Source organism: Micrasema longulum, unplaced genomic scaffold (assembly GCF_059751315.1).
Source record: "Micrasema longulum isolate JH-2025_06_02 unplaced genomic scaffold, ASM5975131v1 h1tg001527l, whole genome shotgun sequence".
Classification (NCBI taxonomy): Eukaryota; Metazoa; Arthropoda; class Insecta; order Trichoptera; family Brachycentridae; genus Micrasema; species Micrasema longulum.
Window position 1 is genome coordinate 99218 of NW_028278710.1, and position 72089 is coordinate 171306.

The 72089-nt window shown below is 33.3% G+C and overlaps 1 protein-coding gene across 1 annotated transcript; it reads right to left on the reverse strand.

Moving 5' to 3' along the window:
* Positions 1-4805: 4805 nt before the first annotated feature.
* Positions 4806-33363, reverse strand: LOC148275023 (tubulin beta-1 chain). The gene is made up of 2 exons (XM_088236227.1): positions 33223-33363; positions 4806-6428 (listed from the first exon to the last, which is right to left on the reverse strand). Exons 1-2 carry the CDS (start codon positions 33277-33279, stop codon positions 5142-5144), a joined length of 1344 nt encoding a protein of 447 aa, XP_088092353.1. The 5' UTR covers positions 33280-33363; the 3' UTR covers positions 4806-5141.
* Positions 33364-72089: the final 38726 nt, after the last annotated feature.

Genomic DNA, 72089 nt, shown 5'->3' on the forward strand with positions numbered 1-72089 from the left:
TCATCCGGCTGAACCAAATCACCTACTAGGCAACGCCTGAAAACAATTTTTATACTTCTTCTTTTACCAGGTAGTAATTCAACAGTGTTTGATTATGTCCAAATGCTTGCAGACTGGCTGGATTTCCTCCCTAGGGAGTTGTTCATATTTAAATTTATTTCAACAGAGAGGGAAAACATTTTTGAGAAGGGAATATGGAATGAAGTCTAGGGGGAAATCCAGCCAGTCTGCAGGCATTTGGACATAATCAAACAATGTTCATTATTGTTCATTGTGATCGATCAAAAGCTTAGCATGTTTTTAGGCACGTTGATAGTTATTCGTGATTGAGCTGCTGATATAAATAAACACGTTTTCGCGTCACTACTTTTACTCTGTGGGGTGCGTCTATGTATAAATATGTTAATGCATAGCGCTGACTGATTCACAGGGAAACTTTATGCTTAACATGACTCGTTGTTCTACGATCCCGACGATTTGTAACTATATTACAATATATTACCCTACTTGGCCAAGACTTGGAAACGCCTGACTACACACTTTTTTAATGCCCAATAACGGGAGGACATAATAATTATTTTAAACTTACAAACATAAGCTTCTCTCCTATCCTCACTTACCCCCGAAGTGATTCATCACATAGGAAGATTTCTGAGTGAGACATGGTAATATTATTGTGTTTTTTTTAAAATTATTATTTTTTATTGTTAACTTTTTAAAATCGTTCTTATGTTGTTGAAATTCCACTCGTCAATGCGTTTTGAAGCTACAAGACTTTTTGTGATGTTAGCATATTATCATATTATGTAAATGTTATCAACTATCAAATATCTAAATTTAGTAAATGGGGTCTAGAATTTCAACCGTCTATGCGCTCAGTTGCTGCAAGACTTGTTGTTGTCTAACTTCTATTTTTAAATTTGCTTTATATATCGTTTTTTAAAATATCACTTAAACTCTAAATTTCACTGGCAAATAAAATAAAATAAAAAAATGTAAATAGGGGCTAGATTTCTTACTGTCCGTGCGCTCTGTAGCTGCAAGGCGTGCTGGGATATTTATTTATTTTACAGCGCCCTTGAGGTGATTTTCACAAAAATGGCGCTATATAAATTATCCAAACATATATATATATATATATATTAACCTGTGAACCACAGTAGAAACGTACTAACTCTGCCTTTATCGTAAAGCCTTCTGAATCGATAGTATGGGAGAGCGCTATTACTTACTTCCCTTCCCAATTTTTCTTAGACGTAGTAGGTAACAAATGCACGCTAAAAGGGATAAAGACAAAACGGCCTGAATTTCGCTTTTTCTACTTCAGCCTACTTTTTGTGACGTGTCTTTTTGTTGTTGGGTAAATGAATGAACAAGTTTATCATCTGATTTAATTGTAAGCAATTAAAAATTGTATCAAATGAGGTGTTCAAAATGCAACATTTATAGACATTGAATATGTTTCTTTTATGGGTGATCCCGTGTGTGTTGGATCGATTTATTCCGACGTTTCAGCTACCATTGCAGGAGCCATCTTCAGGGTAAACTGCGGTATATGCATTCTTAATCATTATTTTTCTGACTTTTAATTTTATGATTCCATTAAATAATATACTATATGTATATTATTTTATAGAACATACACATATTTCTTACTAATATAAATCACCTTAAAAGGTAGCTTTTTGTGTTTTTATTTTTCATAATTGATTTTTTGTTATTTTGTGTGAAATCCATGTCTGTCTTTATATGTAAAACATGTAAAAGTATTAACAAATTACAACAGGGATGGAGAATACCTTAAATAAGGGAACATGGAAGTCAAGGCATTTACAGGGCTTATGACCTGTCATTGGCTGGTTTAAGTGGCCACTTTACACACTGTGTGACATTCACCATTTTGCCTATGTTTGAACATCCATATTTCTTCAATTGTTTCATTTATTGATTTTAGTGAAGTTAAAGAGCCTTTATTGCGAAGAGATTCATCTGACTGAATTATTTCACATACTAGGCAACGCCTGAAAACAATTTTTTTTAATTTTTACACTTCTTCTTGGACCAGTTGGTTTCATTACAATATTTGAGTTTGTCCAAATGTTCGTAGACAAAAGACTGGATTTCACCCCCTCGAGAGTCATTAAGATTGACAAATTGTGACAATTGTGTGACAATCCAAATGTTCGTAGACGGATGTTCAAACATAGGCAAAATGGTGAATGTCACACAGTGTGTAAAGTGGCCACTTAAACCAGCCAATGACAGGTCATAAGCCCTGTAAATGCCTTGACTTCCATGTTCCCTTATTTAAGGTATTCTCCATCCCTGTTGTAATTTGTTAATCTTAATGACTCCCGAGGGGGTGAAATCCAGTCTTTTGTCTACGAACATTTGGACAAACTCAAATATTGTAATGTAAAAGTATGTTTTTTTTGTTTAATTTATAACGTATAACGTAATTTATAACGTAACGTATAGTTTAATAATAACAAGGCGTCAAATAAATAAATAAAGGTCGCTTAGTAACTATTTCTTATCCAATGTCGAGCCATAATGGGCAGAACAACGTAAGCGATAATTTTAGCGAATTGCATTCTTTTAGAAAATTGTTCCTTATTGCTCCTTCCACTGGTGCTAAAAACATCATAGCTCTATAAAATTCACCTGCCACATTTAAGGATATTTATTTTTATTTATTAAAAGAAAACAACAGCCATTATAACAAAAAAATACAATATTTACAAATAAACCAAAATTAAAGGCCAATTATCGTTTTAATTCACTCTTAAAAAATTAAAGTTGACATTATTTTTAAGCTAAGCAAAACATCGTAGAGTTACCGCCACTATCTTAAAACCGGAAGGTATTTTAACAATCTGGCTGTCATTTCAGTATTGGCAGGAACCAACCCTTATAAATCCCTACTACTACTACTACCATCACGCTATTTCCCCGTAGGGGAAAGCAGAGAGAATGGACCGCCACACACGTCTATCCTGGCATACATTCCACATTTATAAATCTCGTCATATATGCCCTTCGGTTCTGTCTGCTTTTGACATGACCAGACTTAAGATTTTGGTTTATCTGATTATGCCACGTCTTCCTTGGTCGTCCTTGTTTCACGTTGCCGTTCATTTTCGCCATTTATACTTGTTTTACCATTCTTTCGTAGTCCATTCGTTCTACGTGACCAAACCATCTCGGAGACCCTTTCTTAATCCTATCAATTATACTTGACTCAGATTTACACTCTCGCCTGATTTAATCATTCGTAACCCTGTCATACATTGATTTCCCACACATTCGTCTAAGAGATCGCATTAAACCGCGTTCACTCGGCTTTCATCCTTTCTCTGCCAGTTCCACGTTTCACTCCCATACGTAAGTGTTGGGACTAAAACTCCGTTGTGCACTGCCAGTTTAGCTTCGATTTACATATTTTTATTAGAAATTACTGTGCTTAACTGTTGTGTAGGTTCGATTATTCACTCTGTTTATTATCTCGCACTAGAACGTTCTAATATTCTAGTGTGAAAAACACATTTTTAAATAAATATTTCAGATCAACCATGCCGGAGAATCGGACCAGAGACCTCTTGCACGGCAGACAAACGCGCTGACCATTACACCGCTCGTCACTCGAGTGATTTATTCCCGTAATACTTACGTATTCTTATTTTATTGGGCATGTTGCGCGAGTGGCCATTAGCGTTCTGTCGGAGAACGCGCGTAAGTGTTATGCAGCGGATTCTCGGAGTTGCGCGTACAATTCTGGCCATATTGGGTCTTTGACATTTCGTAAACTCCTTTCGGCCAGAATTGGAGATCTCCTTTCCAGCCGTGTAAACCTGTACGGCTTTTAGCAATGTAATGAGTTCCGAGAGGCGGAATGTCGCCGCCATTACGCGGTCCGTGCGCTAGTACGGGATTGTACTACCGCATAGTGGGACAGGGTTACCGGCAGGGGCGAACCGTGTAGAGAAGCGATTATGCACAGCTTACCATCATACTTGACTAACCATAATGTTTTATTGTAACTTTATTTACAGAAAAACAAATAAATAATTACCATTTATTTTAAATCATTTTCACCGTTTGCATTTTTATCCAAATATAAATTTTAATTTTAATAAAGCGCGCCCAGCGCCTGCGGTAAGCCCAAGAAACTAGCCGATTATTCCAGCTTATTTTTTCATACAAACAAGTACACTATGTTTTGAATGTACTGACCCCAGTGCGGGTTTTTTCTCCTAGATTAAACTTGCAGATTACACAAATTATTTTAAGATTCTTTTTTGGAAAACACTATTTCAAACATTGTTTCTTAAGGACTATTTTTCTTTGAGATGGTACTTTTGACATAAGACCATAATAACTTTCATGCTAGCACTCCACGCGGCCGGTTTTAGCACTATTAATTACGAGAACAATGTGGCCAGTTGACATTTCAATTGAATACCTTATATCGACTGAATTCATCGTGGTATTTTTTGTTTATTTTATAATGAATTATATATTGAAGTAATGGATAATATATCCATATAATATAATATATCACGAAGTTACATAGTTTGATTTGATTTCATGGATGAGAGTTGTTGTATCACACAGAACCACAGAAAAATATCAATTTATAGTGTGTATATATTACTTACATTATATTATATACCCCCTATGTAGGTACATATATTATATTTTTTATAGCTTACCTGTAAATAAAATCACCATTCGCCACTGGGTGCCGACTAATGTCGCGTATCGAGGAGAGGTAGGGGAAGGTTCTAGTAGCGAAACGAGTGGAATAAAATGATAAAGGCGTCTTTAATAATGGATCGATGGAGTGAAACAAATAAAGAAACCTAATGACAATTAGATGCTCGAATGACAAGAGATGATGAAAAATCGTACAAAAGAAATACGCGATATAAAAAGTTTTATAAATATTAGAAATGACGACAAGACAGGCTTAAAATTATAAGATCTCTCGCACACGGGAGACAGCAGATTGCATCGGGGAATGTTTTTATATTCGGACAGACAATGTACAAACGTTAAATATAAAAAGATTACACGCGATGGGGTGGCGATGGCGGTGACAGCGGGCGCATGTATTGAATGAAGATCGAAACTCCTCGCGTCTAGTTCTCGTCGACTTCCGCCTCCTGCTCCTCGTCGAACTCCGCCTCCTCGTCGGCCGTGGCCTCCTGGTACTGCTGGTACTCGGACACCAGGTCGTTCATGTTGGACTCGGCCTCCGTGAACTCCATCTCGTCCATGCCCTCGCCGGTGTACCAGTGGAGGAAAGCCTTGCGTCTGAACATGGCGGTGAACTGCTCGGAGATGCGCTTGAACAGCTCCTGGATGGCGGTGGAGTTGCCGATGAAGGTGGCGGACATCTTGAGGCCGCGGGGCGGGATGTCGCACACGGCGGTCTTCACGTTGTTGGGGATCCACTCCACGAAGTACGAGGAGTTCTTGTTCTGGATGTTGAGCATCTGCTCGTCCACCTCCTTCATGGACATGCGGCCGCGGAAGATGGCGGCCACCGTGAGGTAGCGCCCGTGGCGCGGGTCGCACGCGGCCATCATGTTCTTGGCGTCGAACATCTGCTGCGTGAGCTCGGGCACGGTGAGCGCGCGGTACTGCTGGCTGCCGCGGGACGTGAGCGGGGCGAAGCCCGGCATGAAGAAGTGCAGGCGCGGGAAGGGCACCATGTTGACGGCGAGCTTGCGCAGATCGGCGTTCAGCTGGCCGGGGAAGCGCAGGCAGGTGGTGACGCCGGACATGGTGAGGGACACGAGGTGGTTGAGGTCTCCGTACGTGGGCGTGGACAGCTTGAGCGTTCGGAAGCAGATGTCGTAGAGGGCTTCGTTGTCGATGCAGTAGGTCTCGTCGGTGTTCTCCACCAGCTGGTGCACGGAGAGGGTGGCGTTGTAGGGCTCGACCACGGTGTCGGATACCTTGGGGGAGGGGACTACGGAGTATGTGTTCATGATTCTGTCGGGGTACTCTTCTCTGATCTTGCTGATGAGCAGCGTCCCCATGCCGGAGCCGGTGCCGCCGCCCAGCGAGTGCGTGAGCTGGAAGCCCTGCAGGCAGTCGCAGGACTCGGCCTCCTTCCTCACCACGTCCAGCACGGAGTCCACCAGCTCGGCGCCCTCCGTGTAGTGGCCCTTGGCCCAGTTGTTGCCGGCGCCGGACTGGCCGAACACGAAGTTGTCGGGGCGGAAGATCTGGCCGAAGGGACCGGAGCGGACGGAGTCCATGGTCCCCGGCTCGAGGTCGACTAGGATGGCGCGGGGGACGTACTTGGAGCCGCTGGCCTCGTTGTAGTACACGTTGATGCGCTCCAACTGCAGCTCGGAGTCACCGTGGTAGGCGCCGGTGGGGTCGATGCCGTGCTCGTCTGAGATGATTTCCCAGAACTGCGAACAGAAGAGAAACGTCGTTAGTTTACTGCGATTTCTCTTCATCGCGGTGAAGCGATCTACTTTGTCAAATTCATTTCAATATTATTAGTGAAGATTCAGTTAGACTGAAGGTGCATATACAGTTTTTTTTATTTTATTTTAAAATTTCATTGATAAACCCTTACGGGTTACATACATTTGACAAAATATTTTTACTTTTGAGATTCACATTCTACTGTTGGTGATAATACTTTAACATCTTTTGTTAAGGTTGTCTGAGTCTGTTGCTTGGTTTTGTCTGGTAGTTTATTGTATAATTTCAGTGCATGGTTTATTAGTCTCAACTGTCCTTGTCTCGTTTTGGAAGGGTGAACATGATATTTTTCTGATATTCTCGTATTGTGTCCATGTTTACTACATTTTTTTCCAAGTTTTAGTTCTTCGTCTACAGTTACATCAGTGGCTAATTTATGAATAAATTTTAAGTATTCTAGTTTAAAGAGTTCAGTTACTAACTTTAATATTTTATTTTGCTGTCTTAGTAGTCTGTTTATGTCATTTTGCTATCCTGTTCCCCATAGTAGTTGCATATAACATATTTTAGTTTTTACATAGGCTTCGTACGTTAGAATTCCGTTTTTGGAACAAAGTTTTTGGTTTTAAAACAAAGACTCGTTAATGTCGCCACATTGCTAATTAAATTTTTGATATAAATTGTCCATGTCAATATTGTCTGTCTATTGTAAGTCCTACGTATTTAAAATGTTCAATTTCTTACAGGTTTATACAATTCTGGTACTTGATTAATAAGTGCACGCATCACGCTTGGCGTGCGTTTATATTTTGAAAATAATGTAATCAATTGATAAACATTAGTTATTGGTTATTCTATGACGTAGTTTGATAATGTGACAATATGTGAGATTGTAAAATGAACAAATGGCCGGTGCGCTACTCCGCCGGGTGATGGGAAACAGTTCAAGATGGCGGTTATGCAAGTTCAGAGTATCCTGAACATCTGTATCTATTTGTGTACAGGAAGAACCTTCCGTTTCCTCCCGAAATCATATATTACTATAGAATAAAGTAACCCCCGAGTTAGTCAGGTATGACGGTACCACGCGCAAGAGGGTGGAGACAGGCACCGATACTGTGGAGGAAATATAAAATGGCGTTCGCAAGGAGCACGACCGAGGCAAGTAGGTAGCAGGGGCGAATCGGCCATGCAAGCGATTATGCACAGCATATCATGGAGAATAAATAAAATTATTATTCAACAATGTTTGAGTATGTCCAAATGCTCCAGCCAGTCAGCGAGTTAAATTAACTACCTGGTAAAAGTATACAAATTGGAAAATTGTTTTTAGGCATTGCCTAGTAGGTGACTTGGTTCAGCCGGATGAATCTCACCCACGTGATAAAGGTTTCAGCTCTTTTACTTTACAAAAGTCAACAGATGACAGAGTTGAGGAAATGTGGATGTTCAAACACGGGCAGAATAGTGAATGTTACACAGTGTGTAAAGTGGCCCCTTAATGACAGGTCATAAGTCCTGTTAATGCCTAGACTACCATATTCCCCTCTCAAAAATGTTTTCCCTCTCTGTCGCAACAAATTTAACAATTATTATTATTCACCATCGTCACCGCTTACGTATTCCTCCAAAAATATATATAAATATTGACAAAGCGCGCCTAGCGCCATCAATAAGATTATTCAAGCTTATTTCTCCATACAATAATGTATGCAGTATTTAACATGCTAACTCCCAGTTGCCTTTATTTTCTCTTTAAGTAATCTCGCAGATTACAGATATTCTCTATTTGGAAAACAGTATTTCGTATATAACATTATATATCACGTAATTGACAATAATTGTTGTTCGAGTTCATTTGATAGATTCAAGAACAGCTGAAGCAGAGAGATGATGTTCACAGAGCCACAGAAAAATAGCCACTTGTATGCATATGTAGCAGAGGCGGTTCCTTAGTATATGCATAAGTGCAGTGCACTGCCAAGTAAAAATTTGTGTAAATAAATTAGTAATTTTATCGATAGTAAAAATATGTTATAGGTAGGTAGAAAGAAAAAGGGATTCTTTGCAATATTATACACGTAAACATCATAATATTCAATACTAGCGCCAAAAGATCTAGCGAAATCGACTCTAGCGGACGATTTTCTCATCTTGTCTACGCATGCGCAATCGTCCCAGTGCATATTCTGTTTTGCACAATCTTTTACCCTGAATTTGTAAGAAATATATCATATCTCCTAAAATCGTCATTTGAGCGAGACAGGCAATGCACCGATGAATTGTGCGTTAGAGGGAGAAGATAATATACATATTCCGGGCATTGTCAACGCATGCGCAGATTCGAAGTTCGTTTGTAATGTCACTTTGAACATGCGTAATGACATGATATTAGTACGAATTTAGTAAACTATAACGTGCGTATTATGTTAGGCGCATTTAGCGTTTTTTGGTTCCGATGCGCGGGCTGTCATACTATTGCTTGTTTATCACGTCAGACCTATCATATTATTATAATCTTATTGAACTTAACAATATAAAAGTTGACAAAATGTAAAGAAATGCACAGCCAATGTTTTCGGTCAGGAGCCGCCAGTTATACGTAGGTACAAATTTATAAACATTTTCGTAGCTTACCTATAAAAAATTACCGTTCGCCACTGGTAGCTAGGTGGGAGGGGGAGTGATCTATCGCAGACATATAACCCAGAACCGTTTGATTTACCGGCGCTATTTACGAAAATCTTGTAAATGTACAAGCGATATTGCATAATGCGAATTTAATTATCGCCTTGTACGTAACTTGGTCCCCGGTAGATGAACGCCATGTACGGACACATGATACGGCACAAAGCATGAATCAGTGTCTGGTGTCATTTATATTCTACCCGCGATATAACAAGACGCCATATCTCGCCATGTGGACGCACTGATTCCATAATAATGGGGCTAATTTATGTGATATCAATTTTATTTTATTTCGCACCCCCTCGCCAAGGGTTAAAAAGACGGTGCTTTTGATGGAATTGGAATGCAGTACATAAACTGTGCCAAATTGCTGAATCTAAAAAAAATGATGCGGAGAAGCTTTTTATACGTACTTAACATTGTATTTAGTAATGTATATAAAACTATAATTGGCCTATAATATTGGTTTATTTGTATATATATTTTTGTTATCATTATAATCAGCCATTGCTGTCATTATCTTTTTATAAATAAATAAAATAATAAAGTTACGGTTGGCTATTTTTGATGCATATATTTTAGATGAGTAAAGTATATGTTTGTGAATAAGTTACATTAAAAAAAAATTATACATATATATATAATACCAAGCATTACGATTTTAAATGGAGGTTCTAGCAGTGCGCCGGTACACGTGTATACTTAAACAAAACAAAATATCGACAAATACTTCATTAAAAAAGTGTGGTGTTCTCGGGATTGCTGCGTTTTGATTTTTTCTCGTACTAGATGGCCTCAACATAAAACAGTTGGTTCAATCTTGTTACGCGTTAAGGGACTCGAAAGAGAATCCCCTTAACGAACTGGGGTGGTATTCCAAACGCTCTCGCTGCCGTATTACCTCGCGTATTTAAATACACAATACACGAGAAAAACTATTTTCTCGTGCCACGAGAGCGGTTCTGAATACCACCCCTGGGCCCTGATTACAATTAAGAGAGTTATCTTCGACTGTCGTAAAGAAGAGTATATTTGCATGAACATTCAAAGTATCTTCGTCGGTAACCGACAGTTGAACATGTTTAGAAGAAAAAATTGTATGCATATTCTGTTTTTCATACAGAAAACTTAATTTTACACTGTAGATAAATAACTTCCCATTGTAATCGGGGCCCTGGAGGCGATCCAGAACGCTATCTACTATTTAGTAAAATAAGAGGGTGTCCAATGATGGTTCTTCGAGTCAAGTTTAGGATATCTTCCAGCTTCTTGATAATTACTAAAATTCAAGTGTGTGTACGATCTTAAGTGTCCAGAGATGATTGTTGTATTTTATGACGCACGGTTGTCATACCTTCAATTATATTATTATTCATTTGGACAACAAAATGTCGGGGGAAGTGAGAGACAGTCAGACGAATAACAAAATAAATAATGGTCGTACGTGACCCGTTTAGCTATTGTTTTAAGAGGAAAAGCAAATGACGCGTGCTGGCAAACCGGCAATATTGGTATTCAAAACACGAGTAATGGAAAAAAAATATTTAGACTTAATGAAAAAATTTTTCGTTCCAAATTAGAAAAAAACCACAAACATTTTGCCTATCGACTCGCTCAGTTTTATGTCCATGTGTTGGAAAATCAATACAGTTGTCTCGACACGCAAGCCGGTGGCTGTGCAAGTACCTACATATAATTTGTATATGGCTATACTTGTATTGACCTTAGTTGATAGCAAAGCGAGTATGATGTCATAGGCCGACCATAGGCCATTTATGGGCGGTCAGAGCTGTGCTGTTCTTGCGACAGAAGAGTAAAGAGGCGCCCACCTTACTGAAGATAAACTCAATTAAATAATAACATAGATATAAATAAATTGAAAGAATAATTGCAAAAATATGTCATTTCCGTCGGTTTTAAAGACATATGTAACGTGTTTATTTATTTATATTTACGTCCAGAGGGCATTTGCAAGGACGGTATCAGAAAATTTTATTGTATGGCACATCAATATGGTAAACAGCAAACTCAAACATTCGAAAAATGATTATTATCAAAATAATCATTATTTTACACTGAAAGTTCTTTATAGATTGAAATTATCTCATTAGGTTCAAAAGTTATGTTTTCGAAATGGCAACATTTATTTATTAACGGACATTGTCCATGTTTACAATTTATAGGGTTTAAATATTACAATAAAATAATAGTTTAAAACATTTAAAAAAAGAGAAGAAGCATTGACAAACATAAGGGACATCGAGACAAGATCTGGACCAATTATTTAGTGCTCGTTTAAATCGTTGTAAATTTAAACCAAAAAAGTCCAGATCTTGTCTTGAGTTAACAATACGACAAAGACGGGTCATTGGAGAATTAATGCCATAGTTTGTTCTATGCTGATCGATGAACAGTACTTCATCGTTTCTCAATCTACGAGTCGAAATATGGAATTTGACTTGTCCCAGTAATGATGGAACATCGATTATACCATTTAGTATGCCGAACATATATATGGAGTCAATATTAGTTCTACGTTTTTGTAGACTAGAAATATTTAACATTGACTCTATGTCAGCATAAGAATAATTATCTCTCTCTAGTCCGAGCATCCACGCTACTTTTCGAAGCAAGCGATGTTGGACTGATTCAATGTGATTTATGCGATTGACATAGAATGGAGACAGACCACGGAGGCATATTCTAGAAGAAACATGAACAAAACCTCGTTTTCTGGACATTTTGTTCAATGTGACTACCGCGGTTTATTCTAAGGAATAAGAGGCACAACAGTGGTCGATGAATAAGAACACTCTACGGTAGGTGAATACGAGTATATAGCATAATATTTGGTGTTGAAGGATTATTACGTTGTTTTTCTCGCACAGATCGTAAGTGACTTTATTCCTCGTGTACGGCGTAATTAAATAACATTTATTTATTTATTATGGATAACTTATATAGCGCCATTTTCGTAATAAAATACCTCAAGGGCGCTTTACATGGTGATTCTATTGTTAAGTTAATTTAATTGAAGCTTTTAAATTCGTAATTAAATTAATTTAATTTATTTTGTTGTCACGTGCTACGGATTTATTCAAATGATTTAGAGAACAAGTGGGTTTTAAGTTGTTTCCGAAACATCACTTCACTTTCACAGCCTCGCACCTCTGCTGGGAGAGCATTCCATGGCATAGGGCCTGCGACCGCAAATGCGCGTTCACCAAATTTAGTGCGCTGTTTGCGTAGAGGTATAATAACTTTTCCTCTCGCCGTAGACGTAGCTGATCTAAGCGTGAGACGCCTGTCAGCTAGTTCATCTGGAATGCATAGTTCCCTTAGATATTCCGGAGCCGAGTTGTGCAGTGACTTATACATGAGCCAGCAGAGTTTGTATTCGACCCTCTGTGGAAAACGTAGCCAGTGTAGTTCCCATTGACATTGTATTGAATTCAACAGCGAATCGAAAATGATGGCTATCTGCTAACCGCTGCAATGGTTAGTGTGATAAGAAGTCATATTTAGAGCGAAACGTTTTCCTCCGCTAATTAGAATCTATTGTATCCGATGCTCGCCCGCGTTCTTGGAACCAGAAAAGAAAATGTTGACAAGTGTAACACAATAATGGCGGTGAAAGCTTCACACAATTCAAACCCGTCATTTCTCCATACAATTCACTCTCTCTTCGGCAAACTTCCCGACGCTTTAGAGGGGGGAAAAAAACTATTCTAAATTCTATCCGATCATATTTTGACCCAAGCATTGTGACTTCTCTGCGAGACAAGTAAATGACGAAATTCAGTGCCTTTAAAAAAATATTTAAGTACTGTGTATTGAGACACAAACCCCAACTCCATGGAACCAAAGTCCTGTGTTGATTTGGAAGGAATATATGTATAAAACTTTAACAATTAATATCACCATAATCTTCATCTCTAATGTAATATGTTAATGTTAACAGCTCCCCGGGGAGTTGAATCCGGTTCTTGCCTACAAAAATTTGGACAAACTCAAAATATTGTTGATAAATCCACCCGGTCCATGAAGAAGTATAGAAATTGAAAAAATATAATTTTCAGGCGTTGCCTTATATGTAGGTGAAATAATTCAATTAGATGAATCTCACCCGCAAGAATAAAGGTTTCAGCTCTTTAACTTCACAAACATCAACAGATGAAAGAATTGAAGGAATATAGATGTTAAACACATAACAACGCTATAATTAATTGGTTATTCTTGTACCTGTGACGTTTGAAAGTATGTAGTTCACTTTTATTTTTTCATACATTTTCGAGAAAATCCGCAGTACAATTAAATGCTATAATTTTTACCGCGTGCAAGAAAAGAGCTTCCAAAGATGGATTGTTCTCACGGTTCTTAACGTCAATATTTTAATAGATAAATTGAATGATCTTCACAAATAAATAAATAGCGATTACTTAAGTGGGACCAGCGACAATGTGGCAGTTTGATTGTAATGGATAGCCTTTTCGAAATGGGGGGATTGTTTTTATAAGGTTTCTTGATAAATTAATCGATAGATCGCCATCGCGCAACGTTGGACGAATGTTAAAGAACCTATCGGTATTTCGTATTTCGGCTAACTTTACTTGAATAACACACTATGACGTGATATCAGCTCAGATAATGGACGATGCAGACGCTGTTTGAAATGTCGGTAATAAAAAACATAATTATAGTCCTCAAAATATAGCTCGATTAGAATGACAGTTGTCAGCAAAAGTGACGACATAACTTTGTAGTAACGTCTAGGGAATGATTTATATTGACACACGAAAAATCATTCGTATCTGGCATGTTAATTATTTTTTTCAATTCAATGCTTGACACATAAATCAACATAATTATATCAAATCAGCTTTAAAACTAAAAAAAAGTAACTAAACCTAATTATTAACGACGTTCTTACAAGGTTACATCATTTTGCAATGTAGAATGCTCTTCCAAACGTCTGGAGACGTTTGGAAGAGGCCTTAATCCAGCAGTGGAGAGAATTAGGCTGCAGAAGAAGAAGAAAAGGTTTTAGGCGTATATATTGTTGTGCTATATTTAGTTATAAAGGTGCTAAACTTGCTTTGTTTCTTTGTTGTTCTCAATATGTGTTATTTTCTAAATGTTAATATTATTTATGCCACGAATTGAGTGTTTTAACTCCTGGGAATGTAATTCAACGTATTTTTTAAAATCATTTTTTTTTTATTATTAATAAAACATATGATACAAAAAGTACATATTATACTCCCAGGAGTTATTAAAGAAACTCATTTGGGACCGTACATAAGAAAAAAAAATTGACAATACATAATATCATACAAATTAATACATCCGAAATAAAAAGAAAATATTATTATACTTGTAAAATACTTTGTGTTATATGATTTACAAATAAAAAAAAAACTAAAATAAATCTGATTATTAACGACGTTCTTACAAAGTTACATCATTTTGCAAAAACTTTAGAGATGGACAAATTGATCAATGTAATTTGATCGAATAAAAAAAAAATCGTTTGATAATGTTCACGAAAAAAGTATAAATGTCTTATTTTTTGGTGAATAATTGTATTCAACACACTATAATAGGCTTGTTTTTGCGTTTTTATATCAATTTTCGGAAACGGAGTTTCATGTTTGCATGAAAAAACTGATAAAATCGATCTGAGCGGTACATGGTCAGTGATCAGTAATTTCCCATCACAATTGACATGAGTTTGAAAGCTGTTATTTAAATCAAGCTAAATTTTAAGGACTATAGAAGCAGCTAAGACGCTAAAACACGAGTATTCGATAAATAAATAATCTTATAGTTGCAGCTTCACAATCGATCGTTAAGCCGCCGCACAGAGCGCGTGGGTGCAGTCGAACGTTACATTGCAAGGTAAACCGATTACCTACGCGGCTTTTCCTTGAGAATATCAATCTAAAAACTCCATCTGGAATTATTATTACTAATGTATGGGCACAGAGCCATTGTCGTCCACAATCCATTATTAATTTCCTTCAGCCGCTCGGCGAGGCGTAGGCTCCGAGATTACACGGCGGAGGCTGGTTACGCCCGGTAACAAATTCGGTTTCACGACCACTCCCGGAAAGGCGAGAATGTGGGACGAAATGAAAAATTAAATAAGCAGACATTTTAAACTTATAATTTTAGAAATCAAACACTGATACAACATAAACAAAATCATGTTTTAAAATTAAAATGAACAGCAACCTATTATAATATTATTGATATTTTTTCGATAGCAATTATCTAAATTTACAAAACTATAAAGCTTCATTAATTATCTCACAATACATACTTGTATGTCAATAAATACTTACTTTGTTATATTTTTCCCGAAATTCAAATATAAATACCTAAATTCCCCATTACCTATTTAACACTTAGCCTCACCCTTAACCATTGGTTTTTCCCTCAATTATGATTAGTGTACATGCTATAGTTCATAAGATTTTTTTTTTTTTCTACTTAAGTACATTGAATTATATAACTATTTAAGGACATTCAATCCATATAATCTTCACATTCGTTTGAAAATGCCCTAACAAGGCGAAACAATTGTAACGAAGTTTTAATTTTTATATTTTTAAAAATAAAATAAAGTGTTCAGTAGACTCAAATCAGTGTTTGATTTCTAATACTATAAGTTTAAATATGGAATTCTACAAAATAAACACCAAATAAATCAACAATGTATGATTATGTCCAAATGCTTGCAGACTGGCTGGATTTCCTCCCTAGGGAGTTGTTCATATTTAAATTTATTTCAACAGAGAGGGAAAAAGTTTTCGAGAAGAAATTTGGAAGTCTAGGCATTTACAGGGCTTATGACCTGTCATTGGTATAGTTGAAAATAAATTCGCTCTAGCAATTACAAAGACATACTACCGACCCCCCACTTTCAAGTTTTGGCTAGGTACATCGATATGAATCGAGGGGAAGCGTACGTCACGGTATACATATCTACGCTCTAAAATGACATAGCTTAAATATGACGTCGTAGTTGAAGATAACCACCATCAAATTTTGATATAAGTACATCGGTTTATACCGACGGGCCTAAAACCCCTCAAAACGTGTATTTACGTATTAGAAGTGTCAATTTTTTTTTTCTACCGAGTAATTTTTCCTTTAATTATGGTTTATTAAAATTTTTAATCGTTTTGAGGTTGGCACTTTTTTTCTTAAAAGCCTAAAAATATGAGGGAGAAATAAGTAAGTTTTGAAGTCGAATTAAATTCCGACATAACTGTCACTTTAATAAAACGAACGCCTAGATGTAAAAGTAATGTCGCTAAGTTCTCTTCTATTAACAAATAAGAGTATCTAGGCGTCAGACAGATTATATGCGTCAGAAAGTTACCACATCATCATTCCCTTTCCGCACCTAATGGTGCATAGGGCACTGCATTGGTACACCAATCACAGCGTATCTTAATCCTTTTGTTATTTGAAGGTAAGGTGATCAGGTAAGGTGAGTCATTTAACAAATAAAAAAAGTACTGAGCTTTCTCATTATCGAAGATTGCCAGTTTTGCCGGTTTCAAGTTTTTTTTTGTTTTAGTGGTTTCTTTATTATAGAGTCTTACAAAATAGATATAACTATCAAAATATTACAGATGGAGAACAATTAAGAGAAAATATGGAAGCCTTGGTATTTACGGAGTTATTTATTTTATTTTGTAAGGTAATTCAACAAAGTAACATACTTGAAAGCACAACATTTGTAGGTACAATTTATGCAAATCCATTTTTTGTTTTTAATTATATATTTTTTTTGTATATATTTTTATTGAAGAAGGTAAAACATGAACAGAAAATATAAAATAATGAAACCCACTAAACCGCGAAACCTGCTTGTCAGCAGGTTACTTGTTTTTCCTTTACAAAGAGAAACGTTAGAGAAATCACATGAATTTAAAAAGGAATATACACATTATTAAGAACAAAGAGCATACCTATTTTTCACACAAAATTTATTTACAAAAATTAAAATATATGACTTAAAATGATAATCAATATAAAGCCTTGTTACATATTGGCCATTTAATTATATTTTTCTTAAAAGCTTTGTCAACATTTTCTTATAAAATAATCTTAGGAATCTTATTAAAAATTGTAGTAATTGAATAATGAAGTGTTCTTTGGCCATGCTTGTAAGCATAATCGTTAAACAATATCGGGGAAAAAAAATATGCACAAATGCCTATGCATCAAATTTCTCTGCCACCACATTTCCTCTCAATTTGTTCAATCGATATAATGGGTTCAGTGGCCATGTTTATATGCAGTCTAAGACTCTACGTGTAAAAATAGATCAAGAACTGAATTCTTCAAGCCGACGAGACGAGTAGATGTAGGATTTCGTTATTTAGTTCTGGATACGGTTCATTGCATTGCCATGTAAGATGGAGGGGGGGGGGATGCATCACTTGGCTAAAAATATTACTCCGCAAAATTATGTTTTTGGCTTTCTGAAATAACACCGAGAGCCAGATATCGAAATCAAGTGAAGGTTATCACTATAGTCCTTAAAATATCATCAGCATTCCCTTTCCGCGCCTAATGGTGCATAGGGCACTATACTGGTACACCAATCGCAGCATATCTAGATCAATTTGTAACAAGAAGGTAACGTGATTAGTCTTACGCTTCAGGTACCAGTCCGGGGACTATGAGATATTCTAGAGTGAAAACACCCTTTTATATTATTAACAAACATCAATAGATGAAAGAATTGAAGGAATATAGATGTTCAAATATGGGCAGAATGGAGAATGTTACACAGTGTGTAAAGCGGCCACTCTTTTTTTTATGATTTATTTTGTTGCTTTTAATAATAAGTAATATTTTTGTGTTTTTTAAAGTATTTTTGATTTCCTTTTTTAATTACTATAAAAAAAATTCCATATTATCTTTTAACAGAATATTTTATTTTTTCTTTCTTATGTTATACAAAAAGATTATAACTGTCCGTTATTTATTATAGGAGCAAAAATTCGTTAACATTTTCTTGTATACCCACGAACAGGCCATGCCTTTGTGGGATTTTTTTGTTTACTATTTTTCTATTAATATGTATTTCATTGATATGTAATTATGCTTTATTTTTTAATACTCTAATTTTATTATTATGTTTATTGTAAAAAACGAAAAAATTTAATAAATATATAATAAAAACCAGCCATTGACAGGTCATAAGCCCTGTAGATGCCTTGACTTTTATATTACCTTCTCTTAAATGTTCTTCATCTCTGTTGTAATATGTTAGTGTTTTTACACAATCTTATTTTTGGTATGTATATATATTTACATATTTATACACACACAATTCTGGGTTTTTTATCCCAAGGGGGAGTAGGTATATTATTATTTATATCACTACAGAGATGGGTAGAATTTTTTGTTTCAAGATTATGGATATTCGAGCGTTTACAGGGCTTATGACCTGTCATAGGTTGGGTTCAAGTGGCCACTTTTTTGTAGAATTCTACAACATTCCCCATTCCCCAACGCGCTAGCGAAAGCTTTCTCTGTTTCATGACATATATACTAAAACCAAAAATGTCACCGATATGGATATTCGCTAATAAGCGGAATGGGGAATGTTGTAGAATTCTACATAAAAGTGGCCACTTGAACCCAACCTATGACAGGTCATAAGCCCTGTAAACGCTCGAATATCCATAATCTTGAAACAAAAAATTCTACCCATCTCTGTAGTGATATAAATAATAATGTTAGTGTTTGTTTGTGTTTCCTTTACGTCAACGGAGCAACCGATTGTCATATTTTTCGCATAGGGATAGCCGGAGATATAAGAAGTAAAATAGATTTCCCGGCATATACAGTGCTGACGAAACCGGTTTGCACAGAAATGCAAGTCCGCAAAAATAAAACATCTGTAATCGCTAGAATTGGCGGTGACATCATACGACAGCGGTACTAATTTAACGATGCCTTATCTCGTCACCCACTTGTTAGTTGTGTTTAACTGACCTACGGATTACTGCTCATTCTGACATGGTCAATTTAATCAAACTGTACACACAGAAAATAATATTTATTTAATATACTACGCGCCTGTCACAATACTTAGGCTCAGCACAACAAAAAACTAAGTTAAAAAAAGTTTCAGTTAAATAATTGGATGCCCAATATCAAAAACTGCCTTAGTCCAATTTTATCGGATTTGAGTTGTCAAATGTTTGTCACAAGAGGCAAAATTGACAGTTCACAACGGAGTCCTGGTCCCGTCCCTGGTGTATGGGAGCGAAGTATGGACTTGGAAAAACAGGGGTGAAAGTAGGCTGAATGCTGTCGAAATGCGATCTCTCAGGCGAATGTGGGGTAAAACTATGTACGATAGATGCACAAATGTCGAGATCCGTACATTATGTAAGGCTGAGACAAGCATTATCGACAAAATCAAGAAAGGAGCTCTGCGCTTGTTTTGGTCATGTAGAACGAACGGACAGCGAAAGAACGGCTAAGAATATTTACAATGCGAATGTTGACGGATGCAGAAATAGAGGAAGGCCGAGAAAGACATGGCATGGCCAAATCCAACAAATATTTAAAGATGGACATGTCAAAAGTCGGAATAATCGGCGCGCGTGCATAAGAAGATGTATGAATGTAGAGGAAGCGAGATCTGTTTGCAAATATAGGTATTGTGGCGTTCTATCCTCTCTGCCTACCCTTACGGGGAAACGGCGTAATGGTTTGTTTGAGTTGACACCACTGCCGTGTAGAGCATTTAGTGAACTATACATTTAGCAAATTATTTTTTCAATAAATACCCATATCCTATTTTGTATTTGAAAAATGATTTAAAAAATATTATTTCAATTTCAAAAAATCCCCAAGTCCTAAAAATATCTTAGTCCAAGAGTTTTTATCCCTGAGCAAAAATCCCTTAGTCCTTTAAATACTTTTTAAAAATCCCTAAGTCCTGACTTTTTTACAAGCAATAATTTTGTGCCTAAACTAAAAATTTTATTTTTTTATCTTAATATAAAGAAGAAAAATTTAACAATACGTATTTTCAATTTTCCGAAATTCTGTCATTACAGGAACAAAATAAACAAATTTATTTCAACAGAGAGGGAAAACATTTTTGAGAAGGGAATTTACAGTATTTATTAATTTACCCTGTATTTTATTGTTTTTAAAAATATATTGTTTTTATCCCCTTTCATTCCCTGGTCCTCTTTCTCTCTCCTTCCAAACTCATCTGATCCCACATTCTTCATACATAACGTACTTTTTAAAAAGTTAATATGAGCAAGCCTCAACTCCCTATTAAAAAGCAGCTGTTATTTTTAATTAATTAGGTTATTTTAATTTTATGTACGTATCTTTTGATATATATTTATGGTTTTTCAGTACAAAAGTTGGACTAACTCTTCTTTTGACCAGTTCTTTGTACTTGAAGTTTTAAACAAAAATAAGACGATCAGTCTTAAGCTTGCCCAGCCGCAGTCACGTCACGTCAACCAGACTTATTTATTTATTCTGGATAACTTCTATAGCGCCATTTCTATGAAAATCACCTCAAGGGCGCTGTACAATAAACATCCCAACACGTCTTGCAGCTACAGAGCGCACGGACGGTTAGAAATCTAGCTTTTAATAAAATTATAGATAAATTCTAAATTTCAATATATTCACTAAGCCCATGGACAGTTAGAAATCTAGGCCCTAATTTTTATAGAAGTTTATGTTATTAGTTAGTTAATTTTCATAATAACAAAAGCTAATATTACCAAACGTCTCGCAGCTACAAAGCTCATGGACTATTGGAATTCTAGTAACTAAAATTTTTTTTTTTTTTTAACAAAAAAATAAATACATTGAGCAAAGTGATAAAAAAATATTAAATATTAAAAATATTTGACTCATAAAAACCAATCATAAAAACCATAAAGACCAAAATCAGTGATCGAACATCCCATTTCCAAGACAAACAAAAACTTTTTTTTCCGAGTACCTTAGCCTTGTACATGACACGTAAGGCTACTAATACTAAATACAGGGGTCCAAATATATATATAAAAAATATATATTATTATTAAAAACATTATTGCCTTTGTGGTATAAATTTGTATAAACCACTATCTCCTAGGATTTAGCCATAGTCAAAAATACTCCTCCAGCATTCTGGTTCTATTTCACACACGGCTGTATTCTTCGTCCGCCAGGATACAAAAAAGTTAAATAAATTTACGATCTTACGAGTATAATTGGCTAAAATGTTTCAATTTTAGACCCATTTTTACTAGTCAGGAACAACTGCTTAAAAACACGAATCATGTTTGTCGAGTGGGATTCGAATCTCAGACCTGTGATGCTTCTCGAAAAGGCTCTCTATCTCAGTTGAAACATCAATTAATCTTCATAAGCTCCCTGGAGATGAAGTTCGGTGGTATTTTAACAGGTTTTATTTAGAAAAATAACAGAATTTGGCCTTGGTGTAATACCAACAATATATGAACGTAGGTGCAAATTTGCATGCTACGACCATTTTCTCTCCTAATAATGATCGTGTACCGTGAACGAAGCATTTTGGCCGTGTATTTAAAGCATTGTAAATATTCAATATTTATTCTTTAAAAAATGCTTAATTTAGTTTGAAGCGAATAAAAAAATACCAGTACACTGGAACTTCTTTTTGTACGAGGGATACGTGTAAAAAAATAAATAATATATTTATATTTTAATGAATATTGGCGATCGGTTTACCCAACTATTTCAATTTCGGGGCCATTTTCAACGAGTCGTAAATAACTCCCTATTAGAAAATGGGAATTAAGTTAATATAGTGGGGTTTGAACTTCGGATCTCTTGTTCCGTGAGTCTGCACAATACCCAGCCACGGGACCACAACCAGATTTTTTAAAAATTAAAATTTATGTAGTTTGTTTTTTTAAGTACAAAATAACGTGAAAATACTTTAAAAAAATCGTAACAAAGATTATTCATCATATCGCCAAAATACGTAACCTACAAAAAAAAATTACAGGCGAATATTTCTTCTTAATTATTGAGTAATATATACTATTTAGAGATTCAATTTTTGCCTCGAATTTCTATTTTATTGATACCAAATAAATAAATATTCGAAACAAAATTACATTTTAAATTATATATTATATAAATTCCTTGATAAAAGGGAAATATCACATACTACGAATACCGAAAAAAATATATGAAATGGATTAAGAATAATTAGTTGTATTTTCAAAATCGATATGGAAATGTGGAGAAATGTTGTCATGCATAAATGTAAAAAAGAAATTAAATAATAATACGCTGCAAAAAAAACGCGACGATTCTGGCCTTGGTTGTTGTGACGTCAAGATTCATGACAATGTTCTAAACAAATTTCAATGGTCGGGAACAAATAAACACGAATCGTGACGTATTAGGGGCGTGGCCAACGGAATGACCGTTTTTGCGGGAATTCAAAATTACAAATTTAAAAATATTTTTATGCTACTAAAAATTAGAATAAAATATTTTTTTCTGGACAGTATTTCATAGACCTTTATTATTTTTAAAATGTGAAAAAAAAATATTTCCCTATTGGAAATGACAAAATAATATTCTCACGGAAAATATTGTTTTTGTCGGTTACGGTGTTTTGGCGATAATACCTCGATATACAACATACGTAAGTAAAAAAAAAACATGTAGGCCATTCCAATAAGCTCGGAGTAATAATTCTCTAGAGAAGCCCTGCCCTATTCCATAGAACAAAAGCGTTCAAAAATTTTGATTAGGTTTTTAGTTTAACAAACGTGTAATAGGCGGTTTCGGTTCAAGTACGGTCAAGTATTCTTTGATTCGGTCAATAATCAAAGAATTGTTTTTCTCCATATGGGCGACACTATTAAGTTATTACTCTAAACTCTAAGCCAATAACTAATAGTACGATATATATCGTGGTTATACAAGTAAAAGTGACCATTTGCAAAAATGGCGAAAATGAGATTATTGACTTTTTGACATCGTATTAGCATAATGCTTGACTGGTAAAAATGCCAAGTCGATCCGACACTCCAAAAAAAAAAAAAAATTGTAAAATATGTGACCATTTGATAGAAGCTCACAGATTTTTGACAAGTAAAACTGACCAACACACATGGTCACTTTTATTAGTAAATTTAAGATCCAAAGAATTGACTAACAGTTGGTCAATTTGACTTGTAGGTGATGTCACCAGTAAAGAGTTAGTTAGAGTTAGTAGTTAGTAAGTTAGTATACGTTTTGCATTTGACAGACACGGTTTTTTTTATAAAAAGTTCATTAATAAAATTTATTCTTTAGATTATTACGTAACACTTTTTAATTATTTGTCCTTTTTCGTTTATTTTGTATTTCTGTGTTTATTTAACCTTCATAAATATAAAAAAAATTGATTATTAAAATAAAAAATACCAAAAAAATAATTTATAGTTATGAAATAAAATACTACCTCCCTCAATTGACGAAACAAAAATGATTATCTGCAAAATTTCATGTCAAATTTTACAGGTAAAATTGAATAAGTTTTTCAATTATTATTTTTTATACAAAAGTAAAAATGTTTTTTAAATTCGTTTATACTCAATATAATTAAATAATAATTTTGTACCTAAACTAAATTTTTAATTTATTTATCTAATAAAAAGAAGAAAAATTTACAACAACAAACCATCACGCCGTTTCCCCGAAGGGGTAGGCAGAGAGGATAGAACGCCATAACACTCTATCTTGGCATACAGACCTCGCTTCCTCTACATTCATACATCTCTCATGCACGCACACCGATTATTCCTACTTTTGACATGTTCATCTTCAAGTATTTGATGGACTTAGAAAAAGTTAACAATACGTATTTTCAATTTTCAAAAAAGTTCATTAATAAAATTTGTTCTTTAGATTATTACGTAACACTTCGTTAATTTTTTCTTCTTTTTTAATTTATTTTGTATTTCTGTGTTTATTTAACCTTCATAAATATTTAAAAAAAGGATTATTGAAATAAAAAATACCAAAAACATAATTTACAGTTATGAAATAAAATACTACCTCCCTCAATTGACGAAACAAAAATGATTATCTGCAAAATTTCATTTCAAATTTTACAGGTAAAATTGACAAAGTTTTTCAATTTTTTTTTTATACAAAAGTAAAAATGTTTTTTAAATACATTTATATTTTACATTAAAGTTAAAAGTACCGTACATATAATGTAAAATTACTAACCGCCTACTTGAAAAACCTGATCTTTGAGAAGCAATTGAAATCTAGAAAAACACTAAAATGCCTCCCCTGAACATTATTGATTTTGTCACTTGGTCAATTTCTCTTGTATGCCCACGATATGTATGAGCAATTTCGACGATGCCTCTGTAGAGATTTTTCAGGAACGACACATTTTTTTTAAAGGGGGAATTAAGGAAAATTCAATTTGTATTAACGACTTCAGCCAGAGGAAGAGGATTATTAGAAGTACGTCGAAAGTATCGAGCGGTTAGCCGCAAAGGAGATGGCAGCTTAATGCTGGTATTATGATATTATTACAACCACAAATCGTACGAAAATATGAATCCTACGAATGATAAAACTATACATTTTTAGTGAAAACCACAACCTGGCGTCATTCGGGTGATGCTGAATTAAAATGTATACCTAGGAAAACCATTTTTATCGTTCTCAAATATCTGTGTACGATAGATCCGTGCATATTGAGCTTTAGGCATAAAAATAAGGCTTGATTAAAAATGACAGTTGTCAGCAAAAGTGACGACATAACTTTGTAGTAACGTCTAAGGAATGATTTATATTGACACACGAAAAATCATTGTATCTGGCATGTTAATTTATTTTTTTAATACAATGCTTGACATATAAATCAACATAAATATATAAAATCAGCTTTAAAACTAAAATAAAACTAATTATTGACGACGTTCTTACAAGGTTACATCATTTTGCAATGTAGAATGCTCTTCAAAATAAATTTTGTTTTGACGTTAGAGATGTGACATATTGATCAATGTGAATTGATCAAATAAAAAAAAAATCATTTGATGTTGTTCATGAAAAAAGTATAAATGTCTTATTTTGCGTTTTTATATCAATTTTCAGAAACAGATTTTTATGTTTGCATGAAAAAAAATGATAAAACCGATTTGATCGGTACATGATCAGTGATCAGTAATTTCCATAACTATTGACATAAGTCTGGCAGCTGTCGTTTTAATCGAGCTATATTTTAAGAACTATAGATACTATATTAAATATATAATGTATATTTGAAGCACTAACTTTGTGGTTATTCATTCACAATAAATAAAGCTAATCTACCTATTGTCGGCGTCGTGGTGTAATGGTCAGCGCGTTAGCTTGCTATGCAAGAGGTCTCGGGTTCGATTCCCGACATGGTTGAAATAAAATATTTATTTAAAAGGGTGTTTTTACACTAGAATATTTCTTAGTCCATGGACTGGTACCTGGAGCGTAAGACTGATCATCTTACCTTCATGTAAAAATGATCAAGTTAAGCTGCGATTGGTGTACTAATGCAGTGCCCTATGCACCATTCGGTGCGGAAGGGGAATTATGACCTAAAGTGTGTTCATTGTTACAAGAATTTCCAAATAAACAAACCAGCAGCGTGATATCCGACAAAAAATAACCTATTTCAACATATCATCATAATCTAAACAGCATGGGAAAATTACAATGGATTGACATTTATTTAATTAATTAAATATAAAAATTCAATGTTACTGATTTTAATAAAAATATCATTAAAAACGTCTCAAAATATTTTTTTTTAAATAATAGCGTTCTTATAATTTACTCAAATATTTAAATTTTAGTGACCATTTTCAACGAGTTATAAATAACTCACCATCAGAAAATGAAAATCAAGTTGGGGTAGAGTCGGATTTGAACCTCGGACCTCTGATCATTGAATCCGCAACCTAGCCACGGGACCACAACTCGATTCAAATAATATAGTAAAATGTAGCCAAAGAGATTTTAACGATAATTTTATCAAAATCTTTATTTAAATTTAGCGAGTAAAAATCCTGCAAAATGAAATCGACTGGAGATAAAATTCATCTTTGTATCCCTAGGGAGTGGAACCCAGTCCTTGTCTTAAGACATTTGGACATACTCGGAATAATGTCGTTCATTAACTAAAAATACCGTTAAATGGTAAATACTCAGGGGTGGTATTCCGAACGCGTTTACAGCGCGCTATAATCCGTATTTAGTATGTAGAAACGCGCTATACCGCGCTATAATTTCGTTTGGAATACTAGCCCAGGAGCTCAATCACAGATAACTATCGACATGCTAAAAAACGTGCTAAGTATTTGAGCGATCACCACGAACAATCATGAACACGCTGAAGTTAAAGCGGTCGCGTTGCAAAACGAAATTCAACTTCGGTCAGTTCAAGAGGATTGGTTGAATCTCGCACACGCCTTCTTTCAATTTTTCTCGAGTGCCGTATTGCATTTAGCCGGCGGTCGGCAAGCCAAATGTTAAGAAAAGCAGTCGCCATAGTAATTGTTTGCGTTAAAAACGCCATAGATAAGTTCCGTATCCGTAGTCCGTGGTCAAACGTCAAATCAAAAAAGTCAACACGCGTGTAATCTCGTGCCGGTTTATTACGGTTATTTCGTTTTCAAGTTACAAACAATTACTATGGCGACTGCTTTTCTTAACATTTGGCTTGCCGACCGCCGGCTAAATGCAATACGGCACTCGAGAAAAATTGAAAGAAGGCGTGTGCGAGATTCAACCAATCCTCTTGAACTGACCGAAGTTGAATTTCGTTTTGCAACGCGACCGCGATGACTTCAGCGTGTTCATGATTGTTCGTGGTGATCGCTCAAATACTTAGCACGTTTTTTAGCATGTCGATAGCCATCTGTGATTGAGCTCCAGGTATGTTTACAGCAGTGAGAGGAATGCGGTGTGGCAGTAAGTTGGCTGTGGTTTCCTGTTTATTGTGGGGACACACATTTCTCTAGTTGATTCTGTCTGGTTTGGATAAATGCGTTCCGGAGTGATTTTTTATTATTTGCTTCGTCATGGGGAACACATCAAACTAGGCTATTTCGGGATGCACTTTCATAGGGAAATAAATATACACGAGAAATGGCTGATCCCAGGCAAAAGTGAAATCAGAGCAATGATTATTGGATATTGAAAATTGGATTGTAAAAATTAGTGCATTTTTAATTGTACAGTAAAATTTCTCGAAAATGTAAGAAAAAAATATTTTAATAAAAATTAACTAATTTTAATGACTTCCGACTTAATCAATGAAAGAGTGTTGCGATAGATTTTCGGTTTCGGGGAGCGAATTCACCAATCAGCAGAACTCAACGAAGATAATTTGTGACGTCACACGCGGAGTAATTTCGAAATTACGAAACATAAAAAATCATAACGCTGATAATATATGTACATTAAAACGTTTTTTTTATATTAGACTTAGTTTGATAGTCTATTGACAAATTAAAAAAAAACTAAAAACTTTTTCAATAATAATTAGCATTGTGAATTTATTGATTAAATCATAATAACAATAATGAATCAATCGTTATTCAGATCTAAATGTGTTGCAACAGAGGGAAAACATTTTTGACAAGGGAACATGGAAGTCTAGACATTTACAGGAAATCAAGCCTGTCTACAAACATTTGGACATACACAATTTTTGAATACTTTTACAGTAACTGAAATCCCACTTAATCTTTAAATTAGTAAATTTTAAAGATTTTTGGACGGCAATATTTCATTGTTCCCGGACCGCCACCTAAAGCGTAAGCCTGATCACCTTACCTTTATGTAACGGATGATCAAACTAAGCTGCATTTGGTTTAACAATGCAGTGCCCTATGCATCACCGGATGCGGAAAGGGACGATGATGATTCGAGAATTAGTTTTTATTTAAAAATCGATATTTTCATACGAAACAATCAACGTGTTTTGGTGACAAGGTTTTTATCACTCGCCGTAATAAAAACTTCGTCACATACGTAGGGCTAACTAAAGTAACCCGTAGGGCAGTTTTGGAGGAATCGAGGAACGCGATGATTCGCAACAATCCAATGATTGCGGAAATATTAAATATTTCTTTTGCATTTTTTCCGTTGCATTTTATCTATTTGCTACGGTACCACGGCGCGTTCGGATCACTTTTTACTCGGGAAATTACCAACATTACAAGCGAGTTAATGCTTTTGAGGTTATCGAACTTCGCACATAAAATACTTTGATTCATTCTGCATTAAGGTCTTATTAATAACGCTTAGTCAGAAGCCATAATGGATTCTGGAAAAACGGGAAGAATTTCAAAATTCACAGAATCTGATTAAAATGCATATTTTATTTTCGAGACTAAATTTCTTAACAGAGGTTTTGAAGAAATTGAAATTCGCTAACGTTCAAATAAAAATATAAAAATCAACATATCTTTTACCGACAAATTAATAATGTAGCTCCTGTAGAATAGATTAGGGTAATGCCTTAAAAACAAAAAAATAAGAGTAGTATATTAAAAATAATATATATCAATAAATAAATTTAAAGTAAATCTAAAGAATTTTTTTTAACACGTGTAAAAACTGCATTAAATGTTCATTAGTATGAATGTATTATTTTATGTTTTTTTTCTTTATAAAATATTTTTTTTTTTTTATAAAATATTTTTTTTTTCTCATATACTCGTATATTCAAAATTATATAAACTCTTATAAATAAACAACTACAACAGTGTAAGTCACTCTCCAAGCACAAGAGTTGGAGTTAGTCTCTTTTTTTGGAGAGTTACAGTGATAACATTTACTAGATGTATAAAAGTAGATTTGTAAAGAATTTTTTCAAACAAGTACCTTTTATGAAATTTATTAATAAAAAAGAGATAAGTTATTGGACGATATTTTGAGCATTCCTAAATATTACCAGACAAAAGCTGGAGATAAAAAAAACTCAACAGACAATAATTTTCGTGCACGAAAAATAAAAATTAGGAAACCAGCCAATGGATATCGCGTTAGATACAACCCGGTGCCCTATGTACCACCATACGAAGACAAAACAATACAGTGTTTGAATAATATAAAAATGATTAAAATAATAAAATGCTTCGACAAAAATACACGTTATGGAACATGGGGTTATATATTGATATTAATACATAAAAATGTATTACGTGAAGGTAGGATCATCAGTGTCTTATGCTTCATATGACAGTCCAGGGACTATATTCAGGGAGTATGAACGTTTTTTTTAATATTTCAATTATCGCTATTAGCTATTTTATATGTGAATAGAACACCAATTTTGTCATAAAAATGCTTTTTTATGTTGAAATAAAAAATCTGAAGTCCACTTTGTTTTAATGCAAAAAAATATCACTAGTCTTAGACACGCTATTTTAATATAATATGATATTATTATCGAAATAATTACTATTTTACATTCAAAGTTCTTAATAGATTTAAATTATCTCATTTGGTTCAATAGTTAAAATGTTTTTAAAAAATGGCTTAGTTTGATAGTAGATTATCAAATAAAATAAAAAATACAAAAAAAACTGAACGTCTTCATTGAAAATTCTCTTTCGGGCCCCAAGAGTGTTTAATGTCCCGGATGAACATATTAAGTTCTTTAAAACGAAACCCCCTTTCAGGAAAAGTGTACAAGTTTGGATTTTGTCAAGGGAAGAGACCATTGCAGGAGACTGCTGCGAGATATTGCACAAATTTATATTTTACTATAAATTATTTTTATATAAGTATGTTTACGTAATAATTTTCCCTTCCTTCATTATGTTGTATCTAAACTCACATTCATTCACAAAAATGGCGCATTATAAATTATCCTAAATAAATCAATAAACATAGGGCTCATGGCCTCATAGAGTTATGATCTTTATGTATTTGTATGAATAAATTTATGAATTTTTACATCCATCTGAAAAAATACATAATTTTATACACAGTTATACTGCCTACTTACAAAAATAATTAATATTATACCATTAATTGGGTGGAGCGTACGCGTTTAGAATTGCAAATAACTTCAAGACGGCCGTTCGATTTTAACGAATTTAGTCAGAATGTGGAACATTGGTGTTCTAGATTTGGTGTGATATTGGAGTGTACGGTACACTGGGCACCTCGGCCGGTACAATGCACTCGGGAAGTAGATAGAGGGGATAGTGCGCCCACACTGTTGCAAAATCTCGACAATGGGATCAGTGAATGACCGCGAACCGCCGACGAGTAATGACGAGTTTAAGCGGAACAAATATAGTAATGAATAACATCTCAAGAGTGATGGAGAAACTGAGTAGGTTCAAGGTGTCGAGGGGAAACGCGGTCTCACTTTTTTTCGTAGTTTCTCCCTGAATTATGTCACTAATGCAATGATTTTAAACACACTATAGATTAACGGCGAATCTATCGTTTTTTTATTTTTTATATAAATTGTTTCCTATGGGACCATAAAAAAAACCCAAAAATCGAAAGCAAAGGAAGCGAAATTTGTATGCAAAGACAGTAATATGGTGTTTTATCTGCCTACCCCTACGGGAAAACGGGGTGATTTAGATAATTAATTTGACAGTAGTGTATAAAATGGCTCGTAGTATAGTGGTTAACGCGTTTGGCTACCATTTATGACGTTTTGGATGCGATTCCTGACAAGATCAGACACGAAACATACTGTATTGATTGAAAATACAGATGTGTGTTATACGTTTATATTTCATTGCCGCCCTGAGCCGGCACCAGACGCGTAAGACTGATCACCTTGTTCCCAACGAATGGTCGAGATTAAAGTAGGTACCAATATATGCGAGAACATTATTGTCAATTGTGCATAGGGCATATCACTATGCTTTGTTACACGACGGCAGGATGATCAGAGTTTTTATACCACTTTCGGGAGTGTATGGAATATTGTTGCGAAAAAACACCATGAGCGAATTTTTCATTTAGGTATCGGAAATTAAATTTGGAAACCAATAAATGGTAGCCAAACGCGATAACGACTACACTACGTGGCGGAAAAACATTTTTTTTTACTGTGTTACCGTTATATATATATATATTTGGATAATTTACATAGCGCCATTTTTGTAAAAAATCACCTCAAGCACGCTGTACAATAAATTAATATCCCAGCACGTCTTGCAGCTACAGAGTGCATGGACGGTTGGGATTAGTTCCTCGTCTCGAATTATGATATATAGAAGCTAGATTATAGCACGTCTTGCAGCTACGGTGCGCATGGACGGATAGTAATAAATCTAGCCCCTTTTTACATTTTTTGTTTTATTTTAATTGGCAATGAAGTTTAAGTGATATTAAAAAAAATAAATTATAAAAATAGAAGTTAGATTACAACAAGTCTTGCAGCTACTGAGCGCATGGACGGTTGGAATTCTAGACCACATTTACTAAATTAAGATATTTTATTAAATTTACCTATTGAAGCAAGATTACTAATCGTCTTGCAGCTACAAAGTGCATGGACAAATGAAATTCTAGCAACTTAAAATTGTCAATAAATTTACAAAAATAAACATTGAGCATAGTGGTAAATTTGTAAAGTGTTCATGCTAAAACTGATAATGGTATATAGGAGCTAGATTACAGCACGTCTTGCAGGTACAGAGAGTATGGACAGTAAGAAATCTAGCCCCTATTTACATTTTATTGTATATTTTACTGGTCAAAAATATTCCCAGTCAGATAAAATGCTCGTATGAGGGATTATTTACGTAAATTACTTACATTATTTTATTATTATAAAGTTTATCTTATTATTATAAACATAAATACGATGGTGTAAAGGGGACTACGTTCAGTTTTAAAGTATTTCGTTCACATTGGAATACGAACGTGAAACAAATTTTGTGATTATGGTAAAATTAAAAATATGTGCATTTTTGGCGTCGAACCTCGAGCTCTGCGCAGTCGACAGCTGACCACTGCGCACCCAGAATGAGTAATTATTTAGCTTTTTCCGGAAATTACAAGAAACAAATTTAGGGAGTATTTTTGTGTGTGAGTCATCTTAAATATGATTCAAGTGACAGATACAAAAAATGACTGAATCATTTGTTTTTAAGGGCGAATCCCAAGTTCGGAAAGGATTACAGCTGTTTTAAAAATATAACGACAGGTTTTGGATTCATTGAAAAATGTGTCGAATTTTTTGTTTTTGAATTTTTTGGGCAACGCGCGTCCGACATTTTTATGCGGCAAAATTGTTCGAACACAGCACGGCCGGCGTTCTAACCTTGGACAGACGTTAAAAGTACCTTTAAACGCGCGTACAAGTGTCGAAACTGTACCCAATTCAACGGAAAATATGATATTTTGAATGGCGACGCCCGCACAATGTTGTACAGCGTATGCCGGCAGATAACCGTTGAATATTTCAAATGAAGCGGTTAAAAAATGTATGAAAAAAATCGTTAAAACTTGCCCGCACAATAGCCAGCGGTCATGCGTTTGATTGGAAATAGTTAAACCGCTTTTTGGTACCTCACAGTAAGTAATAAAACTAAACTAGGATTTCTTTATTTGGAGGAATACTTTCACAACAAGAGTATGGTATCGATTGTATGGCCCATCTGGGCCAAACGTCACAAAAGTCAACTTTTTCCACAACATTCCAAACAAGTGATCTCGAAAATTCGATAAAACAAAAGAAAAACGTTCGTTTAACCGCGGTTTTGTTCGATATAACAGCAGCTGTTATTGAACTTTATAGGTATATGCCACGCCACACCCAGTCGTTACGAAAAGGCAATTCCAAGTCATTAATACCACTTAAAACCATACGAATTTCATCTCAATATTTAAGGGATGATCAAATAAGGATCTGGCGAACAAAGGAAACACTGATAAAGGGGCTGTGATGAGTTACAACCGCCGACAAAATGTCGGACTCGCCGGTAGCAAAAGTGCTGGTACGTCAAAAAACTTCGAAAAAACACTGTAATCCAAATTAATAAAGTCACTAATTACCTTGGCGCCGATCTGGTTTCCGCATTGTCCGGCTTGAATGTGCACGATTTCCCTCATTTTGATATATTTCTTGTTACTTATAAAAAACTAAAATTGTACTGCACGAAACGCTCGATCCGAACGGAGATTAAGCTCGCTGTGAAGTTTCCGCCTCTGCCAACGGATATTTGAAGCCTCGTCAACGCCCAACGCTCGGCTCTCATTGGTCGATCTCGGGCCTGCGCATTACGTCATCCATGGGTACCAATACAATTCGCAGCGGCAGGAAAAAATAAACGTCAAACTGATTTTTTATTAATGAAATGCGGCAGTATTCCAACGATAACAAAATGAACAACAACCGAAAACACTTAAAAATGTATTCAAAAATATAAATTTAGTCCAAAACTACATGTTTAATGTTCATTTAACGAATTTTTAATTTTTAATTTATTTAATTAATAAAATTTATATGCCTACGTTGGTACCCGTTTCAAGCCACATCTCACGTATATACAAATACAATTTAAATAATGCAGGAAAGCGCCCACTATATTTTATCAATTTAAGTCAGTATTCTTTTATGAATATGGATTTTACTTTTTGGAATAACGTAAAAAAAAGTATCCAAGTTTTATGTTAATCGCAGCTACGTGGGTCTTTCAACTCAGGCTCAATTCCGCGTTCATTTTTTGTCCGCAAAGTATGATTTACAAAAATTGTTTACGAATTCTTGACGTTCTCCCACAACAACAAACTTTTTTGTGATAACTTTTTATTGTAATACCTGCCTACTTTCTACACAAATTGCACAAGTTCAAATTATGCGCATCAGAAGATAATATAAAATTCATATTTAAGGATTAGATGTTTTGTTTGGATTGGATTAAAATGTTTTGGTACGATGTTTATTTGTGAGGAAAAGATATACGTGTAAATATTATTTATTTACCAACAATAGTTTGAGTGTGACCAAATGTTTTTAGATAAATACTGCAATCACTATTTTCCGATCCGCACCCAGTGGTGCATAGGTAACTGCATGTGTATTCCAATCGCAGCGATCTAAATAATTTTATTTACGTGGAAGATAAGTTGATCAGTCTTTACGCTTCAGGTGCAAGTCAAGGAGCCGTGAAATACTGCATTAAAATACCTGAGTACGATTCCTGACAAGTTAATATTTCATGTGCACCTTGTTAGGAATTGAACTCAGGACCTAAAGAATAGTAGGCGAACTCGTCAATTTATTATTAATTTTTATTTATCAACAATATTACGAATGTGACAAAATGTTTGTAGATAGTAATTGAATTAATACGCCAGGGATTTTATCATCGTCTCTTCATCATAACTTTCCTATTCGCGCGCAGGAAGGATATAAAAGGAAATATAAGGATAGTCAAGCGTCTTGACCACTACGCACGGCGGCCTCCGTGGTGTAGTGGTCAAGACGCTTGACTCACGCACGGAAGGTTCCGGGTTTGATTCCCGGTGAGAACACAAAAAATAAAATGTGATTTTTCTCAAGCTTGGGTATTCTGTGATGTAATTTACCACTGTAATTGGGCTCTCCTGGCCTGTTGTGGTGCAAACAAATTAAATATATATAGATATGTATTTAAATATAAACTAAAGTGGACCAATCAGGAACTTCTCAGCATTTGCTTATGTGGAGAGTATACCACTACTCTTCACCACAACTCTTCGGGAGAAGCCGGCCAATAGGCCTTCTGTTCCAATAGACGAGTGTTCGGCATTTCTTTCCCTAATTTAGTTTATTCTACCAATTGCCAGCACTATATTGACCATGTACGATACTACCTCTCGTGTGAGTTCTTTATTACCTATCACCGATGGGATGTCGCGTAGATCTTCACCCAGGCTTCTGCATCGCGCCTCCAGCTGTTGTCTCTGAAAGCTGAAAAATGGGCAATGCATCAACAGGTGAGGGACATCTTGAGGAGTTTCATCGTCGCATGGGCAGCTTTCGATCTCAGAGAGCTTGAAGCGATGCAGGTAGCTCATGAACCCACCGTGACTCGTAAGAATCTGGGTGAGCTCGTAGCCAGCTTTCTGCATTCTCCTGAAATCATAGGCATGGAAAATAGTAGGCAAAACATTTTAGTTAAATGTCCGGTAGTTTCACTCAAATACGATCGTTCCAAGGGTTGAAGGGTCCTGCTTCTAATTTTCCTTTTGGCAAAGCTGAGCTGGAAATCGGCGAAATCGTTTTTTTTTTATTTGTTTATTATCATTTGTTATCATTTGACTATTAAACAAAGCCAAAAAAAATAAAAAATATTTTTACATATCGTATTATCGGCGTATTGCTTTTTAAAAGTTTTGTATTTCTAAAATTACCCCGCGTGTGACGTCAGAGCTTCTTTCTGCCAGTTCTCGCGGTTGGTTAGTTTACGGTAAGCAAACCGGATATCCTTCATAGCTCTCATTTAATTGGTTGGTTCATATGAACCAGTGACTTCGTTCAAAGTAGTGCGTTTTTTTTTTTTTAATATAATTTTTTCGTAAATTTTCGAGATACTTCGTCGAAAAATCAAATGCTCCAATTTTTCCGCGTGTTAGAAAACATTTTTATATCCAATTTCCCGTAGTGCTGGACTTCTCTCTTCCGTCTCGGGTTCGATTCCCAACATGGTCGACATGAAATTATTTATTTTTAAAGGTATTTTTACACTACTATATTTCATAATCCCATGACACCTGATGCGTAAGGGTGATCATCTTATCCTCATTTATTTCAAAGTGTTCCATTATGTAAAAGAAAAAATATGTTTATGTTTTAGAATGATGTAATTTCTCTTAATAAATATTCCTATAATTACAAAATATAGATTTTCGATAAATGAAGAAATATAGATGTTCAAACATAAGCAGCATATTACCCAGTGTGTAATGTGGCCATTTAAATCAGCCGAAGACAAGTCGTAAGCCGCGTTAATGCCAAAACCTCTATACTCCATTCTCCAAAATATTTTCCCTCTTTGTTGTAATATGTTAATAGTAACAAAAATAATCCAAATTCGCGACGGTTGGTGTACCAAGCAGAATTCAGTGCCCCATGCACCAATCGATGAGGAAAGAAAATAATATTGATTATTTGTTAATTTTTTATTATTAGGGGAAATGTGTTTACAATGACTCAGGGGTAAAATGAGTCATTACAATTATTATAAGGTAGCCTTATAAATGCATTTCAACACAAAAGGGGGTTGTTTTGATCACCGCGTTTCACTTGCAACGTTTTATTTCAATTTTATTATTACCCTTGTTACACATATTCGGAAGTGACGTTTTTTATGCTATGAGATTTAGCGGTTGGGGTGCTCTGTATAATGTTTTACCAACCCTTAAATGACTAGATGGTACCACCAGCCCCCGCATTAGGAATAACCGAATCATTATGATAATTCTGTCAGATACGTTATGTTATTATGTATTCTTTAATTTAATTTATTTCTTGACGTATGAGACGTAACCATAACGGAGAAAAAAAGTAGTTTTGTCTCTGAATATTTGGACTAGAGTTAAGCGTTGATTCTTTTTATAGCATCCATCGGTTCTATTCACAGCTTAAATTTTTTTTAGCTTAGTTTGATTGTGTTTTAACAAATATTGAAAAAAGACACTGAACTTCGAACTTCTAAATGAACTTCGAATTGAAATTAGAACGAAGAGGTAAACCATGAATTGATAAGCGTTGAAAATTTTCACGCAGGTATATAGGAGCGTTAGGACTATGAAGTACATTGAACAGAAGGGAGAGGGAGTGATAGTCTCTCCGCTGTCTAATTATGTACGCTTTGAAAACTTTAACTTATTAACTATAAAGAAATTACAAAAATATAAATATGAGTGATCTTAGAACTACTAACAGCCATTATCAAATAACGAAATCAGTCTAGTTTTTATTTTTAATGTTAGACATTGGCAATATAATAACTAATTATTTGAATAGACAACCCAATGGTACATATATTTTGTTAATTTTAAAAACTTTTTCATTCTATAGTCCTTAAAATATAGCTTGATTATAATGACAACTGCCAAACTAATGTCAATAGTGATGGAAATTACTGATCACTGGTCATGTACCGATCAAACCGATTTTATCAGTTTTTTCTTGTAAACATGAAACTCTGTTTCCGAAAATTGATATAAAAACGCAAAAACAAGCCTATTGTAGTGTGTTTAAATAAGACATTTTTACTTTTTACATGAACAAAATGAAATGAATTATATTTTTATTCGATTAATTTACATTGATCAATTTGTAAAACTTTTAGCAAAATGATGTAGCCTTGTAAGAACGCCGTCAATAATTAGGTTTATTTTAGTTTTTTTTAGTTTTAAAGCTGATTTTATATATTTATGTTGATAAATATGTTTTTTTAAATTTTTTTTAAAATATATTTGGACCCCTGTATTTAGTAGCCTTACGTGTCATGTACAAGGCTAAGGTACTCGGAAAAAAAAAAGTTTTTGTTTGTCTTGGAAATGGGATGTTCGATCACTGATTTTGGTTTATTACCTTTATGAGTCCAATCACCATTGTTGCAAAGTTCAAGAACAATGGCGCATGATAACTACTTTTTACTACAGTGTGGATATCTGTTAAGGATATTCCATCTTTCCTGCATTCTGCTTCAAGATTATGGCGTTGCAAACTGAAAAATGGGCACTGAAATAACAGATGTTCTATACTCTGTGAAGAAATATCATCGCATGGACAATAGTCATCATTCCTTAATTTAAACCTATATAGATAACTTCTCATAGCTCCGTGTCCGGTAAAAATTTGGGTCGTTTCGAAAGTACTTTGGTGATGATGACGGAAGTTTGCTGCATCAGCCAGCGTTGGGAAAAACATTTTAGTGATTTTACCTGCAGAAGAAGCGCGGTAATGATCCTCCCTGTTTAGAACATTGTATTAAAAAAATAAATTAACATGCCAGGTACGATACTACAAAGTTATGTCGTCACTTTTGCTGACAACTGTCTTCTAATCAAGCTATATTTTAAGGACTATAGTATTTTTTTAACATTTGCACTCTCATACTCGTTCAGCTTGTAGATTAGATACATACATATAATTTTTAAACTTTTTTTTTTTTTTTTTATAGATTGTACTATGTATAAATCATTTTGAATTCATTTCGGTACCTTATATTATGTTTATTTTGTTATTATTTGAAACTTTTTCACAGCTTTTTTTTTAAATAAATATTTGGGTTCTTATGATTTACCCAAATATTTAATTTTGAGGGCCATTTTCAACGAGTTGTAAATAACTCACTATTAGAAAATGCGAGGGAATCAAGTTGGGGTAGAGTGGGATTCGAACCACGGACCTTTGAGCCGTGAGTCCGAGACACTAGCCACGGAACCACAACCCGATTCTAATTTGTAGTGTATCATAATTTCTATTATGCTTTTGTAAATAATGTTATTGTTTTAAATATAAAAACGTATGTAAATAAATATTGTTATCTGCATGTCCCTAAATGAGTTTTTACAAAAACTCCTTGGGAATATTACATAACAGTCCATTTTAATAAGTAAATAATCTTGTTGGAAAATAGGAGTCGAGTTAAGGTGAACGAGGAATGAGTCCGGACCCCCGATCTCAACCTAGCCCAACATTTATTTAAAAAACATATATTTTCTTTATGCGGCAAACACACCCTCTGAACGTCTATAGTTACTATACTGTTGTACGCTATACGGTTGGCAGTCGGCCAGTCGGAGTATCGATTCTTCCACAGAACAGTCTTCCCTGAACCACCCTATTTGTGCCACCTGCACCCACCCCTAACTAAGTAGATGACTGTACACCCCCACTCATGAATTGCACTATACCGGGACCTCTTACTCGTTTGCAGGAAGTTAAATGGATTTTTAGAAAAAAATATTTGTAAATAGCCTTTTTTTAATGCGTGTCGTATTTATTTATTTTGTTCAAAAGAGATTTACAAAAATAAAAATAAAATACATGCTTACATGCTTACATACTTAAGAATAAACACAGAATATACAGAAAAAATATGTAAAATTAGTTAGAAAGAATATAATAAAAAGTTTTGCAAAGTAAGGTATGCAAGAAAAAACAGTAAGCATATAAACAAAAAATGCAAAGATATAAGCTTATGAAATAAATTCTGTAAAGCAAACAAAGTAAATAAAATGTTACGGTAAGCGATAAAGATAAATTTAAGTTAAATTAATAAACAAGCAAGCATATACATACATGTAATTTTTTAAACTTTTTATATTTTTAAATTTTTCTTTCCCAGATTGTATAATGTACATATCATTTTGAATTTATTTCCATACCTAGTATTTTGTTTATTTTGTTATTTTTAAATATTTTTCATACCCTTTTAATTTGTAGTGTATCATAATTTTTATTCTGCTTTTGTAAATAATGTTATAGTTAAAAATATAAAAACGTCTTTAAATAAATATTGTTATCTGCATGTCTCTAAATGAGTTCTTTAAAAAAAACTCCTTGGGAATATTATATACAATTATGTATAATATGTTTTTCAATTTTATAAAATAAAATAAAATATTATCGCGAAAAAATAAGAAATAAAAATATGTATATATGAAATGCGTATTTGCCAAAACTACAATGCAATATAATAGTTAAAAATAAAAAACAAGTATAAGGTAATAAAAATAAACAAGTAAGTATTTATTAATTTATGGAATTGAATTGTCAATGATAGTTTGACGAGCAGCTCCAAATAAACTTGATATTGTGGACTTATAAGATAATAAAGATTTGGACAGAATGTCTGCAGCCGTTCCATAAGTGTTACTTTACCTATGCAGTCTCGGTATCAATGAATTGTTTAGTTGGTTGGTCTTCTTCTTCTTAGTACTGGAGCAATGCATAATGTGAGCAGATTGCATAATGTATTCATCATTTTGAATTTATTTCCATGCCTAGTATTATGTTTATTTTGTTATTTTAAAGTATTTTTCATACGCTTTTTAATTTGTAGTATATCATAATTTAAATTTTTCTGCTTTTGTAAATAATATTATAGTTTAAAATATAAAAACGTCTTTAAATACATTTGTTATCTGTATGTCCCTAAATGAGTTTTTTTTTTTAAAAACTCCTTGGGAATATTGTATATAATTGTGTATAGTATGTTTTCAATTTAATAAAAATAAAGAAAAACATTTTTTGTATTTTTGTATGTAGCGCTGAACTTCTTCGTTGTGATTACAGTGGCATTCTTTTATTTTAATTCATAAATTTTAACTAAGGACTGTCTGAAAAATCACTATCCAATTCATTCCCTTCCTTTTGCCATAATATGCCAGACGAAACGGGATAGTAAAAATAGTTAGGCCACGCCTAGTCTATGCGGATAAATCGTTATGCGGGATGCGAAAAATTCACCGCACACACCATTACCAAACCAAACCCCACCCGCAAAATAATAAATTATCTCAGATAATTTGGTAATTACCCAGTACCTATCCACTGAATTAATTCTCGCCGCGGTCGTGAAGGCCGCGTGTTTTTTTTGCTGTGGCTACACTAAAGTAAATAACAAACATGGCGCCGCATATTAAAACAGCTGATCGATGACAGCTGACCAAAAAGCGTGAATCATTCATGCCTTAATAATATATTCAGGTACAACTGTATCTTCTTGTACTGTTTAGAAATGTCTATTAGATATTGTGTTGTGTGTGTAATTGTGTTAGTTTAACGTTTTTTTTTTGTAATAATAGCACTGTGTGCACAACAATAAATATGAATGAATTGATCTATGTTAAAGGGGTACAAGTCCATAGACTCAAAGTTTGAGAAAATCGATAAAAACTGTCTCGTATTACTACTTATTTTTATTACATCATCATCGTCATAAGCTCAACAGCCCCGGGTGGGCCTTGGCTGAATCCAGGAGTCTCCTGCACTCTTGCCGGTCTTCTGCTCTTCCTCTCCAGTTCCTCATTTCCCACATTGTCATATCTGCGCTGATTCAGTCCATCCATCGAATTTGGAGCCTTCTGGTCTTCGTCGTGTGTGTGTGTAATTGTTTCCGAGTAAGTACTTGGTACCTGTTTATGTTTGAATTCCGAAACTCAAAATAATTTATTTTTAAATAATGAAATTAAGTAGGTACCTAAGTACTTGTTTATGGTAGAATTCTAAAACACAAAATGATCACTTTTCAAATATATAATTCTTTTTGCAAATGTTTAACTCTGCTCTTCTCACCAACAGGGGTACAATTTATTCATGAATTCAATTTTGAAAAATGTATTGAATGTCAGTTTATATTATTTCAGTATTTCTAAAAATTCAGTTAAAATATATAAATGGGAAGAAATATAAGGAAAGAATCTGATTGGGATCTAAAAAAAAAGCGAATGTTGTTTGTAAACATTTAAAAGCAAACTTTTTTAAACACAAATAACAACATCCTTCCATTTTTTTGTATTTGCATTCTCGTCGAATGCAGCCCTGGTGGCTGATGGAAAAAATATTTATGCTTCTAACTTTTTTTTACATACTCGATTGAAAATTTTAATGTCTACGAACACGCGCAGCGCAAAGATCTACATTTTGCTGAAAACTTCACGTAAATTGGTTAAGCCGTTTAGGAGTTCAATGACATCACACGTACAGAAGAATTATACATATATAGATATTAGTAATTCAATAAAGACAATTAGCAATGAGAATGTTCAGAGGTTTTTTTTTTCAAATTTTAGATATCGTATTATCAGCGCTATGATTTTATAAGTTTTATTTTTTTGAAGTAGCTCCGCGTGTGACGTCATAGGTTCTCTTCCGCTTATTCTCGATCAGTTCTGTCCATTGGTCTATTGACGGCAAACAAACCGGAAATCTTCCATAATTCTCTTATCGTTGGTTGATTCATGTGAACTAGTGACGTCCTTCGAAGAATTTCATTTTTATTAAAATATTTTATATAATTTTTTTCGTACATTTTCAGAAAACTTTGCCGTACAATTTAATGCTCCAATTTTTACCGCGCGCAAGAAAATATTTATTGTATCCAATTATCCGTAGGGCTGAAGTTCCTCATTGATTAAACTGTTTCAAAGCCATGTGTTGCAAGGATCTAGTACCAGACTTCGTTAACTTCACAGTAGCTCAATCACAAATAACTATAGACGTGCTTAAAAACACGCTAAGCGTTTGAGCGATCACATAGAACAATAATGAACATGTTTAAATTATCGCAGTCATAAGTCAACGCGTGTGTAATTTCTAAGTCAACACTGGTGTCGGTTTTTTTTTGTTTTCCTCGTAAATAAATACAGTTCATTGGCAAAAATTCGACGTTTACTTTAAAAAATAATACAATATACTGCATTTGCAAAATAGTAAGGAGTATCTAATACCAAAAAGTTAAAATTAAATTACAATTACTATGGTGACTGCTTTTCTTGACATATGGCTTGCCAACCGCCGTCTTAATGCGATAAATAGCATGATAAATAATAAATAAATAAATAACAATAGCAGCAATTTTGAAATATTTTCCATATTTACACCGGTGAAATTCAAATATGTGATTGCGCAGCAGGATCATACGTCGCGATATGTAAATATTTTGACATTTAAAAGTAGGTGTTCACGGATGTTCCATTGTGATCGCGAATACGATAAAAAAAGTTTTTGAGAAGGGAATATGGAAGTCTAGGCATTTACAGGGCTTATGACCTGTCATCAGCTAGTTTAAGTGGCCACTTTACACACTGTGTAACATTCACCATTCTGTCCATGTTTGAACATCCACATATCCTCAACTCTTCCATCTGTTGACTTTTGTGAAGTAAAACTTAAACCAGCCGATGACAGGTCATAAGCCCTGTAAATGCCTAGACTTCCATATTCCCTTCTCAAAAACTTTTTCGTTCTCTGTTGAAATAAATTTAAATACGAAACACTTCCTAGGGAGGAAATCCAGCCAGTCTGCAAGCATTTGGACATAATCAAACATTGTTAAAAAAAAATTGTCTTAGTTTAATATTCTACTAATAAATATATTTTTTTAAAAAGACACTGAACTTCCTCATTGTAATCACGTCGCTTATTAGCACGTTGATAGTTTTTTTATATTTCATTTATTTTATTTTATTCAGAAAACATACAGTCATACATAATAAGTATTAAAAACAACAATTTCTTAACATAAAAAGACCAATTAAGTTTTCATAAATTATGCAAAAGATATAAACATTAAATGTGACAAAAAAATAATAAATAAGAATTTCAAGTGAGAAAATAATAATTGTTAACATTTGCTTTTTCCATGGAGGTAATAAATTAAAATAAATAAAAATACCGAATGTACACTCCGAGCCATCCACGCACACACATGAACGCACAGATATGTAACACATACACAAACATATGCATTACATGCGGCACATATACATAGCATAAACCACTCAAGATGCACATTCGGCAACTATCCCAAATAATCGACCCCATGAAGAAATTTTCTGTACAAATGCAACGTGCAGTTAAAAATGTCTACATTAATGCTGAGTCCGTTATAATTTCTACAGGTACGTCTAATGAATGAATTTGAGGTATAGTTGTTTTTACAAGTTGGTATTTAAAAAAGGGAATTTAATCTGGTATAGCGGAGAGGACAACGGAAACCAATATTTTGTAAAAGATTTTTAGTTATTTGTGATTAAGCTACAGATCCTATATGCATTTTGTTCAATTATTAATGTTATTATCTCGTTTCTCCTCGCGCCATATTTGCTGTTCGTTGTGCTATAAATAACCTAAACACCTTAGTCTCAACTTCCAACCTTAGGCGGTTGGGTTGATTCATTCCTCATCATAATATATTATGTATAATAACATCTCGTCTGCCATAATAGACCGTCTATATTCACGAGTCCTCCATTAGTCATTCGCTGTTTGTTTTTCCTACAAAATTACATGGACACTATCCATATTGATCGTGCAACCATTTTATTGAAGAAAAAAATAACTAAAAATATACGCACTTAAAAAACACCTTTCAAAAAACTGTTTTACGGCGAGAGATATGTGATGTTCAGCAATGTTTTGAGTTTGTCCAAATTTTTGTAGACAAGGACTGGATTCAACTCCCTTCTTCATCTCTGTTGTATTACAACTATTGTGAATATTACAACAGAGATGAAGAACATTTAAGAGAAGGTAATATAGAAGTCTAGGCATTTACAGTGCATTTCCACCTCTGAAGGTGGTTCTATGACAGTTCTTCCGATTGGTTCGTTTACGGTGACCAAACCGGAAATCCTCCAAAGCTCTTATATCATTGGATGGTTCATATGAACCAGTGACGTCATTCAAAGTAGTGCGTTTTTATTAAAATAATAATTATTATTATGTTCGTACATTTTTAAGAAATTTTACCGTACAATTTAATGCTCTAATTTTTACCGCGCACAAGAAAACATTTTTGTATCCAACTTCTCGTAGGGCTGAAGTTTCTCATTCGTTCTTTAATTCAAAAGATGACCGGTTTTTTGGGATTTTGAAGAAATGTTATAACTTCCGATGGTCAATACTTTGAATAAAAGAATTGTACAAGTTTTTCTTTGATAAACGCTCAATTTTCCCTTAAGTTATAGACCTAATAACAAAAATGATAAATATACGCTGCGGTTGGTGTACCAATGCAGTGCTCTTTGCACCATTAGGTGCGGAAGGGGTAATGATGATGATGATGAATATTTTCTTTAACATTTCCATAATTTTTTTTGTTTTTTTTTACAATATACACAAGTGGGAAAACAGAGTATTAAAAAAATAAAGGATAATTACATAGCAATGAAATTCGCATTAACAGTAAAAATAGTAAACAAAAAATCCCACAAAGGCATTTCCTGTTATGAAATGTTAATGAATTTTTGCTCCTATAATAAATAGACAGGTTTAATATTTTTGTGTAATATAAGAAAGAGAAAAAAAAACATTCTGTAAAATTTTATAAGGTACTTTTTTATTTTAGAGTAATTAAAAAAGGAAAAAAAACATTCAAAAAACATAAAAATATTTGAAAGCAAAGGGCGTAAACTTAATATACTTGAACAATTAGAAATTAATAAATATCTAAATAATCCTAATTTTAAAATAATAAATGAACAAACCAACCTAATATCTTCACCACTATTAAACATATTTAAATAGACTGTTATTCTTCACTTTGTTCCTTTTTGTATACGCTTATATGACGCGTAATTAATAGATGAATCATGTTACAATCGCATTGATATATTTGATAAGGAATTCTTAAAAATAGAAATATTGTATAATAATACATTTATGTTTATATAAATTTCCTCATAATATTTCAATCATGTTTTAAAATTAAAATGAACAGCAACCTGTTATAATACTATTGATATTTTTTCGACAACAATTATCTAAATTTACAAAACTATAAGGCTTCATTAATTATCTCACAATTACTTGTATGTCAATAAATGTTTACTTTGTTATATTTTCCCCGAAATTCAAATACAAATACCTAAATTCCCCATTACCTATTAAACACTTAGCCTAACCCTTAACCATCGGTTTTTCTCTCAATTATGATTAATGTACTTGCTATAGTTCATAAGATTATTTTTATTTTCTACTTAAGTACCTTGAATTATATAACTATATAAGGACATTCAATCCAAATAATCTTCACATTCGTTTGAAAATGCCCTAATAAGGCGAAACAATTGTCACGAAGTTTTTATTTTCATATGTTTATATTTGTAAAAATAAAATAAAGTGTTCAGTAGACTCAAATCAGTGTTTGATTTCTAATTATAAGTTTAAATATGGAGTTCTACAAAATAAACACCAAATCAATCAATAAAAATATTCCTTATTATTAAAGGAAAACAAAATATATCATAGAAAAAAAAGTACCTTAAGTTTAAATCCAGGATAGAGCTTTTTTAAAAAAGAAGGAAATTTTTGAATGTTTGGGATCAATGATATATTATCAGTAAAAAAATAATTGAAAAATTTGCGCAATTTTTTATTTTTTATTGTTTACGAGTTTTATTTTATTTTATTTTATTAGGGAAATCAACAGTTCTACATACATATTTTTAGTAAACAAACAAATATAGTGTATAAACTCAGAACTAATAACAGACTTCCACATAGTATACAAAGTTAGTAAAGAAAATATATATTACATATCAAATAAATACATACAATTTATACATATAAAAATGTTATTTTCAAGTACTTAATAATCAAAGATTTTTTAAATATTAATTTTAAGAACATTAAATTGGGCGGGATAAGGACAAAAATGCCTGAAGATAGGATAAGGAGGGGGGGGGGGGAGATGTACATATTTATTATTATAATGTCTACTAAGTTACATAATACATTTTTAGTGTAAATTTTAAATCTGACAGAGTGATGTTTGTATAATCTATATTTTTAAATTTTGTATTGTACATTGAAAAAGTCCTACGAAAAAAAGCATTTTTAACATACGATGTTTTACTTATTGGTACATGAAACAGGTGGTACCGTCTACAAATCCTGGCTGGCACATGTATTGTTATTAAACCAAGCAGCTCTGTACAGTCAACCATTCCTGTCACAATTTTGTAAAGCAGTAGTTGGTCCGCACACACTCTGAGTTGTAACATTACCTGATAAAATCACCCACGCACAGGTGATGCCCATGTGGGATTTGTTTTCGTATTCTTTTATTATGTTTTATGTTATGTTCGTATGCTATTTTTTTCAATAATTATTTTTTTTTAAATGTAAAAGACAAACTAAATGTACAAATATGTTACAATTTCGTGATGCACAAAGAATCAGGTGAGTGACAAACATTAAAATAATTATAACCATATGGTTTGATTTCACTTCCATATAAGGAAGCTTGCTGTGAGGCGAGGAGTCGAGGAGCCCTTCGCACATAATATCATTATGGCAAAACTCGCCAACATAATCCTGCTTTGATTTTATTTTGAGTAAATCCAAGGCTTTCTGTAGCTCAATCACGAATAACTATCGACGTGCTTAAAACCATGCTAAGCATTTGAGCGATCACAATGAACAATAATGAACATTTTTTTAAAATTGAATCGGCGTTCACTTCGTAACACTTCATTATAAATTATTATGAAAATCAAACTTTGTTTTCAGTGTTACAAAATTCAACTTAATGTTCTGTCCATGTTTTCATTGAATTTTTTCACCTATAATTAGATGAATCTCACCCGCATAAATAAAGGTTTCAGCTCTTTAACTTCACAAACATCAACAGATGAAAGAATTGAAGGAATATAGATGTTCAAATATAGGCAGACTGGTGAATGTTACACAGTGTGTAAAGTGGCCACTTAAACCAGCCATTGACAGGCCATAAGCCCTGTAGATGCCTAGACTTCTATATTACCTTCTCTTAAATGTTCTTCATCTCTGTTGTAAAATGTTGATATAAACAGCTCCCCAGGGAGTTGAATCCAGTCCTTGTCTACAAAAATTTGGACAAACTCAAAATATTGTTGTTAAAGTATATAAGTTTACGGACATAATTGAACTATGTAAAATATTAAAATGTGTGTTTTTTTTTTACAAATTCAGAGTCATCTTTGAACATAAGTTATTTTTAGCACGAATAATAATATTTTATATTAAAAATAGCATATTTAAAAAAATACCCTGTTACGGATGATTTCGGAGAGCAGAATCCAAATTGTGTTGTTATTAATTCGCAATTTTTTTTATTATTTAGGTACTTTTGCAAACATCGTGTCTTCTTCCTTCTAAAATTATTTTAAAAAATCAAAGTTATTGTATTATTTTCATATATATATATATACACGTATATGTTATTTATATATACATATATATACACGTATATGTTATTATTAATTAGGTATATTATGATACATGAGATTCATTATAGAATATTACAACTTTGTGCATCATAAAACATAATGTTTTATTCAAACAGTTCAATTAACGATTTGAAACAATGAATAAATTCAGTAAGGCGTGGTCGTAAACATATTTACAAATATAAATAGTGCACGTATTACCTATATTTTATTTATTTGTATTTCATAATTTAGCTTTCAAATTTACAATATTATGTCAATTTCTTCTTCTTTTCCACGTCCGCTCCTAATTAAAGCATGTGGACATCACCAGTTGCCTCCAGGGCCTCGATTATGATGGGAAGATAAAGACGTCATACCTTTACCTTGACGGTGTAGTTGAAGATAAATTCCCTCTAGCGATTATAAAGATATACTACCGACCCCCCACCTTTCAGTTTTGGGTAAGTGCATCGATATGAATCAAGGGGAAGCGTACGTCACGGTATACATATCTACGCTATAAAATGACATAGCTTCAGTATGACGTCATAGTTGAAGATAAAAATCTCCCGACCGACTACAAAGGTATAGTATCGATACCCATCAATTTTTTATGTAAGTACATAATTTTATACCGACGAATCTAGAACCCCTCGATACGTTTATCTACGCATTAAAAGAGTCAAAATTTTTGTTCCCCCAAGCAATTTTTCCTTTAATTATGATTTATTAAAAATTTTAATCGTTTTGAGATTGGCACTTTTTTCTTAAAAGCCTATTAAAAATATAAGAGAGAAATAAGTAAGTTTTGAAGTCGAATTAAATTCCGACATAACTGTCACTTTAATAAAACGAACGCCTAGATGTGGAAATAATGTCGCTAGGTTCTCTCATATTAACAAATAAGAGTATCTAGGCGTCAGACACAGATTATATGCGTCAGAAAGTTACCACTCTAAAAAAATAATTTAGTTATTATATTTTTTCCATCTGTTTTTCTATCTTTCTAAGTGTATGTATCGTGACGTTATAGGAGCCGGCTTTGTAGTCGATTGGTACAGATCGGTAGATACATACGTTAAGTGTACCGTCTAGGTGATTTCCAAAAGTCATGCAAAATTCGTGTTCAAGCGAGCATTTTTTGCTTGAATTGGAATTTATTGGAGTTTATAATCGCTTTGAAGTGAGAACTTTTTATTACAGAAGTCTATTTAAAATAAAAATGAGAAATATTTTAAATGCTAATGACGTAAGGAACGCGGACTAATTGTTTGCGGTCATTCCATTGGCTTGTTTCGATCATATGATGTCGATATGACAAGTAAGTAGAACATACCGAGGTAAGATACAGATAGTACAAAAGTTAAGTATACCGTCTCGATATATACAGATGAAGATAGCGTTCGTAATCGTGGCACACCCTATCGCCAGCCAAGACTCTCGCCTCCTCCCGCGTTAATCCAGCGCCTCTTAGCTCCGCCGAATAAAGTCGAAACATCGTCATCTGAATTCCATCCCCTAGAAAGCTATAAACTGTTTGTATTAACTATTTTTTTTATTCTTGTGTCGATAAAGGGGCGCGTCAATGAAATCATACAATCATTACATTGGTTGGCCCACACAAAGTTACAAGTTGATACAAAGTTCTTACTTTGGACTTGAGGAACTAGTTGGCCTTGTAAACAGATGGGCTGAGAAAGTTCAATACCCAACGGCCCATTTCACACCATGGCAAAAAGTAAAAAGTGAAATCCCCTCGGCACGATAAAAAACAAAGGAAGGACTGATATTTTTTTAAATCTTCATATATATAATTCTTCTGTACGTGTGATGTCACCGCACTCCTTTTAAACGGCTTAACCGATTTACGTGCGGTTTTCAGAGAAATGTAGATCTTTGCGCTGTGCGTGTTCGTAGATATTAAAATCTTCAATTGAATATGTAAAAAAGAAGTAAGGAGCATAAATGTTTTATTCATCGATTTACCAGGGTTTCATTCGCGGAGAATGCATTTGCAAAAAAATGGAAAGATATTGTTTTTTTGTGTATAAAAAAAAATGTTTTTCAATGTTTACAAACAGCATTTGCTTTTTGTGGATCTCAATCAGATTCTTTCCTAAAATTCCTTATAATTTCTGCACATTTATTTCTTTTTATTGGGTTTTTGGTATCACTAAAATAATATTAAATTCAATGCATTTTTAAAAATCGTTTTTCTACATAAGTACACACCTTTGTTGGTGAGACGACCGGAGTATGACGTTTGCAAAAAGAATGCCATATTTGAACAAATATTTTATTTTATGTTTTGGAATTCAACCATAAACAAGTGCCTACTTAAGTTCAATATTTTTTTATATTTATAATTTTTCGTTTTGGAATTTAATCACAAACAAGTACCTAGGTACCTACTTATCAATGAAGAGTCTTTTGCCAGCTTTCGGGCAGGACAACGTCTGTCGGGTCCGCTAGTTATAATATTATTTTTTTTAACGGCATAAGGCCGACCAATCTCTACTAGATTTCGTTTTCAACCGCTGTTTTTTTTTAATGCTAAAGAAGTTTCAACAAATGGAAGAATTTGTGTATCTGGAAAGCGTGTTTTCAAGAGATGTAAAAGTTGAAAGAAAGTGAATGGGGACAACAGAATGAACGGCGCACTAATAAAAATATACCAATAGGCCAGACTGACACTGCACAGCGGAATTTTAATCCTAACACTCATATATATCAGAGGCGGTTCTTTAGTATGTGCCTAAGTGCAGTGCACTGCCAAGTAAATATTTGTGTAAATAAATGAGTAATCTTATTGATAGTAAAAATATGTTATAGATACAAAGAAACAGGGATTCCTTGCAATATTATCCCATTATAGTCCAGAAACCGTGTGCGCGCATCAAACTGAAGCCGACTAAACTACTCATAGTTGAGTAGTTTGACATTTTGGCCATCAGTTACTCTGTAGACGTCGCTTAATACTCAGCTGCCAATTTAAATTCAATTATACCGTGCTGTGTCGTTTGTAAGTGTCAAAACACTGCTGGGGTTAAAGGGGATTACGGTGGGATTACATTTCCTGTGTAAGCAGCAAATTAAAAAAAAATATATATATATTTAAGAATTCGATTATTTTACCATTTGTATTGCCAGAGTAGTCAATTTTTTAATCTGACTTTCTATTAATAAACCTTAGTATAATATTAAAATGATAATTCATTTACTTAATTACCAAGTTATTATTTATTGATTTTTTTACGTTTTCTCAGTAAAAGTACCTACCTGGTTTTTTTATAGTCCGGACAGTAAAATATTTAATATTATGTATCTTTTTTGGGTGATACCGTGTATGTTGGATTTGATCCGACGTTTCGGCTACCATTGCAGGAGCCATCTTCAGGGAAAACTGTAGATGGCTCCTGCAATGGTAGCCGAAACGTCGGATCAAATCCAACATACACGGTATCACCCAAAAAAGATACATAATATTGATAAAATATTTTTCGTGGTAAAATGTAACAAAACATTACACAAAATTATCTTATATTTGTGTTATTGTTCGCGCTCTGGTAACATTACGCGGCCACTTCACGCATGCGCGCAGGCGGGACGTCAGACTTTGGACACAGTGTGATGCGTGCAAACATGATTTTACGCCTCTTTTGGTATATTATAACAGTTGTTCCAACACATGAAGATGCTGGATATGAGACAACTGTACGTGAAAGAAGCACTTACACACATCTGGTCGAAAACTAAGGAGATATCTCAGCAAAATGTTCGTACGAGGTTTTCCCAGAGCACGAATTATGTCATACCCAAATCCCGTACGACTTTTGCTCAGAGGCATCTCTCATTTATCGCACCGAGAGTGTTCAATATTCTGGAAGAGCGTATTAAGCTCTCAAGGACAAAAACTGTTTTTAAGAAAGGAGTTAAGGACTGGATTTGAGTAGGAAACTCCTTGATGGTTTTCCGAATGTTTGAGTTTACTGTTTACCGTATTGATGTACCATATAAATGTTTTTATTCAAATTCTTTTTCATGTTTCAGGGCCTCAATTATGATGGGAAGATAAAGACGTCATACCTTCACCTTGATGGTATGGTCGAAGATAAATTTCCTTTAGCGATTATAAAGATATACTACCGACCCCCCACTTTCAAGTTTTGGGTAGGTACATCGATATGAATCGAGGTGAAGCGTACGTCACGGAATACATATCTACGCTCTAAAATGACATAGCTTCAATATGACGTCGTAGTTGAAGATAAAAGTCTCCCGACCGACTACAAAGGTATATCGATACCCTCACCATCAAGTTTTGATGTAAGTACATCATTTTATGCCGACGAATCTAGAACCCCTCGATACGTTTATCTACGCATTAAACGTGTAAAAAATTTTGTTCCACCGAGCAATTTTTCCTTTAATTATGATTTACTAAACATTTTAATCGTTTTGAGGTTGGCACTTTTTTTCTTAAAAGCCTTTTAAAAATATGAGAGAGAAATAAGTAAGTTTTGAAATCCAATTGAATTCCGACAGAGCTGTCACTTTAATAAAACGAACGCCTAGATGTGGAAATAATGTCGCTAGGTTCTCTCCTATTAACAAATAAGAGTATCTAGGCGTCAGACACAGATTATATGCGTCAGAAAGTTACCACTCTAAAAAAATAATTTGGTTATTATAGTTTTTCCATCTGTTTTTCTATCTTTCTGAGTGTATGTATCGTGACGTTATAGTAGCCGGCTTTGTAGTCGATTGGTACAGATCGGTAGATACATACAGACGATCGTTAAGTGTACCGTCTAGGTGATTTCCAAAAGTCATGCAAAATTCGTGTTCAAGCGTGCATTTTTTGCTTGAATTGGGATTTATTGGAGTTTATAATCGCTTTGAAGTGAGCACTTTTTATTACAGAAGCCTATTTAAAATATAAATGAGAACTATTTTAAATGTTAATGACGTTAGGAACGGGGACTAATTGTTTGCGGTCATTCCATTGGCTTGTTTCGATCATATGATGTCGATATGACAAGTAGGTAGAACATACCGAGGTAAGATACAGATAGTACGGAAGTTAAGTATACCGTCTCGATATATACAGATGAAGATAGCGTTCATAATCGAGGCACTGATCCTATATTTGTGTGTCTGTGTCAACTAATTTCTCGTCCTATCTCAACAAAGGACTTCTAGTGCCATGGAGTTGGGACTTATGTCTCAAATAATGTACAATAAACTTATGTATGTAAATAAATAAATGTATTTATTTCCCTATTAAAATTTTAATTACTTAGTTGTAATTTAAATGAAAAATATCTCATACGTGGACCGAAGATAATAAAGTATATGAAGATTTTTAACTATGGTTTTAGACCTCGCTTAGTCGCTTATTTTCTAAGAACTAAAAAATATAAATCACTGTCTATTTCCAACCACTATTCTTCCATAAAAGCGTTTTCAGTACAAAATATACCTAATATTAAACCACAATTTCTCAAGTGCATCATGTTGCAATGAATCGCGCCATAGTAAAAACGCTGTAACGCAATACAGAAATATAATTTTGTTTGTTCACATTTTGAATGCATTTGTATTAAATATGTTTTGTAACTTGATTTAAAAACACTTTTCTTTGATTGGTTGGTTGGAAGAAATATCCATTTAGCAATAAGCCCGCTTACGTATTATGCCCCTAGAGTATTCCTGTGTTGTCTGGTCTCCATATTATGATGTTCACATCAAGAACATTGAATCATATTTTTGAGAAAGATAGGCTGGAGGTTGGGCTTATCCAGAGACCAATATACGTATGAGTTAGAAACTAGCTTAAATATATCTTCTCTTCAAGACTGTCGAAATAAATCCAACTTTCTAGTCATATTTAAAGTTCTCAGCTCACTCTTTGATGCGCCTGAACTACTGAGCTCAATAGAATTAAATATCCCAACCAGAAATCTGCAGCAAACTACCGTCATCATCACCAAAGTACTTTCGAAACGACCCAAATTTTTACCGGACACGGAGCTATGAGAAGTTACCCATATAGGTTTAAATTAAGGAATGATGACTATTGTCCATGCGATGATATTTCTTCACAGAGTATCGAACATCTGTTATTTCAGTGTCCATTTTTCAGTTTGCAACGCCAAAATCTTGAAGCAGAATGCAGGAAAGATGGAATATCCTTAACAGATATGCACACTGTAGTTAAAAGTAGTTATCACGCGCCATTGTTCTTGAACTTTGCAACAATGGTGATTGGACTCATAAAGGTAATAAACCAAAATCAGTGATCGAACATCCCATTTCCAAGACAAACAAAAACGATTTTTTCCGAGTACCTTAGCCTTGTACATGACACGTAAGGCTACTAAATACAGGGGTCATAATATATAAAAAAAATAGTAAAAAAAACTAGAAACCTCAGACAAAACTTACTCTTTCATACGATAACCATAGAACTATGGTTTTCATTCCCCTATGCCCAGAATTCTTAGGTCTGCCAACAAAGATACCAGTCTTGATTTCTTTGATAACTAGTTGTCTTCTTTCAAACAATCACTGAATCTAATTCAATTATAAACAGACAAAGTTTACTATATATCATTGTGTCTTTCTACTTTCCTTTTTAATCATTTTATATGGATAAACATGTCCTTAAAAATACCCGTTGGGCGTATATATAAATAAATAAATAATGTACAATTAATAAAAAAATATATAATATAGTAAATTTATCGTTATGATCTTTCGGATGACGAGCGTCAACAACGGTAGGTACTCGGTACCTGGCCACAAATTGCGTAAACACTTCGTATAATGCATGACATCATCGCCTTCCCGCGTTCTGACATTTGTAATTGGAATCCGCCATGTTTTTTCCCTCCCAATAATTTGTGTCAGGTAGCAGAATCGTGTGTTTATAGGTCAGTGTTGCATGTAAAAAGTGATCTTGATTTGAGTAGGAACTGTTATTAAATTGTAAACTTAAATGTACGTAGCTACCTACACTATAGGAAGAAAAGTGATAAAATTTTGCATACGACAAGGATAAAATTAAATAGATTAATTATTTGTTTATTTATTTATTTATTTTACATAAACGGCATAAATTGCCTTTAACATATATTGAACATAAATATGAAAAAAAAATACGTATATAAAAACATAACAAACAATTATAAAATTACATAACTATAACAATAATAACAAGTAACAAGTAAAATACACATAAGCAACCAAAAATATTAACGATATAAATACATAAATATGAAAAAACAAAAAAAGGAAAAACATTTTTAAATATAAAGAAAAGTTTAAGAATAATATTGCAAGAGAAAAAAATAAATCAGACTCGTTTTATAACTTTTAAGCCCAGAACTAAATATATCAGCCTTGTCCTCATCCTGATTGCCATATCTATGGAGCCTAGGGATAGGCGAGTACATGTGATAGTTGGTCCTAGAACTTGCAGAACAAAAAGGAGATCTGTGGCGGGTATGTCGACCAGGTACACGGAAACACACCAACTCCAGCAAATCAGGACAGTCAATTAATGAATTGATCACTTTAAAAAGTACTATTAGGTCATTTAGGATTAATAAATAATGATTTTTTTTGCAACCTTACCAAGCATTTTTTTTTCTTGAATTTATTTATACTTGTCCACCTAGTGGTCGAATTGTCAATAAGGAAGTTTAGTGCTACAGGAAATTGGATTGAAAAAAATATTTCTTACACGCGGTAAAAATTAGAACATGAAAAACTTTTTTGGAATGTTCATATGAATCAACCAATGACTTATCATTAGCAGAGTTGTAAAAAATTTCCAGTTTACGGTAAGACAACGGACCAATCGACAGAAGTGACCAAGAAGAAGCGGAAAAGAACTTGAGACGTCACACGCGGAGTAATTTCACAACGCTGATAATACGCTACATTAAATAATAAAAAAAGTCCATTACAAATGAGATTCATCAGACTGAATTATTTCACATACTAGGCAACGCCTGAAAACAATTTTCCAATTTACAGTGCGTAAAATGGCCACTTAAACCAGCCAATGACAGGTCATAAGCCCTGTAAATGCCTAGACTTCCATATTCCCTTATTTAAGGTTATTCTGCATACCTGTTGTAATTTACTAAATAAATGTTTTTAAATTTCAATGTTTCAGTTTAAAGCATAACAATTAAAAAAGTTTTTTTATTTATTATTAAAATATTTTTTGTCTCGAAAAGAAAAACTCTGAAAACTTTTTTTTGTCAAAATTAGTTTTTAATTAATGTAAAGTATACATATAGGTATACGTATAAGCATAAAATTAGAAAATGTGTTGGGACGGAACGGAAAAAAAATAATCTATGTTCTATTTTTTACGGGTTTGGCTATTTATGTTGCCGGGGATGGGGAAATTATCATGGATTGTTTTTATAAGCTACTAAATTAATCTTAAAAATCACAAGCCGATCGGTACTATTCTTATTAAAATCTGTTAGGAAATAAGGGAGATATAAAGGATTAAATTCTAGTAATTTGAATGGTGCAAAAAACAAACAATTCATGACGTCAGCAGGTGTGACGTCTTCGGATGTTTTGTAACGTCATCGGATTTTTTTTCATCAATGTCTATGGATTTTATAGAGTACCGTAGATAGCTTCCTATTTCTATGTGTCGTTTGTTTACATTTACGGCGTCCTGTCACGTATCAAACGCTACGAGTTGTGATTTATAATTTTCATGATAAATTGATTATTTAATTTATCATTATCATAATTAATTAATATATAGAAGAGGTTGAAAACCATAAAATAATAAAATAAATTCGAGATGTAAGATGTAATCCGTTTTCGCTTTCATCTGTCAGTGCCTGCAACTGGAGTGTGGAGCGGGTAAGACGGCTTAAGATAATATGCACATACAGCTTTCCCTATATTTCTATCTGTGGCCTGCGGCATTACCAACATTAAAATGAATGCATTACTCGTGAACTTCTGTGACTAAATTTATTACCAACTTACGAAACGATCGTTTTCGAAAGACCTTATTTTCAAAACGAAAATAATGAATGAAAATATTCATTATAAGGGTTTATATTAACACTAGGAGAATCTTTAAAAAATCTTTTATTTGTAGAGTAGGTTAAATCCGATATTCCTCCCGAGTGATAATACCCGATTATTAAAAAAGCTCGCCTCGAAAAATATTTTGGTGTTTCGCTGCGCTAAAGTCGTCTTTTCAGTTTTGAGTTGTGAATTATGACGTTATGAGTCATTCTCAGAGTCTGTGCCACGCAAAATTGTCAACGTAGGTACTATATTGTACATCTGTATCTATCCACCTACATAAACATGCCTCGCCATATTTTTTATGCCAGGGATAGTTAATACTGACGGTGTTACGGGCAAACGAGCCCTTCGTCGCTTTAGTTCACTTTTTTCTAACAGACCATTTTTAACGAAATTGAGTTGAGTGTACAAAAATTGTGAGAAGGCCTTTATTAAAAAAAAATCAAATTTAAAAGTATTTTTACAAAATTGTTTTAGGGGTTTTTTAACGATTTTTTGGATTCTACTTTTTAGTAGCATCAAAAATATTTTTTTATTTGAAATTTCAAATTCCCGCAAAAACGGTCATTGCATTGGCCACGCCTCTACTACGTCACGATTCATGTTCATTTTTAGCTTTTTTCCAAACCTTTCGACATTATTTAGAACATCGTCATGAATCTTGACGTCACAACTATCAATGCCAAACATGTCGCGTTTTTCTAGTGACATAGTTTTTATACTTTTTTTTTCAAAGTTACACGGGGTGTTCTTTAAACCCTGTCACATCCGAAACCACAATGATCAGTATGGGCAAGAAGACATATTAGCATATTAAAAAAAATATTTAGAACAAAGATTTTTTTTAAATAAAATATTCATAAATACAAATGGTTGCTTACTTCTGCAGGAGAGAAGTGAGGGGAGTTCGGCGCAGTGTCAGATTCCCCCCTCCCCCTCCTCGTTTCTCCCCTGCAGAAGTAACCAACCATTTGTTTTTTATTATATTTTATTTTAAAAAATTTTATTTGTTCTAAAAACAAACAAAAACAAACAAACAAACCATCACACCGTTTCCCCGTAGGGATAGGCATATAGGATAGAACGCAATAACACTATATCTATGCATACAGACCTCGCTTCCTCAACATTCATACATCTTCTCATGAACGCACGCCGATTATTCCTACTTTTGACATGTCCATCTTCAAGTACTTGATGGACTCGATCGTGCTATGTCTTTCTCGGTCTTCCTCGTTTTCTGCATCGTAGATCCTTTTAGCCGTTCTTTCGCTGCCCATTCGCTCTACATGTCCAAACCAACGCAGCACCCCTTTCTTGATTCTGTCAATAATGCAGGTCTCAGCCTTACACACTTCACGGATCTCGGCATTTGTGCACCTATCATGCATCGTTTTACGACACATTCGCCTGAGGGATCGCATTTCGACAGCATCTTGTTCTAAAAAAATATTTTAATGTGCCAATATGTCTTCTTGCTCATACTGATCATCGTGGTTTCGGATGTGACAGGGTTTAATGAACACCCTGTATATGAAAATATTTCTCCACAAATCCATATTGATTTCGATAATATAATGAATTATTCCAAATCCATTTCATATATTTTTATCAGTATTCGTAGTACGTGATATTTCCTTTTTGTATAGTATTTTTAACTGTCCTACGTTTGTATTTGCTTTTTTAATGTGGTAGTGTAGTGGGTATTATATTTGTGTATTTTTAATTAATGTGACGTCATTGTCTCAAATGTTTGAGATGTCATACATGAATAAAACCTTTCCACATTTGCGTTGTGTGGCACAGTGCAAAAAGGTACCTGCGGACAAATCTTTAGTGATTCTGAAAATTCAGTGCTGTCATAATGTATGGGAGCGAAGTATGGAATTGAAAAATAATGATGAAAGTAGGTTGAATGCTGTCGAAATGCGATCCCTCAGGCGAATGTGTGGTAAAACGATGTTTGATGATAGGTGCACAAATGTCGAGATCCGTGAAGTGTGTAAGGCTGACACAAACAAACAAACAAACCATCACGCCGTTTCCCCGTAAGGGTAGGCAGATAGGATAGAACGCCACAACACTCTATATTTGCATACAGATCTCGCTTCCTCTACATTCATACATCTTCTCATGCACGAGTGCCGATTATTCCGACTTTTGACATGTCCATCTTTAAGTATTTGTTGGATTTGGTCATGCCATGTCTTTCTCGGTCTTCCTCTATTTCTGCATCCATCAGCATTCGCATTGTAAATATTCTTAGCCGTTCTCTCGCTGTCCATTCGTTCTACATGTCCAAACCAGCGCAGAGCTCCTTTCTTGATTTTGTCGATAATGCTTGTCTCAGCCTTACATAATGTACGGATCTCAACATTTGTGCATCTATCGTACATAGTTTTACCACACATTCGCCTGAGAGATCGCATTTCGACAGCATTCAGCTTACTAAAAAAAAATAAAAAAAATTGTAAGGCTGAGACATGCATTATTGACAGAATCAAGAAAGGGGTGCTGCGTTGGTTTGGACATGTAGAGCGAATGGACAGCGAAAGAATGATTAAAAGGATCTACGATGCAAATGTTGATGGATGCAGAGAACGAGGAAGACCGAGAAAGACATGGCACGATCAAATCCATCAAATACCTGAAGATGGACATGTCAAAAGTAGGAATAATCGGCGTGCGTGCATAAGAAGATGTATGAATATAGAGGAAGCGAGGTCTGTATGCCAAGATTTAAAAATTTGGTTGACAGACATTGGAAGTAAGGAATCGGAGAATTTATTGAAGATAGTAATCTAAATATTATGCTATCCCATTGAATCATATATAAATTTATTGTATTTTCGCATGTGCATATATATTGTGTATGAATGTGTGTATATATATGTATGTATATGTGTGTATATATGTATGTATGTGTATATGTATGTACGAAGTATGTATGCTTTATATTTATGTATTTAATTGTATTTTTACATTTAATGTAAACTTAATTTTTTTTTTCTTCTCTTTTGTTTTTTTTTTTTATTTCTTCAATATTGTTTTTTATTTATAGGAAAAATATTCGTAAACCATATTTGCCGCAACAAATCGGTTTCTTAGAACAGGCATTTGCCCATATAGGAACCGATTGCAACATTAGGCATACTAATATTCCTGGCTTGCCGACCCTTCATATACTGAGCCTACTCCTAGTACAAGCAGAATTTGCCAGAGTGCTTTTTGTGCCATCTTGTAACATTGTATGTATAAACTAATAAATAAATAAATAAATTGTATGTATAGAGTGTTATGGCGTTCTATCCTCTCTGCCTACCCCTACGGGGAAACGGCGTGATGGTTTGTTGTTGTTGTTGTTGTCATTGAACACAACGAAGAGATTTGTGCTGATGAAAAGTTGTCAGCAGGCGTGACAAAAATCCGGTCTTGAATGAAATCCGGTCGTAGTATTTTCTAAGCTGGGGCCTTATGCTGGACTCGTTCGTCTTTAGAATCGTGCGACTTCCGTAATTCGACGGGCGACAGCATTCTGGAACTACCCAATTGTATGAGGTCAAAAGAACCAAAAAAATATAAACACTCGTTCAGCAACACAAATTAACTGTATTGTCCCGTTTGTATCAACCGCCTTTGGTAAAAAAGCAATATAATGGAATTACAAATTTGCTCCAAAAATATTTAATGATTTATTGCCGAATATAAAAGACTCAAAATGTAAAACAAATTTTAAAATCAAAATAACTGCATAAATAAATATATATATATATATATAAATAGTGTAGCGAGAGATTTTTTTGAAAAATATATGTAAATCAAAAAACGTAGTACTGTATATAATTGGTACACATATTATTTATATTTTTATGTATTTCATTGCTATATATTGGTTTTTTATTATATATTACACTATATTATTTATGTTTAAGTAACATGTATTCTTGGCACATATATATTTGTGTAATAACGATTTTTAATTTCTTACATTTGATTAGCTAGGCATTTATAATTAAGTAGTTTAACATATGTAAATCAAAAAACGTAGTACTGTATATAATTGGTACACATATTATTTATATTTTTATGTATTTCATTGCTATATATTGGTTTTTTATTATATATTACACTATATTATTTATGTTTAAGTAACATGTATTCTTGGCACATATATATTTGTGTAATAACGATTTTTAATTTCTTACATTTGATTAGCTAGGCATTTATAATTAAGTAGTTTTTCTTTTTTATGTTTTTTTTGTTAGTATAGGACTACTTATGCTCTAAAAATAAAAAATCTCCATCTTAGAACAGGCTGAGCCATGTTAGATGGAGATAATCATAAACAGAGAACACTCCGTTTTTATTTTACAATAATTAGTTTTATATAGATTTCCTGTTGTTAAGTATGTATACTATTTTTTTGCAATAAATTTATAAATTAAAAATAAATAAATAATTCAGTCGATTGAAAACCAATCGACTTTGTCTCAAGTGCCACAATGCACTCGACATTGACAATCGAATGCGACATCGTAACCTCAGCTGTCAAACTTCCTTTTTGTAAAACGCTCGGCATTCATGTTTAAATGACGCGTACCCAGGTATTTTTGTTGTATTTTAACTTAAAATTTACAACACTGATCAATGTTACAATGATGGCGTATCAACAAATGTGCAACAAAAAATATAACTTCACTTATTTTAAATCCATTATCAAATGAAGTTTCACTAGAAACATAATTTTAAAATTATTAGATTTTGAAAAAGCTTTTGATACGGTACACATTGAGACAATGATAAAAAAATTAAATGATAAAGGAGTAAAATCTCAAGAATGCAAATTATTAAAATCATACTTAACAAATCGGAAGCAGTATACCTTTGTAAATGAAAAAAAAAAGTAAAATACAAACAGTAGATTTCGGAGTCCCACAAGGATCTATTTTGAGCCTATTATATATTTTATAAATTAATGACTTATCACTGTATAATTTTAAAGGAACATATATTATGTATGCCGACGACATTGGACTATTCTATAAAAATCAATCAGACGTATTAACAAACAATGACATAAACGAAGACCTTACTATGTTTACTAAATGGACAAACACAAACTTACTTACACTTAATGAAAAAAAATGCAATATTATCCATTTTGAATCTAAAAAAATGTCACAAAGTAGATGCTTACTTACTGAAATTGAACATGTTAAATACTTAGGACTCACAATAGACAGACAAATGACATGGACAATTCATATCAACAATTTATATCGCTTGTCAATGTCAAAATACGTATTAGAGATAAATAATATTATACAATATGTTTTTAAAATCCATTAAATAAATAAAAAATATTTATAATAACATGTAGATGTGTGTTATGGCAAAGGTAAATAATAATTGTAAATGTTGCAGTGTCTAGTAAAACATTTTCTTTTCTTTTTTCATAATATTCCGTAAACAAAATATTCAACGGAAGAAGTCCGACAAGAAACAATAAAAGTTTACGTGTGGCAGGAGAGCCATAGAGAAATACGGATTTGTTGGTGTTGTCACGTTCTCATTCGTTTTTGTAATTGAATTGTCGGAGAGTTTTCAAGAATAGAAAGAAAAAAGTAGCATGGATGATTAGCCTCGAGAGGGGAGACTACACTTACGGAGAAATGTAGTCAATGTTTAAAATCTCAAGTCTAGAAAAACGTAGAAATAACATTGACTCCATATTTATGTTTAATTTGCTGAATGGCTTAATTGATGTGCCATCGTTACTGGAACAGATGGAATTCAATGTTCCGATCCGCCGGTTGCGAAATAATAATGTGCTGTTCCTCAATTAACACAGCACAAACTATGGCTTGCATGCACCAATGTCCCGATTGTGTCGTATTGTAAACTCGAGACAAGATCTGGACTTTTTTGTTGTAAGTCTTTATAGATTTAAAAAATCACTAAGATAGACCGGATCTTGTCTTGAGGTAGTAATTTATATTTTTTTTGTCCTAGCTTTAATTTTATTAAGTTGTATTTTATTTTATTTGCGCCTGTATTTATTTTAAGAAATTGTATGTACCATCGTTAGAATGGACTGCATAAGTCCGTCAAATAAATAAATTAATAAATAAATAGCATCATGACAAAGCAATCGAGATGCCCAATCGACCATTGTCGAGCGGGTGACAAAATGTCGCATTTTTCCAGCATAAGGCTCCTGGTCTGGTTATCCAGTGAGAGTGGGAATGCTTAGAGGAATCTTCAGCTGGATTTCATGGATACCGAGAAAGCAGTTTATCTAGGATTCTTCTTCTTTTTCACATGCGCTTCTAAGTGGAGCATATGGACATCACTAAACGCCTCGAAGTGACCCTATCGCCAGCCAGCTCTCTAGCTTCCTCCCACTTTAATCCCGCGTCCGTTAGTTCCACCGAATGCTGAAAGATCGTCATCGACGGCCTTTGAGAACGGCGGGATAGCGTAGTTCTGAAGAAGAAGCAACTTAGGATAAACGCTCTTTATCAGAGGCTACTGCGTCCGTTCTCGGACTTCAATGTTACTTATGAAAACGAACCACCTTTTGCCTAATATTCTCCTACTCAGAAGTTTGGTTAACGATTACTGGCTAAGAAGTGTTTTTATTTATTTATTTTATTTCATTTATTAATTTACACGCCCTACGCCCTACGAGCTGCAGTAAAATATAAGTATGTACATTTAGTTAAAATTAAAGATAGCATAAGATAAACTAAAAGATACAATAATAAGTAAAAATAAGGAAATGTACCAACATATATGGGTATATGGGTATATTGAAAAATATTTAATAAAGTTACATATAAAAACATACACACATACATACACATGCATATGCATACATACACACACATATATACATTCATGCATGCACATATACATACACATATATGCATATACAATATATACATACACATATATGCATATACATACACATACATGCATATACATACACATAAGTATATCCATTATTATAGAGACACACGAGAAAAAAAAAGTAAATAAAGAACAATATTAAGATATTTTATACAGATTAATTTACAACCTTTTGAATACTTAACCTATAATTATACAGGGTGTTCTTTAAACCCTGTCACATCTGAAACCACGATGATCTATATGGGCAAGAAGGCATTTAACCATACTAAAAAAAAATTAAAAATGTGCTATTATGTCTTCTTGCTCATACTGATCATCGTGGTTTTGGATGTGACAGGGTTGAATGATCACCCTGTATAAAAACAGACGAAATATATCATCTTCACCATACTCATTACTAGGTATTGGTGAATTGTAATAATTATTGCGACTGTTTTAAAGAAATTTTTACAGTCGCTGCTATAAAAAAACTTATTGTCTATTTTAATGATTCCCTGAGGTTAGATTCGATGATTTTGATGAGTTTTACGTGAGAGAACTCGCTAAATTTAAATTATGATTTTGATAAAATTATCATTAAAATCTCTTTTGTCGAGTTTTACTATATTATTTGAATCGGGTGTGGACCCGTGGCTAGTGTTGCGAACTCACGTATCAGAGGTCCGAGGTTCAAACCCCACTCTAACCCAACTTGATTTCTATTTTATAATCATCATTTTCATCATTTTATCATTTATTTATTCATATTTTATTATGTACATTACAAAATAAAATATCTTAACAATGTTTGATTATGTCCAAATGCTTGCAGACTGGCTGGATTTCCTCCCTAGGGAGTTGTTCATATTTAAATTTATTTCAACAGAGAGGGAAAAAGTTTTCGAGGAGAAATTTGGAAGTCTAGGCATTTACAGGGCTTAATTAAACATTGTTGAATTACTACCTGGTAAAAGAAGAAGTATAAAAATTGGAAAATTGTTTCCAGGCGTTGCCTAGTAGGTGATTTGGTTCAGCCGGATGAATCTCACCCACGTGATAAAGGTTTCAGCTCTTTCACTTCACAAAAGTCAACAGATGGAAGAGTTGAGGAAATGTGGATGTTCAAACATGGGCAGAATGGTGAATGTTACACAGTGTGTAAAGTGGCCACTTAAACCAGCCAATGACAGGTCATAAGCCCTGTAAATGCCTAGACTTCCAAATTTCTCCTCGAAAACTTTTTCCCTCTCTGTTGAAATAAATTTAAATATAAAATATCTTAATTCATACATATAGAAACAATTAGGTAAAATTAGGTATATATAAAAAAAAAAACACATAAATATACATAATATCCAAAGAATAATATGTTAAAAAAGTAAGAGAATCTTGTAACGAAAAACTCCCTCAGAGACGTGAAAAATGTCAATGTCCAAAGTGATATTGTTCAACATAGAGATAGCCCTAGTAGTGAGTTATTAAAAACTCGTTGAAAATGGTGACCAAAATTGAAATGTTTATTTATTATAGGAATGTTTGAGTATGTCCAAATGCTTGCAGACTGGCTGGATTTCCTCCCTAGGGAGTTATTCATATTTAAATATATTTCAACAGAGAGATAAAACATTTTTGAATGAACTACCTGGTTAATTAAGAAGTAAAAAAAATGGAAAATAGTTTTCAGGCGTTGCCTAGTCGGTGATTTTGTTCAGCCGGATGAATCTCACCCACGTGATAGAGGTTTCAGCTTTTTTACTTCACAAAAGTCAACAGATGGAAGAGTTGAGGAAATGTGGATGTTACACAGTGTGTAAAGTGGCCACTTATACCAGCAAATGACAGGTCATAAGCCTTGTAAATGCCTAGACTTCCATATTCCCTTCTCGAAAATGTATTCCCCCTCTGTTGAAATAAATTTAATTACAAGAACGCTAATGTTTATATTTTAAATACGTATTCCGTACAATTTTATTAACCGAGGCGTTTTTATTGATATTTTTATTAAAGCCATTAACTATGAAGTTTTAAAAAAAAAAAACAAAAAATACTAATATTATCAAATACTAATAGGTACTAACGAATCTTATAAATGTCAATCCACTGTTATTTTACCGTGCCGCTTAGATTATGATGATATGTGTTAAATAGGCTATTCTCCGTCGGGTATCACGCGGCTGGCTTGTTTATTTGGAAATTCTTGTAATAAAGAACAGACTTTTTTACATTCATAGTTGATTACAGAGACACAGTTTATAGTGACACAACCAGGAATGACGCATGCCTGTGAACTTGCCCCGACTCGCCAGAAAATCCGTGTTGCGTCGGAGCAATTTCGACAAAATGTAACATAGTAGCGAATTTAAAACATAATACTCTGAAAAAAGTTGGTATCACCTGGGGCAGAATGACGTCACTGCACCCCGTTTCCGGCGGATATGGCGAGGGGTGGATTTCAGTTAAGACAGACAGAAACATAAAGTAGACATTGTACGATGGTACACAGTTTCGTATGCAAGAAAATAATATAAGCATTCTCTGGGTAAAAATATTTTATAAGCAAAACGAACAAGCCATCTCGCCGTTTCCCCGTAGGGGTAGGTTGAGAAAATAGAACGCCATATTACTCTGTCTTTACATACAGACTTCGCTTCATCTAAATCCATACATCTTATCATGCACGCGCGCTGATTATACCGACTTTTCACATGTCTATCTTCAAGTATTTGTCTGCTTTCGTGATGCAATGTCTTTTGCCGTCCATTCGGTCTGCGTGTCCAAACCAACGCAGAAATCCTTTCTTAATTTAGTCAATATGTGTGTCAGTTTGGCTCGGGTTCTTTATTTTCCCATCCAGTAGCTCAATCACAAATAACTATCGACGTGCTTAAAAACATTCTAAGCATTTGAGCGATCACAATGAACATTTTTAAAAAAAATAAATTATTCTATTCAGAAAACATACAGTCATACAAAACAACATTTTTTTAACATAAAAAGACCAATTAAGTTTTCATAAATTAAAAAGATATAAACATTAAATGTGACAAAAAAATAAATAAGAATTTTAAGTGAGAAAAGAATAATTGTTGACATTTGCGTTTTCCATGGAGGTAATAAATTAAAATACCGAATGTACACTCCGAGCCATCCACGCACACACATGAACGCACATATAAAACATACACAAACATATACATTACATACGGCACATATGCATAGCATAAACCACTCAAGATGTACATTCAGCAACTATCCCAAATAATCGACCCCATGAAGAAATTTTCTGTACAAATGCAACGTGCAGTTAAAAATGTCTACATCAATACTGAGTCCGTTATAATTTCTACAGGTACGTCTAATGAATGAATTCGAGGTATAATTGTTTTTACAAGTTGGTACATAAAAAGGGAATTTAATCTAGTATAGCGAAAAGGACCACGGAAACCAATATTTTGTAAAAGATACGGCGAATCAACTATATTATTGAGAATTTTGAAAAGAAACATTAAATAATATGTAAGGCGCCTTTTTTAAAATTAAATTAACATGCTTAAGTTATCGCAGTCATAAGTCAACGCGTGTGTAATCTCTAAGTCAACGCCTCGTAAATAAATACAGTTCATTGGCGAAAAATCGGTGTTTACCATAGAAAATAACACAATATTGCAAAATAGTAAGGAGAATCTTAAACAAAGAAGGGAATATTAAATTACAATTACTATGGCGACTGCTTTTTTTGACATTTGGCTTGCCAACCGCCTGCTAAATGCAATAAATAGCGTGATAAATAATAAATAAATAAACAAAAACAGCAGTTTTAGAATATTTTCCATATTTACACCGGTGAAATTCAAATATGTGATTGCACAGCAGGATTATACGTCGCGAAACGTCAATATTTTGACATTTAATATTAGGTGTTTACGGATGTTCCATTGTGATCGCGAATACGATAAGCAACCATGGTGAGAAATTGTTATCACGTCGCTTATTAGCACGTCGATAGTTATTTGTGATTGAGCTACTGGTTTATTAGTCTCGACAGTCCTTGTCTCGTTTTAAAATGTTTCATATGATATTGTTCTAATATTCTCGTATTGTGTCCATGTTTACTAAAATTTTTTTCAAGTTTTACTTCTTCGTCTACAATTACATCAGTGGCTAAGTTATGCATAAATTTTAAGGATTTTAGTTGAAATATTTTAGTTATATTTATTTATTTTGTTTGTTATTTATTTCCGATTTTTGAAATGACCCTATTTATTGTATAATTTTTCAGGCCAAACACGGAAATACTATAACAGTCAATGGGTACCGTAAAGTGAGTTAATTCTTTATTTAACAAAGGGGTTTTTCTGTACCTGGTGGTACCATAAACAATGAAGTTTATCTGTAATGATTAGGGTAAGTTTTTATAAACGTTTTAATGTGAACTTTTAAAAGTGATACAACGATATAAAAATGGTTTAAATTAATGTCATGTAACTGAAGGCTGACATGTATTAAACGTCACGCGTCACGCATGCACAAATCGTAATATAATGAAGATATTACAACAGAGATGAAGAACATTAAGAAGAAGGTAATATAGAAGTCTAGGCATCTACAGGGCTTATGACCTGTCAATGGCTGGTTTAAGTGTTTAATTTGTTGATTTGAGTTCTTCATCTCTATTGTAATATGTTAATATAAACAGCTCCCCAGGGAGTTGAATCCAGTCCTTGTCTGCAAAAATTTGGACAAACTCAAAATATTGTCGTAATATAATTGATAAATAATGAGTTAACTTTAACTTTCCTAACATTTGATTGATAAAAGAAAGAAAAAAATAATTATTACATGTCGATCGAATTCAGTAACTTGTTTTTTTTGTTAAATTTCTACATACGCATAGAAGACATAAAAACTGTTTAAATAATGTGTTCATTGTACTATACAACATTTCTTAGGCATCCAGATGTTTACTAACTGAGATGGATATGTTTTCATCATCACTATGGCAGCATCATCTGCATGGCATGTGATTTTAATGACCTTATCTCCCTTAGTAGTTCACTTCTTTTTTTTATTCTTAAAAGCTTTTTTTAGCTCGGATTTGTAAGGAGTGTCGTCTCTATATATCATATCTCAATGGTTTGAAGGCACTTTATAGAGAATTGAGCAAGGAAGCTATGGTATGGTAACCGGTGATCGGTAACGCACCCGTTCACCACTCGTGGGCAATCAAAACAATATAGGCAATAAATTGGGCATAATATTATGTTGCATATCATTAATTTGAATTATTTTTCCCAGACGGAACACCGCACCGCACCGCCTTCATATCATACCACTACGTAGGTAGGTCTGAGTAATTACTACATGTCATCTAAACAGTTTATAGGCCCATTTCATACATATCGTCTAAATCCACGCCACACTACCACATTTGAGTGCATTTTTATTTATTATATTTTAATAAATTTATAGTGACCGACTGAAACAAGATTTTCAGCCAAAACCGAAATCGAAACGTATTATAATAATAACATATTACAACAGAGATGAAGAGCACTTTAGATAAGGGAGTATAGATGGATTTTTTAATTTTTTAAAACTTTTTAAACTATTAAACTATTTATTTATTTATTTATTATTATTATTATTTTTTATTTTATTTATTTATTAATTTATTTATTTATTTATTTATTTATTTATTTATTTATTTATTTATTTATTTATTTATTTATTTATTTATTTATTTATTTATTTATTTATTTATTTATTTATTTATTTATTTATTTATTTATTTATTTATTTATTTATTTATTTATTTATTTATTTATTTATTTATTTATTTATTTATTTATTTATTTATTTATTTATTTATTTATTTATTTATTTATTTATTTATTTATTTATTTATTTATTTATTTATTTATTTATTTATTTATTTATTTATTTATTTATTTATTTATTTATTTATTTATTTATTTATTTATTTATTTATTTATTTATTTATTTATTTATTTATTTATTTATTTATTTATTTATTTATTTATTTATTTATTTATTTATTTATTATATTTATTTATTTATTTATTTATTATATTTATTTATTTATTTATTTATTTATTTATTTATTTATTAATTTATTTATTTATTTATTTATTTATTTATTTATTTATTTATTTATTTATTTATTTATATATCAACGGTTCAAAGAACCTTTTACAAAAAATAATTCACAGAAATAATCACAGCAGTGCACAATAATCATGTAGTACATAGTATGATTTAATAGAATAATTAAAACTAAACAATTTAGTGAACATATATTACAATAAACAAAAAAGTAAAAAAGAAACATAACATCTCTACATAAAAGAAAACAATAACCATAATAAAATCTTATATTCTCAATACAAATATAACACAGTAAAGTTGAGAATAACTAGATAATAATAATAAAAACAATTAATACAACATTAGTACTTTGAAAAAATATATGTTTTTTGAGCAATAAAATAAATAAAAACTTAAATTTACTAAATAATACCTTTATTTAGTGAAATCATCATCAGTTGGTGTATATATGTATTTGTTAAAAAAATGGCTTCTGAATTTAAATCCTGAAAACTGCCTTGAGATGGTCACCCCACCAAAATAGTGGTCTCTTTGAACTCGGGATTAATGTTGCATGTCTGCTATTTATTTATGTTTTTATCAATACAGAGTTATCTTTTACATTATATTATATTTAGTATGTAATAATTAAAAAATAAAAATAATGTAAATGAATGTCTCGACACGGGTTATGCCCAGTGAGGTGTTCATATAGAAAAGAAAAAATATAATATTTTATGTGAAATAAATAAATAAATAGAAGCCTGCGCATCCACGGGGCTTATGACCTGTCATTGGCTGGTTTAAGTGGCTACTTCACACACTGTGTCACATTCACCATTCTGTCTATATTTAAACAACTGTATTCTCTCAATTCTTCCATCTGTTGACGTTTGTGAAGTTAAAGCGCTAAAAACCTTTATTGTTGCGGATGAGATTCTTCACATTGAATTATTTCACCTACATATTGGGCAACGCCTGAAAATATTCTTCAATTTTTATACTTTTTTCCAAGGACCAGGTGGATTTATTAACAATCTTTTGAGTTTGTCAAGATTTTTGTAGACAAGGACTGGAATCAACCCCCTTGGGGGCTGTTAATATTAAAATCTTACATCAGAGATGAAGAACATTTAAGATAAAGGAATATATAAGTCTAGGCATCCACAGGGCTTATGACCTGTCTTTGGCTGGTTTAAGTGGCCACTTTTCCCACTTTGTAACATTCACCATTCTGCCTATATTTGAACATCTATATTCCTTCAATTCTTCCACTTATTGACGTTTACTAAAATCATCAAATAAAACAAAATAAAAAAAATAAAGTTAAGTGTGTTTGCTTGTCATTAAAACTAACTTTAGAAATAATTGTAGTACAATAAATATCAATCCACCCTATTAAATTAATTGTATAGTGCCGGATTGATTTTACAAAAGTTCAAAATTGGCTATGGACCCATCGATTAATCCAAAACAAATAAAAAATAATATTAAAAGTTTTAAGTATCAATCGACCCTAATTTTACCGCGTCGTGTGGATTTCAACGATATGTATGAAATGTGCTTTAGGGCATCGCAGACAGCATTTCAAATTTGCTTCCGTGCATTGTCTGTGGACATTGATTAAGAACTGTCAATTATATAGATAAATCCTCAGAGTAATAATGCGCGAAGCCATAAAGGAGCCCAAACGTAGAAAAACCATTCTATGACTATTGGGTATTAAGTTAGCTACAGTTCGCAGCAAAACAATGAACCGTACTCAGATCGAGAATTGACAAATGTATATTAATTTGCATTGTAAATACTTTTAAATATGTTTATTTATTTATTTATTCACACTCTTTATCAAAATACAATTCCATGTTTACTTTGCCCAGCTAACAAGGGTACATACCTCGTTCCAAGCTAGGCAATTACATTTT

Excerpts from the sequence above, each read along its gene's own strand:
- LOC148275023 (XM_088236227.1), bottom strand. The coding sequence starts at position 33,279 with ATGAGGGAAATCGTGCACATTCAAGCCGGACAATGCGGAAACCAGATC. Across the intron at positions 6,429-33,222 it reads GAAACCAGATCGGCGCCAAG|TTCTGGGAAATCATCTCAGA; the intron begins GTAATTAGTGAC and ends TTCTGTTCGCAG.